The following is a 72,089-nucleotide window of genomic DNA, read 5'->3' as shown; positions in this document are numbered from 1 at the left end:
GCACCTGTTCGGGTACACTGAGGGAGAATTTAGCATGGCTGATGTACCTAACCAGCACGTCTTCCAGTCTGTGGGAGGAAACCGGAGCAGCTGGAGGAAACCCACGCAGACACGGGGAGAACGTGCAGACTCCGCACAGACAGTGATCCAAGCTGGGAGTTGGACCTGGTCCCTGGCACGGTGAGGCAGCAATGCGAACTATTGTGCCACTGTGCTCGCCTGTTGGGAGGGTGGTTGGTGCTGCGGGTGGGAGGGGTGGGTTGGTGGGAGGCAGTGAAGGGGAGGGTGCGGGAGGTGAAATCAAATCTGTGGAAGGTTTTTAATGAGATGATTCAAGTCTTCGTCGCTGCTGCCAGTTCTGGAACGGATCCCAGGAGTTCTCTATCTCGCTGATAGAAAGGTTCTGCAACCAGAGTCCGTGACCTTTCTTGCTGCATCGTTCTCCCCACCAATCTGCCTCCAGGCGCTTCTGAGAGACGCACTTTGAATCTGTGACATGAAAACAGCAAAGAGACCAGCTCGCTGGGGCGTGCAAATCAATTGTTGGAGCTCAGGGTTCATGGAGGAGGAACTTGTGCACCTTGTTTCACGCTTTTCCGAGTAACTAAGTGTGAAGAGGAATTGAAAGCAGAAATTTTCCATGGCTCCATCTCCGTGCCTTTGATCTCAACTTTTCAAACTTTGTTTTGACGTCTGTGTGTTCAGGAAGCTGATGAATGATTCGTCCTTTGCTGGGTGACTGAGGAGTCAAAAGTTTTGATGTGGAGATGCTGGCGTTGGACTGGGGTAAATACAGTAAGAAGTCTCTCAACACCAGGTTAAAGTCCAACAAGTTTATTTGGGAGCAAAAGCCACTCGCGTTCAGAGCGCTGCTCCTTCATCAGGTGAGTGGGAGTTCTATTCACAAACAGGGCATATAAAGAGATGTGTATTGCCTCCAGACAGGACAGTTAGTGAGATTTGACAAGTCACGGGGGTTACAGATAGTGTGACATGAACCCAAGATCCCGGTTGAGGCCGTCCTCACGTGTGCGGAACTTGGTTATCAGTCTCTGCTCAGCGACTCTGCGCTGTCGTGTGTCGTGAAGGCTGCCTTGGAGAACGCTTACTCAAAGATCAGAGGCCGAATGCCCATGACCGCTGAAGTGTTCCCCAACAGGAAGAGAATACTCTCGCCTGATGATTGTCAAGCAATGTACATTCATCTGTTGTCGTAGCATCTGCATGGTCTCCCCAATGTACCATGCCTCGGTACATCCTTTCCTGCAATGTATCAGGTAGACAATGTTGGCCGAGTTGCAAGAGTGTATACCGTGTACCTGGTGGATGGTGTTCTCACGTGAGATGACATCACCTGTGTCGATGGACAGAGTACCCTTCGCCATCCAGTACTTCCCCGGAGCAGAGAAGCTACAACATCTTCTCTGGGGCCTTCAACACGTCATTGATGAAGACGAATATCTCACCAGGGCCATCCCCACACCCCCACTTCTTGCCTTCAAACAACCGCACAACCTCGAACAGACCATTGTCTGCAGCAAACCACCCAGCACTCAGGAGAACAGTGACCACAACACCACACAACCCTGCCACAGTAAGATGTGCCGGATCATTGACACGGATGCCATCGTCTCACGTGAGAACACCATCCACGCAGAATCACTGAGCAGAGACTGATAGCCAAGTTCCACACACATGAGGACAGCCTCAACTAGAATCTTGGGTTCATGTCACCCTATCTGTAACCCCCACGACTTGCCTGGGCTTGCAAAATCTCACTAACTGTCCTGTCTGGAGACAACACACATCTCTTTAACCTGTGCTTAATGCTCTCTCCACTCACATTATCTGTACCTTTAAGACTTGATTACCAGTAAAGACTCGCATTCCAACCATTATTTTGTAAATTGAGTTTGTGCCTTTGTATGCCCTGTTTGTGAACAGAACTCCCACTCACCTGACAAAGGGGCAGCACTCCGATGCTAGTGGCTTTTGCTACCAAATAAAACTGTTGGACCTCAACCTGGTGTTGAGAGATTTCTTATTGAGTCAAAAGTTTACCAGTGCTTCCCCTGCCTTGCTGAACCCAGCAGTACATAGTGTTGGTGTTCCAATAAAATCAGCAAATGATACAGCCCAGAAGGAGGCCAGTTGATCCTTTGTGTTGGTGCTAGACCTTCCAAAGTACAATCCATTTAATCCCACTGCCCCCTGCTCTTTCCTAATGTTCTCTCATTTTGAGCATTTATTGTAGGGGGGGGGCAGTGGCGTAATGAGACTGTCATAGAATCATAGAATCTGTATGGTGCAGAAGGAGGCCATTCAGCCCATCGGGTCTGTACCAACCACAATCCCACCCAGACTCTAAACCCATAACCTTATGTATATACCCTGCTAATTCCCCAACATTAAGAGGCAATTTAGCATGGCCAATCAACCTAACCCGCACAGCTTTGGAGTGTGGGAGGAAACCAGAGCATCTGAAGGAAATCCATCCAGGCACGAGGAGAATGTGCAAACTCCGCACCGTGACCCGAGCTGGGAATTGAACCCAGGTCCCTAGCATTGTGAGGCAGCAATGCCAACCTCTGTGCCACCATGCTGCCCAATTAGCATGGCTAATCCACCTAACCTACACACCTTTGGAGTGTGGGAGGAAATTGGAGCACCTCTGTGCCACACCGCTGTTAGCAGGTTTATAATGTAGAGATGCCAGCATTAGACTGGGATAAACACAGTAAGCAGTCTCACAACACCAGGTTAAAGTCCAACAGGTTTATCTGGTAGCACAAGCCACTAGCTTTCGGAGCGCTGCTCCTTCATCAGGTAAATGGGAAGTACTGCGTTTCCTTCCTTTCGGGAAGGAAATCTGCCATCATTACACGGTCTGGCCTACATGTGGCTCCAGAGCCACAGCAACGTGGTTAACTATTAAAATGCCCTCAGTTCGAGAGGGATGGGTAATAAAAGTTGGCCCAGCCAACAGCGCCAACAGCCCGTGAAAAAATAATCATCTAATTCCCCTTTTAAAACTTATTAAATCTGCTTCCACTACCCTTTCAGGCAACACATTCCAAATCACGGGGAAGGTGGGATTAGCCAGGATAAATCCACTGGTTAGAGGGATAGAACAGAGAGGAGGGCCTGTGTGGGATGTTCTTTCAGAGAGTTGGTGCAGACTCAATGGGCCGAATAGCCTATTTCCACACTGTAGGGATTCTATGGAAGTGGAAAATAATGGCCTACGTGTGCTGCATCTGAACACTGCCCGCATCAAGAAAGCTGAGCTGATGGCTTAGCTGGGATGTACCAAAGTGCCAAAATACCTGGCTGATTGTAACAACTCCAAGGAGGTGAAGTTCCCATCATCAAGGTTTCTTTATTCACAAGAGAATACTACACAACAGAGCTCTCTGTCTCTGTTGCTTCCTGCTTCAGCAGGCACAGATTCTGCCACACCTGCTTTAAATGGGGAACATGAGGATCCCTGATTGGACCATCAGTTAGGACTCATCAAGGAGGTTTAGTCTAACAGGGGAGTGTAGCTACGTCATATACCCTAGACCAGCAGAGCGGTCCTCTTCCAGGGGGGTCATCCTCTGCGGCCAAGCGCTGAGCTTCGGGAGGGACGCACATGGAGCTGTGAGGGAAGGGGGACACCCGCCTAGCCAGCCAGATCAGCCGAATCAACCCTAGCGATCAACGGGGTGACAGATGTCGCAGCCGGATCGCCCTCACACCCAGGACTCATCACGGAGTTTATACTCTAGCAGGCCAACCTTATTAGCCTGACTGAAGCCATCACACTGATACACGCACCATCTGGGTCAGCGATGGGCAAACTGTGACTCGAGGGCCACATGTGACCCATCAGTGCTCTGAGTGCGACCCCACGAGACACTTTTGTTGTCCGATGCCCTGGCGCAGGATTGCCACATTCCACTGATTTCTGTCCGTGCAGTTTTTTTCCCTCCTGGTGTGACCAAACTGATTCAAACATAAAGCAAGTGTGAGTGAAGTGAGGTGCGTGCTGGTTGCTCTCAGCATTAACTGTGAGAGCCACGCGCTCCCTCTACGTCCAAAGTGTCAATATTTCTTGTGTTTTTACTGCTTGAGGTTGGTAACAGTTCTGGCCTCGGGTCGCTGCCTGTGTGGAATCTGTGCAAGTTTCCTCCAGGTGCTTCAGTTTCCTCCCACACTCCAAAGGCGTGCCGATTAGGCGGATTAGCCAGGATAAATCCACTGGTTAAAGGGATAGAGCAGTGACCAAGCCCAATTTCAGTCTTGTGGCCCAATGAGATGAAGGAGGGCCCCTCATAGAATCATACAATCCCTACAGTGCAGAAGGAGGCCATTCAGCCCATTGAGTCTGCACCAAACACAATCCCACCCAGGCCCTATCCCCATAACCTCATGCATTTACTCTAGCTAGTCCCCCTGACACTAAGGGGCAATTTCCCAAGGCCAATTCACCTAACTTGCACATCTTTGGACTGTGGGAGGGAACTGGAGCACCCGGAGGGAACCCACGCAGACACGAGGAGAATGTGCAGACTCCACACGGACAGTGGCCCAAGCCAGGAATCGAACCCGGGTCCCGGCGCTGTGAGGCTGCAGCGCTAACCACTGTGCCACCGTGCCCATTTACTGCCCATCATTAATCTAGACTCATGCAAATTAGCTATCCTACTTAGGGAGAAGGTGGGATTGTGGTAATCCAGAGGACGGGGCTAATACTCCGCAGACCCATGTTCAAATCCCGTTGCGTCTGCTGGTGGAACATAATGCTTTTAAAAAAATTCAATTAATTAATCAAAAGGGTTGCCTCGGTAATGGTGATTGTACTCCCTGTTATAAAAACCCATCGGGTCCACTAAAAACCTTCAGAAAAGGAAATCCACATCCCATGAAAGGAATTTTAAACACCCTCCAAAACAAAGAGTGTCCATTGCCTCATCACTGAGATATTATTGAGCATCTGAAGGTGTGAGACTGTCCACGCAGCAGGAAGTCTCAATATCTCTGAGGGGGAGAAAAAGCACCATATCTCCCATGTTGAGAACCTGCATTTATATAGTGCCCTTATGTGGTGAAACCTTCACAAGGGCCTTGTTTCCTGGAAGTAGTGGTGGTGGGGGTGCAAGGGAAGTGGGGGGAGATGGATGGGTGCGGGGGGGGCGGGTACAGAATGGGAAACCCCGTTGACGGCAGCAAGATCGAACAATCTCACTATCGGCCAATGGCGGCCTGTCTCTGCCACCACGAAATATGTCACGGAGGCGAGACCCAATGTGTCTCACAAGAAGGTCTTCAAGTAAAACTTGGCACTGAGTCATATATAGAGTGGCACAGTGGTTAGCACTGCTGCCTCACAGCACCAGGGACCCGGGTTCGATTCCGACTTGGGTGACCGTGCAGAGTCTGCACATTCTCCCCATGTCTGTGTGGGTTTCCTCCGGGTGCTCCGGTTTCCTCCCACAGTCCGAAAGACGTGCTGGTTAGGTGCACTGGCCGTGCTACATTGCCCCTTCGTGTCAGGGGGACTGATTATGGGGTTACGGAGAGAGGGCATAGGTGGGATTGTGGCCGGTGCAGACTCGATGGGCTGAATGGCCGCCTCCACTGTTGGATTCTGTGACACCAGACCATCTGGTCAAAGGTTTGGTCAAAGAAGTACAACACAATCTTACTGGCCGTTCATGCCACGCTCTCGTTGCAGCGAATCCGGAGAGTTTGGCACCCAGCTGAGTCCCCGTTCACTGCAGTGGGATGGGGAAATCCTGCCAGTGTGAACAGCTGTAACATTCCGACTGCAGGCTTTAAGGAGTGTCTTAAGATCGAAAAGAGAAGCAGCCAATGTAATGTTCCTGTAAAACAGGCCTCCAGTGTGAAACAGCCCAGAGTTGAACAGATGGAACGCAGAGAGATGAAAAGGGAGGCTTTTTATAAAAAAATAAAAGCATCAAAATGTCACTTGCTGGATGGTGCTCTGAAATCAAAAGGTACTGATGGGAGAAATTGGCCAGAGCGCCCTGTATGAGTCATCGTCACATCTCCTGTCGAACAAGGCCTCCCTTGTCTCTTTCCAAATAAAACAATCCTGCTTCCAGCGTGACAGGCCGAGGTGTTTTGACAAAGGCCTGCTTAAAAATGTTCCAAAATTAAAGGAGCCCGACTTTAAAGGAGAAATCTCAGCCTCAGCCCACATTAATTCTCTCCCGTTATAATCACCTCATAAATCTCCAAGCTACTTGGGAAAGGAAGGAGAGAGCAGTTGGATTGCTGGCGTGTTATTTAGGGGAGAAAAGCTGAGATGGAGGTTTTGCTTCTCACGTGTGGATATCTTTCTCCCATCCTGCTTTGGTGGTGGGGTAGGGAGGAGGTCCCAGTGAACCTGCAGACAATCGAGGCTCAGTGTACCCTTATCTCCAAGGCATGCCGTGGTGGGATTTGAACCAGTATTCCCAGAGCATTAGCCTGGGCCTCCGGATTATGAGCTCTGTGACAATACCATTACAATACTGTCACCTTGGAATAGTGCAAATGGTTCTGGATTCCATTTATAAGAAGATAGGGGCACTGGAGAAGATACAAAAAAAACTAAAATGAAACCAGAACCAAGAAGTTATATCTGATTTGATTTGATTTATTGTCACATGTATTAGTATACAGTGAAAAGTATTATTTCTTGCATGCTATACAGACACAGCATACTGCTCATAGAGTACATAGGAGAGAAGGAAAGAGAGGGTGCAAAATGTAGTGTTGCAGTCATAGCTAGGGTGTAGAGAAAGATCAACTTAATATATGGTAAGCCCATTCAAAGTTCTGATGGCAGCAGCGTTCTTTAGTTGGTTGCTGTGTGGTCTCGGACTTTTGTGCCATTTTCCCGATGGAAGAAGGTGGAAGAGAGGCAGCAGGGTTCTTTAGTTGGTTGCTACAATATCTCAGACTTTTGTCTCTTTCCCCCAACAGAAGAAGGTGGAAGAGAGAATGTCTGGGTTACGTGAGGTCCTTGATTACATTGGCTGCTTTGCTGAGGCAGTGGGAAGTGTAGACAGAGTCAATGAATGGGAGGCTTGTTTGCGTGATGGACTGGACTATGTTCACCAACCCTTTGTAGTTTCTTGCGGTCTTGGGCAGAGTAGGTGCCATGCCAAGCTGTGATACAACCAGAAAACTGGAACATGCTAGAAGGTTAAGGGGTAACCTGATAGAGGACTTAAAAATTATGCAGATGTTTGACAGGGTCGACATATAGACAACCTCAGGGTGAGGAACGGCCAAGATAGGAAAGTCAGACATCAATCAAATAGGGAATTCTAGTCAGAAAACAGGACTCTTATTTCCCTGTTTGCTGATCTGGAAGAAACTTGTTTATGGAAGGTGCTGTGGGAATATGGAGCTCAGTGCCACAGGGAGTGCTTGAGGTGGATAGCATTTCAAGTGAAGCTGGATAAACACACGAGGGGGGAAAAGGAATGGAAGGATATATTGATAGGGTGGGATGATCTAAAAACATAGGCATAGAAACATAGAAGATAGGAGCAGGAGGAGGCCATTTGGCCCTTCGAGCCTGTACCGTCATTTATCACAATCATGGCTGATCATCCAACTCAATAGCCTAATCCTGCTTTCTCCCCATTCTCCCGATGATCCCATTCACCCAAAGTGCGATATCTATAGAATATGGGATGGGAGGAGGATGATGTGGGAACTAGAATGGAACGAGGCCCCTATGTAGCATGGACAAGTGCATTGACCAGCTGGGCTGTGAGTACAATGTGGTTTTTAGGTTTTGAAAAGCATTGATGAGGTAGATGGAGAGAAACTCTCTCCTGTTGTCCAGCTGTCAAAGACAAAGAAAAGAGTGACTTCCACAACAGAACCTGTCGATTCAGGACAGCATCTGACGAAATACTTCATCACACAACGAGTGGTGGAAATTGAAACCATAAAATCCCTTCAGTCCGGAAGGAGGCCATTCAGCCCATCAAATCTGCACCAACAACAATCCCACCAGGGCCCTATCCCCGTAACCCTACCTATTTACCCCACTAATCCCTCTAATTTATGGGACACTAAGGGGCAATTTAGCATGGCCAACGCACATCTTTGGATTGCAGGAGGAAACCGGAGCACCCGGAGGAAACCCAAAATGCAGACATGGGAAAAATGTGCAAACTCCACACGGACAGTGACCTAAGCTGGGAATCAAACCCGGCTCCCTGGCACTGTGAGGCAGCAGTGCGAACCACTGTGCCACCGTGCTGCCCATATAGAATGGGCATATAGAATTCCCTCCCGTGAGAAGCAGCATAATGAACATTTTTCAATCCGAGGTGGATAAGGGTATGGAAGACCAAGATCCAAGGCAGGTGAATGGTAGGACAAACTAGGGGGGCTGAATGGCCTCCTCCTGCTCCTGTTTCCTCTCCCAGTCACCTATATAGCAGCGTCACGGCCTTTATTAGGCGCAAGCCAATACAAAATGGTTACTTTGTCCGTTAGGATCCCTGCGACTAGTTACTTGAGTTTTAAAGCATTACTGGGGGTAATCGATACCTACCACACATGTTTGAAGTGGAGGATGAATCCACATGAAAGACAAACTGCCTTTGGTTCTGTTGTAATAAATCTGTCCTCAGGAAAGGGTCAGTGGCTCCTAATTACTGCCGGGCCCTTTGGCAGTGGCTCAGGAGCGCAGGCGTGCAAAGCTGAGGAACTGAACATTTGGAGAATGCATCAGGATGAAAGGAATCTGAAACCAAGTCTTGCCTTCCTTGTACCTTCCAAAATCAGAGCGATTCACTTTCAGTGGGGTTACTGAGGGGGTGCTGCATTGTTGCAGAGGCGCAGGTAACACAATAACCCGTGCCGCTGCCTTAGTTTTATTTAAGTAGACTGTCCATCAACAACATATCTACAGGATTGAGAGGAAGAGATGCTAGCCTTGGTCAGACCCCTGCGTGTGGGGTAACTGTGTCCCATTCTGGGGAGGGTATATTGGAGAGGGTGGAACGTAGGTTCACCAGAATGATAATGGGTTTAATTCTAAGCACGAGCCTGTACACCCTCAGGGAAGATTTAAGGATGATCTAACTGAGGTGTTTAAGATGATTAAAGGATTTGAGAGAGAGCATGGAGAGGAAATATTTAGGGTGCGGCGCCTGTAGTGGGAAGCACTTCTTAATACAAAGGAAATTTGGAACCTCCTCCCCAGTAGATCATAGAACAGAACCGTAGAATCCCTACATTGCAGAAAGAGGCCATTCAGCCCATTGAGTCTGCACTCTCCGACAGAGTATCTTTTCCAGGCCCTATCCCTGTAACCCCATATATTTACCCCACTAATCCCCTACACATCTTGGGGCACTAAGGGCCAATTTAGCCAGGCCAATTCACTTCATCTGCACATCTTTGGACTGTGAGACGAAACCGGATCATCCAGAGGAAACTCACGCAGACATAGAACATAAAACAGTACAGGCCCTTCGGCCCTCGATGTTGTGCCGAGCTTTGTCTGAAACCAAGATCAAGCTATCCCACTCCCTATCATTCTGGTGTGCTCCATGTGCCTATCTAATAACTGCTCGAAAGTTCCTAAAGTGTCCGACTCCACTATCACAGCAGGCAGTCCATTCCACACCCCAACCACTCTCTGAATAAAGAAACTATCTCAGACATCTCTCCTATATCTCCCACCATGAACCTTATAGTTATACAAAGAACAAAGAACAAAGAACAACCCAGCACGGGAAACAGGCCCTTCGGCCCAACGGGCCCGGGCCACCGCATCACCCTACACCTATTCTACCCTGCATGTATGCTCCCTAGTAACAGCTACATCCATCCGAGGAAATAGTCTCTGAACGTCCACTCTATCTATCCCCTCATCATCTTATAAACTTCTATTAAGTCACCTCTCATCTTCCTCCGCTCTAAGCAGAAAAGCCCTAGCTCCCTCAACCTTTCCTCATAAGACCTACCCTCCAAACACCAGGCAGCATCCTGGTAAATCTCTGCACTCTCTCCAATGCTTCCACATCCTTCTTATAGTGAGGTGACCAGATACAATATTCCAAATGTGGTCTCACCAAGGTCCTGGACAGTTGCAGCATAACCCCACGGCTCTTGAACTCAAACCCCCTGTTACTAAACGCTAACTCACTGAAGAAGGGAATGGGTTAAATACTTAAAGATTTGTGCAAAGCATTGCAAGACTTGTTTTTGCACCCCTGTAACCTTGTGTGCAGTTAACTTGTTTGTGCAACCTTGTACACTGGCTCAATAAACTGCAGGTGCCGATAGCGGCTAATCACATTAGAGGAACAGAACGGAGACAGTCGAGGCCTTGCGAGCTACGATTACAACCAACTACACAAAGGATGAAACCACTGAGGCAGCAATAACCACAGGGTGGATGGCGAAACATGACAGCAGCTTGGAGACCTGCGGATATTGTTAGGGGCGGGAACCGGGGTGTATAAAACTTTACTCCTACTTGTATTCGGTGAGAAGTCTGGTAAATAACTCTAGGAACCGGCTCTCTCCCAAAAGCTTTTGTAATAAACCTGCTGACTCACGACTAGTCACAGAGGTATTATTTACCGTCAACAAATTGGTGCTGAAACCCAGGATCTGGTTACTGGTGCGGTTGAATGGCCACCACCGGAGCTCCAGAGTAGATCACCGAACTTAATAGGGTGGGTCAAACTACAGTAGGTGATCATCTGTGATGAGAGAGTGTGTGAGTGAACTGAACACATACGGACAAGAAGGCATCCATCTCTAACACTCAGCTTTAGACTGGTTATTAAAAGGGGTAGCCACCACCACCCCCCCCACAACGTGAAGGTCAGGATTTTGAAGTGGGTGTAGAGACTGGAGAAAGAGATGCCGGCTTAAATAGTATAAGCGGTGCTACGGAGGGACCTGATCACCCCTGACAGGTATCACCGGGCTCTGATAAGAGCGACCTAGGAGGGGGAGAGTGAGAAAGGAGAATAGAAGACTCCAGGCGGTGAGTACAAACTTATTGGTATTATGGGGGGATCACAAGGATGCTCGAGATCCCTGACAAATGAATATATGACTGAGAGGGACAAATTCATTAAAAAGATGAGAAAAGGGGGCTGGGATCCATCCCACCCAATAGACCAACAACGGAAATGGTTGGAAAAGGGAAAAAAGGACAGAACTAAGAACATTGGAGTCCTCTTAGTTCACCAGTTGGCCAGATTAATTGAACAGGTCGCAAGTAAAGAATGGGCTGACGACAAGGAAAGAATTAAAACATTGGAGTCACGTATTAGAGAGTTAGAAAAGCGAAACCAAGTGTTAGAAGACCACTGCTGAGGGACCTTACCCCCTCCACAATCCCGGCAACATGACAGTGAAACCCACAGTGCCTGAGGGTGACTCTGATACTGAGGAGGAGGTCTGCGAACTTGCTCCAGTAACGAGGGGAGGAAGAGTAAATAATCCCACTGCCCGATTTAAACCCTTTACACCAGACACCAGATCTGGCATCGCTGGGAAAAAGCCTTAGAATGGGGATTATCAGCTCCCGAGATTATGCTGAATGATTAGAATGAGCATTTGGAATTAAAATGGACCAGATGAGGATCCAAACCCACGATTAAATGAGAAAGGAAAATGAACAGGGTGATAAATGATACAGAGGAGCTGATAGGAAACAGAGGTGGGCAGAGGTATTACCCCCCCATATTAATGAAACTCAGAGCCACTATGAATCGAACCACTGGGCTGACACCATATGAGTTAATGACTGGGTGGGCCATGCAACTGTCCGAGTCCATCATTATTGGAGGGGGGGGATGTAGGCCCATTGAGAGACAGGATTAGAATCAAAGAATAGGATCATAGAATCCCTACAGTGCAGAAAGAGGCCATTCAGCCCATCAAGTCTGCGCCAACCACAATCCCACCCAGGCCCTACCCCACATCCGTACATATTTTATCCACTAATCTCTCTAACCTACACATCTCAGAACAGTAAGGGGCAATTTTAGCTCAGCCAATCAACCTAACCCGCAAATCTTTGGGCTGTGGGAGAAAACCAGAGCACCCGGACGAAACCCACGCAGGCACGAGGAGAATGTGCAAACACCACACAGACAGTGACCCGAGCCGAGAATTGAAACCAGGTCCCTGGAGCTGTGAAGCAGCAGTGCTAACCACTGTGCTACCGTGCCACCCACATACATCGATAGGTGTTATGTTTTAGAATTGAGTGCCCAACTAAAGGATATGCGAAAAACAGTCTGGGATAAATAGCAATAGACAGGCAAAATTAACTAGAACAAACCTCTGTGGAAACCCTGGCAGACAGTAAAGTTATGGTAAAAACACTACCTGGAAAACCTGGGTTCACCCCCAAATGGAATGACCCCTATGAGGTTATCATCAGTGGAAACACCTATGCCTGCATAGATATACAAGGCAGGGGCGTCTGGAAACATTGGACTCAGTTCAAAGAATACACTGGCACCAATTGGGAAAATTATATAATGTGTTCAATTCACAGATACGTGAGACAGTCGACCTTCAAACAAGCTGGTCGGGTTCGCGGGCAGTTGCACGCAGGCGACCGGGTTCGCTGGAACTTGTGCGCGGGCAACTGGGTTCGCTGGAACTTGTGCGCAGGCGACCGGGTTCGCTGGAACTTGTGCGCGGGCAATATAGACTTTGAACCATTGTATAATAGTCGCGCGGGTTATTGTTAAGTGACAGAATGATTCTCTTGCTGTTTCTCATGACCCTTGTCCTGTCAACCACAGAGAGAAAATATAGATGGAATTGTGTGCACTTGGGGATAAAGCAGCGTAAACATCTCTGTAACGATGACTCTGTCCATTGTAAACCACCCAACGCATGGGATAGGCCCCTGGGAGGTAACCCGTAGGGACCGTTGCTCAGGATCCCATAATCGTACCACATTGCCAACCCTTTTGGAAGGGCGAGGTGAGTGGGAACTTCCATGCAGTGTAACCTGGTACAGCTGGAGTTTCCAGTAGTTAATTGAAGAACCAGGGGAGGCCTGTGCCCAGCGAGGGTGGAAGATTCAGGGGGATTGGTACCTCAGCAAGAGACACGGCCGACCCAAGCGGTCATTGCATCTGCAGTCTAGAAATGCCTTGGTGTATATGTCTCACCCATATGCATCACATTCAAACCTGAGCAAGTGCTCATGTCATGGTCAGTACAACATCCTATTGCATATAATGGAACATACTTTGTCTGTGGAAATAAGGCCCATTCGTGGCTTCCCCACAATTGGTTTCGATCGTGCTACCTCCTATATGTGGTGCCCTACCTTTACCATTACCGACTTACAAGACCACTCCGAGATCCACCTGCTCAGGGCCAAGGGAGACAGAACAGTTCTTCATGATAGCCTACCCACCGTATGGGACAGCAAAGGCAGCACAAGAACTTATACACATGGCCGCAACCTTAGAGAGAATCGCAAATGAGACTAGCGATGCGTTTGAGGAGATCAGCACAGCCACCTCCGAGGTATCAGCCAAAGTTGTAGCTATTCGGACTGTTGCATTACAGAACCGATTATGTGCTAGCCTCCCAACGAGGGACATGCACTATAGTTGGCTCCGAATGCTGTATGTATATTCCAGATGCTTCGGAGAATATAACTTGCTTGGCAGATCATATTAAACACGTAACAAAAACAATACAGGATGAGGGGAACCAATATCACAATTATAACCCTCCGGACTGGCTGGGGCAATGGTTCAGGTCATGGGGTTCATACCTGATGCATGGTTTGATTGTATGAATTGTAGTTGTTACTATTTGCTGTGTTTGTATGACATTATTGACCACCTGTTGTAAAACAGTAACAGCCCGGGTTATACTGGGCACGGGTGTACAGGCAGAGGGGGCAGACCTCCTCACAAAGGAGCTTGACCCATATGCTGGTAACATATGGTTCTAAATTGATCATGGGGCCATGCTGTGATACAGCCCCAATCAAAAGGGGGAATGAAGAAGCCAATGGGTTAATGGACTCTGTAATACTTAAAGATTTGTGCAAAGCACTGCAAGACTTGTTTCTGCACCCCTGTAACCTTGTGTGCAGTTAACTTGTATGTGCAACCTTGTATACTGGCTAAACAAACCGCAGGTGTCGATAATGGCTAATCACACTAAAGGAACAGAACGGAGACAGTCGAGGCCTTGAGAGCTACAATTACAATGGACTACGCAAAGGACGAAACTGTTGAGGCAGCAATAACCACAGGATGGTTGGCGAAACATGACAGACAGCTTGGAAAACTGCAGACATTGTTAGCGGTGGGAACCGGGGTGTACAAAACTTTATTCTTACTTGTATTCGGTGAGAAGTCTGGTAAACCGCTTTAGGAACCAGCTCTCTCCCAAAAGCTTTTGTAATAAACCTGCTGTACTTTGACTCATGACTAATCTCCGAGGTATTATTTACAGGCAACAACACTATAGGCCTTCTTCACGGCTCTATCCACTTGATTGGCAACCTTCAGAGATCTGTGGATATGAACCCCAAGATCTCTCTGTTCCTCCACATTCCTCAGAACGTTGCCGTTGACCCTGTAATCCGCATTCAAATTTGTCCTACTAAAATGAATCACCTCGCATTTATCAGGGTTAAACTTCATCTGCCACTTATCGGCCCAGCTCTGCATCCTATCAATGTCTCTTTGCAGCCTACAACAGCCCTCCACCTCATCCACTACTCCACCAATCTTGGTGTCATCAGCAAATTTACTGACCCATCCTTCAGCCCCCTCCTCCAAGTCATTGATAAAAATCACAAATAGCAGAGAACCCAGCACTGATCCCCTGTGGTACATCGCTGGTAACTGGCCTCCAGTCTGAAAATTTTCCCTCCACCACCACCCTCTGTCTTCTGTGATACAGCCAGTTACTTATCCAATCAGCCAAATTTCCTTCTATCCCACACCACCTTACTTTCTTCATGAGCCGACCATGGGGAACCTTATCAAAAGCCTTACTAAAATCCATGTATACGACATCAACTGCTCTACCTTCATCTACACACTTCGTTACCTCCTCAAAGAATTCAATCAAATTTGTGAGGCAAGACTTACCCTTCACAGAACCGTGCTGACTATCCTGGATTAACCTGCATCTTTCCAAATGGTCATAAATCCCATCCCTCAGGACCTTTTCCATGAACTTACCGACCACCAAAGTAAGACTAATTGGCCTATAATTACCAGGGTCATTCCTATTTCCTTTCTTGAGAGAGAGGAACAACATTCACCACTCTCCAGTCCTCTGGCACAATCCCTGTGGACAGTGAAGACCCAAAGATCAAAGCCAAAGGCTCTGCAATCTCATCCCTCGCCTCCCAAAGAATCCCAGGGTATATCCCACCTGGCCCCGGGGGCTTATCGGCTCTCAGGTTTTTCAAAATTGCTAACAACAATCTACCTACCAATCAGAACATCTACCTCCTCCAGCCTATCAGCCTGTATCACACTCTCATCCTCAAAATCAAGGCCCCTCTCCTTAGTGAACACTGAAGAAAAGTATCCATTCATCGCCTCTCCTACCTCTTCTGGCTCCATCCACAAGTTCCTACTACTATCCTTCACCGGCTCTAACCTCACCCTGGTCATTCTTTTATTTCTCACATAAGCCTTGGGGTTTTCCTTTATCCATCCCGCCAAGGACTTCTAGCTCTCCTAAGCCCTTTTTCTTTAGCTCATTCCTTGCTACCTTGTAACTGTCAAGCGACCCTTGTTTTCTCATCCTTACATACACTTCCTTTTCCCTCTTGACAAGACATTCAACCTCTTTTGTGATCCATTGTTCCCTCACTTGGCCATTTCCTCGCTGCCTGACAGAGACATACCTATCAAGGATACACAGTATTTGTTCCTTGAATAAGCTCCACTTGTGCCCATACCTGACAGTTTCTGTTCCCATCTTATGCTTCTTAATTCTTGCCTAATCACATCATAATTACCCCTGCCCCAATTATAAACCTTGCCCCGCCGTCTGGCCCTATCTCTCTCCATTGCAATAATGAAAGACACCGAAAATTGTGATCACTATCTCCAAAGTGCTCTCCCACAAAAAAAATCTAACACTTGGCCTGGGTACACTGCGGGAGAATTTAGCCAATCCACCCAAACAGCATGTCTTTCGGAATGTGGGAGGAAACTGGAGCACCCGGGAGAAACCCACGCAGACACGATAGAGACTCAAGCCGGGAATCGAACCCGGGTCCCGGCACTCTGAGGCAGAAATGCTAACTACTGTGCTGCCCCAAGGGTATAACCCCTCAGCTCTGACAATCGGAGACAAGAAGTGAAGGATAACCCCACATCTCAGTGCAAATAAAAACACAGTCGATTTATTATTTTAGCGCTGTGCTGGAGATAATAAACCAGATCCAAAGGTAAGCAAAAAAAAGTAAGGTTCTCAATAAAACGTCAACTCACATTGTACACAGCTCCAGAATCTGGCCCTTTTTAAATTAATTGTATATTTATTTTCTGTAAACTCTTTACAAAGTGAACTAGGTGACTGTTGAACACACCTCCTTGGAAACACTGTGCTTGTTGAGATTTGTGTGAGTGAGAGGGATGGCCACAGTCGCCTTCTGAGCTAACTTCACACGTTTGCTCACAATATCCGTCTCTCTTTTCCCAACCAGAGGATCCTCAGGGGGCGTAACCGAAAGTGAAAGGTCACCACCCGAGCACTGATGAGCGGGAGGGAAGACGAGGTAAGCGGGAGGCCAGGTCTCCACCCCCACCCTACCCAGCGGTTCTCCAAAGCTTGGAGGAAGGAGCAGCGCTCCAAAAGCTCGTGATTCCAAATAAACCTGTTGGACTTTAACCGGGTGTTGTGAGACTTCTTACTGTGCCCACCCCAGTCCAACGCCAACATCTCCACATGACGGGAAGGGTGAAGAAGGTGCATAGGGTGAAGTCTTCCTCACATTTCAACATGTCTTCCTTGTTCTAACTACCTTGCTCTGGTACTTCACTGAGTGTCTGCCCTGGCCTATCACATAGACATCGAGTTGGTAGCTTTGCCCAGGCTCCAGGCCCTCCACACGTTCCGTCATCACCGCCCTCCGCGGGTCTGAGCTACGGAAGTATTGGCAGCTCACCTTCTCGGACTTGCTCCTTGTCATTGGGTCGAGGCAGTGGTTTTGCAGCTCCCCGGACCTATCCTGGCCCATCACCGGCTTCCTGTACACGCAGTATTTGTTCATCTGCTGTGTGGCGAGCCAGGCCACAGTCAGGGAAGAGCAGGCCCGCAGCCGGTCAAACACTTTCAGCCTGGCGTCGCGGGGGAGAATTGGGAACGGCTGCTTGCTGGGGTGAGTGGTGACGTGAACTCTCAACAAGGCCCTCCCTCCTTTACCAGCCTTCAGGCGGAGTAGATACCGGGCTTTAGGCTTGCCCACGAGTTGGAAATGTTTAACCCCCTCCACAATCTGGGACGCCACGATCTTTCTGTTCTGCCTCACCTGGACGTGGGCCGTACGGTAGCAGGACTGGAGGGAGACCACCACTGAGAGATGAGAGGAAACTGGCTTGAACTGCAGGTACTTGGAACCCCCGCGCTTGAGAAAAATCTCCGTCACCTTCCCGCCTTCCAGCTCCTGGACTTTCCGCTTCACCTCCTCCCTGGTCCTCACAAACGTGCCGATGTACGCTGAACTCATGTTGGTTAGGAGATTCAAAATGAAAACATCAAAGTAATACTGGGTGCCAGGCTTTAGCCGCGAAACAGTGAAGATGTTTTTGCCCCCGGTGCAGGTTTTCTGAATGCCTGCCAGCTGTCCAGCTGAAGGTTTCGTCAACTGACGTCTGACCATTGGGCGACTGACCACATGGTCATGGCCTGGAGGCTTCGACCGTCCCCTATCCAGCTCCGACCGCTGTACCTTCCTGAAAAGTTCAGCCTCGTTAAGTTTAGCCTCGACGGCGCACAGGCTTTTGAAGTTATGCTCCTTATTAACCACCACGCAGTAGGCCGTGGGCTGCTTGAACTGAGACATAGCTGGGCTTGGCTTCCACACCAGAGAAACACTAGTGCGTCCCACGAACGTCAGGCCTAACCGGGAGTCACCGGGCAGTTTGGGGTACGGTTGGTCAGACTCTGGGGTAGTTGTGGCGTAGGCGTTGAAAATGGAGTCCTTCTCGATGGACACAAGTTCCAGTCTGTAGATGCCAGCCGGACTATCAGCAATGCCGTAAGATTCAACATCGTTTCCTTGATAACGAAACAGCTCCCCACTCTGTCCTTGAAGAGTGACCTTGGGGTCCTTCTGTAGATTGAAAGGTTCTTGTTCGCCTGTTAAAAGAAAAAAATAACAAGGCTAAACAGACATGTCAACAGTGGATCAGTTGTCTGCTCTTCCCTCTGCATCAGAAGATTGTAGGTTCGAAACCCACCCATCAAAAATGAAGAAAAGGTTTGTGACCCTAATCTAAAGGTCCAGCTGTATCAAAGCTAGGGGGAAAAAAATTAAGTAGACAAGCACTGAAAAAAAGGTGGAAGTAGCTGGGAAGCTCGGATTGCTTTCACTGGAAAGACGGACGCTGAGGGAAGATCTGATAGGGGTTTATAAAATTATGAGAGGCACAGACAGGGTGGATAGTCAGAGGATTTTTTCCAGGATGGAATTGTCGATTACAAGGGGACACAGGTTCAAGGCGAGAGCGGGAAAGTTTAAGGAAGATGCGCAGGGGAAGATTTTCATGCAGAGAGTAGTGGATGCCTGGAATGCACTGCCAGAGGGGACGGTGGAAGCAGGCACATTAGCAACATTTAAGAGGCATCTGGATGGGTACATGAATACCGGCACGGTGGTTAGCACCGCTGCTCCATAGTGCTAGGGACCCGGGTTTAATTCCAGGCTTGGGTCACTGGCTGTGCGGAGTCTGCACGTTCTCCTTGTGTCTGCGTGGGTTTCCTCCGGGTGCTCCGGTTTCCTCCCACAGTCTGAAAGACATACCGGAGTGTGGCGACTAGGGGAATTTCACAGTAACTTCATTGCAGTGTTAACGTAGGCCTTATTTGTGACACTGATAAATATACCACTAACTACTACTGAATATGGAGGGAATATGGAGGGAATAAAGGGATACGGATTGAGTAAGGGCAGAAGGTTTCTTTTCTAGTTTAGTTAGGACATCATGATCAGCACAGACTTGGAGGGTCAAAGGACCTGTTGCTGTGTTGTACTTTGTTCTTGAAATCTATTAGGGCCAGTAAGGAACAGTATAATGTTCAACAACAAGCAGTGAAGAAACTGGAATTGGAACTAGAAGATGTGCTTGTCCTTTACTTCCTATCGAAGCCTGAAGTGTCTTGACATTGCCCAAGGGATGCCATGTGATGACATGGGCCTTGAACCCATGAGTTTCTGACTCACAGAGTCAGAAGCAAAGCTGCAAGTCTGAAACCACTGCAGGTGGCTCGCACCACTCCCTTCATTAGTGTCGACTCAGATCGAATCAATAACACAGACACTTCCCCAGGACAAAGACTACCTGCATCAGTCAACAAGTCCAGCAGATGTGCAGTCTTTATGGGAGCAAGAATGATAATATTTCTGGCATCACTTTTTGTACATTAGTGCAGCTTCACACTTCTATTGAAATTCAGTTAAAGATGATAAAAAGAGGTTTTACTGGACGAGAAATAACGCTTGGGCAGTGTGTTTCCATTACCTTGCTGCAGCGTCCTTTTAACATTGCAAGTAAGAACACAAGAACATATGAACATAAGAAATAGGAGCAGGAGTAGGCCATCTAGCCCTTCGAGCCTGCCCCGCCATTCAATAAGATCATGGCTGATCTGAGGTGGATTAATTCCACTTTCCCGCCTTCTCCCCATAACCCTTAATTCCCCTGTCTATCAGAAATAAGAACATAAGTACATAAGAAATAGGAGCAGGACTAGGCCATCTAGCCCTTCGAGCCTGCCCCGCCATTTATCAAGATCATGGCTGATCTGAAATGGATCAGTTCCACTTTCCCACCTTCTCCTCATAACCCTTAATTCCCCTGTCTATCAGAAATCTAATACCCGTGACTTAAATATATTCAACAAAGTAGCCTCCACCACTTCAATAGACAGAGAATTCCAGAGACTCACCACCCTTTGAGTGAAGAAGTTCCTCCTCAACTCCGTTCTAAACTGCACCCCCCCCCCTCTTATTTTGAGGCTGTGCCCTCTAGTTCTGGTTTCCTTTCTAAGCAGAAAGAATCTCTCTACCTCTACCCTATCTATCCCCTTCATTATCTTGTAAGTCTCTATAAGTTCCCCCCTCAGCCTTCTAAACTCCAACGAGTACAGACCCAGTCTATTTAATCTCTCCTCATAAGCTAACCCCCTCATCTCTGGTATCAGCCTGGTGAACCTTCTTTGCACTCCCTCTAAGGCCAACATATCCTTTTGCAAATAAGGGGACCAAAACTGCACACAGTACTCCAGTTGCGGCCTCACCAGTGCCCTGTACAGTAGCAGCACATTTTGTAAAAGGCAGTATGACAATGAGAACCTCTCAGACATCACAAGCATGAGGATTTCTGATGAAGACTTGTGTGCACTTTATGAAAGGAAACGATAAGAATGATGAGAGAGGTGTGTGTTTAGATGCACAATAAATCCCTACAGTGGACTGTGACTCTAGCAGCAGGTACTGTAGATCGGTTAGTCCTGGATTCTGCCTGTCTCAAATATCCTGCCGTGAAGGCAGGCTGTAACTTCAGAGTTTGGACATCGTCATTATCTCACAATCTAACTCAATGTTTTTCACCAGTGTGTAGCAAAATACTTTGCGGTTGACTCAATTTCAAAATGTGGAGATGCCAGCGTTGGACTGGGGTAGGCACAACACCAGGTTAAAGTTCAACAGGTTTAGTTGGTGACACAAGTATTCACCTGACTCACCTGATGAAGGAGCAGTGCTCCGAAAGCTCGTGCTACCAAATAAACCTGTTGGACTTTAACCTGGTGCTCTGCGACTTCCTACTGTGCCCATTTCAAAATGGGATGAAAAACTGGAAAACCATTGAGACTTTTAACCTTTTTAAAGTTACGGCTGTACATGAGGAAGGATAATCGACACATTAACCACAGACTTCACTGGATGCAGTGTAGTGATGTGACACGTAGGACATTCTAGGACAAGATGTCATCGTCTTAGGATAAGGGGCAGCAAATTTAAAACAGAGTTGAGGAAAAACTACCCCCAAAAGGTTGTGAATCTGTGGAATTCACTACCCTAAATTGCAATGGATGCTGGGACAGTGAGTACATTTAAGGGGGAGTTAGGCAGATTTTTTTAAATGGTAATGTGTTGAAGGGTTTTGGGAAGAAGGCAGGAAGATGGGGATGAGGAGAATATCAGCCAGGGTCGAATGGCGGAGCAGAATCAATGCTGCTCCTATATCTTATGAATTTATATCCCAGGGAGGTTTATTGATGAAATGGTAACAGTGATAATTGGTGTCTGCCCTATTAAGATTCAGCCTAAAAGCAGCATAGAGCATAGAACAGTACAGCACAGTACAGTCCCTTCGGCTCTCAATGTTGAGCCGAGCTTTGTCCGAAATCAAGATCTAGCTATCCCACTCCCTATCATTCTGGTGTGCTCCATGTGCCTATCCAATAACCGCTTGAAAGTTCCTAAAGTGTCCGACTCCACTATCACAGCGGGCAGTCCATTCCACACCCCAACCACTCTCTGAGTAAAGAACCTACCTCGGACATCCCTCTGATATCGCTCACCCTGAATCTTATAGTTATGCCCCCTAGTAACAGCTACATCTACCCAAGGAAATAATCTCTGAACGTCCACTCTATCTATCCCCCTCTGGTGAGCTCCACATTCCAAAGGTGCATCTTAAAATAAATAGCAATCAATTTTCTGTGGATTTCACAGACATGGACGTCTCTGGCTTATCGTCCATCCCTAGTTGCAGTTGAGAGTCAACCACGTTGCTGTGGCTCTGGAGTAGACCAGACCAGGTAAGGATGGCAGATTTCCTTCCCGAAAGGACATTAGTGAAGCAGATGGACTTTTCCAACAATGGTTTCATGGTCATCAGTAATTCAAGATATTTTTTACTAAATTCAAATTTCACCATCTGTTGTGGCGGGATTCAAACCCAGGTCCACTGGAACATGAGCTACATTAATGATTATACCACTAGGCCATGGTCAACCCACAGTAAATTAGTGTATTGTCTGATTTTGAATGTTTGGGTTGACGAGAGGAGTTGGCAAAATATCAACACCAACTTCCTGTGTGCAGGGAAATGACCTGAATGAATAGAAAAATGGATCTGGAACAGACCCCTGGTGTTTAAAACACTGCATAATGTTAGTACAGAGTGGAAAGATCATATTTCATTACACGTTCCATGTGACGTAGGTCGTGGGGGATTCCCATTTCGTAAAAGTGGTTTGCTGCAAAAACAAATTGAAAAAACACCAGATTGTGATCTTAAATATCTCCTACAGCTGCTGCACCAACACGTTCGCCCTCACCGAGACACTTCGGTTTGAGGATAAACAGAATGTAAGAGATTAAAGACTCATTAAGCAATCATTCACAATCAGTTTAATCCCTTGATCAGCTTGGAAATACATTTTTGTTTTAGAGCGGGAGGTTTTTCCGTTTGCCTTTTACTTTCTGCTCTTAAAGTCAGTTTGGAAATCTCACTCTTTCTGCTTTGATGTGGCCACAAGGTAATGATTTCACTCCTTGTTTTTGCAATTCTAATGGATTTACAGATTGTAATCTGCAGCAATGCATGGTGTTGATGTCAGGTTGGGCATGTGGCAATGTTCCAGATTCAGAGCAGTTCCAAAAGGAACCAGACTTTCAAAAAGCTGTTAGATAAACATCATGAACGACACGTTTCTGTGGAATTGTTATAAACCGGACATGGACATCTGTGTTTCTTCAGCTTTCCAGCTGTCATCCTGAACCCTCTACTCTCCTGTGTGTTTCATTCTGTCTGATTGCCCCAACAATCCCAGTGCCTGTCATTCCCAGTGTCACTCACTCCCAGTGTTACTCAAACCCTGTATTACTCAATCCCAGTGTTACTCGCCCTCAGTGCCACTCACTCCCAGTGTCACTCACTCCCAGTGTCGGTCATTCCCAGTGTCACTCACTCCCAGTGTCACTCACTCCCAGTGTCGGTCATTCCCAGTGTCACTCACTCCCAGTGTCACTCACTCCCAGTGTCACTCACTCCCGGTGTCACTCACTCCCAGTGTCAGTCATTCCCAGTGTCACTCACTCCCAGTGTCACTCACTCCCAGTGTCACTCACTCCCGGTGTCACTCACTCCCAGTGTCACTCACTCCCAGTGTCACTCACTCCCGGTGTCACTCACTCCCAGTGTCACTCAGTCCCAGTGTCACTCACTCCCAGTGTCACTCAGTCCCAGTGTCTCTGACCTCCTGTGTCACTCATTCCCAGTGTCACTCAGTCCCAGTGTCTCTCAGTCCCACTGCATTGGGGGAGCAGCAGTGGAGGGACTGCACTGGAGGGGCAGCACTGGAGAACAGCATTGGGGAACAGCATTGGGAAAGCAGCAGTAGGGAAACAGCGCTGGAGGGAGAGCACAGGGGAAACACACTGGGGAGGAGCACGGGGGAACAGCACTGGGGAGCAGCAAGTGGGGAGTAGCACTGGGGTAACAGCACTGAGGGAGCAGCACTGGGCAACACCACTGGGGGAACAGCACTGGGGGAACAGCACTGGGCAACACCACTGGGGGAACAGCACTGGGGAGCACCACTGGAGCCACAGCACAGGAGAAACACACTGGGGAGCAGCATGGGGGGAGCAGACTGGGGGAACAGCAATGGAGGGGCAGCACTGGGGGAACAGCACTGAGGAACAGCACTGGAGGAGCAGCACTGGAGGGGCAGCACTTAAATGGCAACACTGGGGGAACAGCACAGGACATACAGCACTGGAGGGGCAGCATTGGAGGAACAGCACTGGAACAGTGGCACTGGAGGAATAGCACTTGGAGAGCAGTACTGGGGAGCCGCACTGGGTGACAGCACTGGAGGGCAGCACTGAGGGAACAGCACAGGGTATCAATACTGGAGCGGCAGCACTGAAGGGGCAGCACTGGGGGAACAGCACTGGGGGAGCAGCACTGGGGGAGCAGCACTGAGGGAGCAGCACTGAGGGGACAGCACTGAGGGAACAGCACTGGAGGGAGCAGCACTGAGGGAACAGCACTGAGGGGACAGCACTGAGGAAGCAGCACTGAGGGAACAGCACTGAGGGAACAGCACTGAGGGAGCAGCACTGAGGGAACAGCACTGGAGGGAACAGCACTGAGGGAACAGCACTGAGGGAGCAGCACTGAGGGAACAGCACTGAGGGAACAGCACTGAGGGAACAGCACTGAGGGGACAGCACTGAGGGAACAGCACTGGAGGGAGCAGCACTGAGGGAACAGCACTGAGGGAACAGCACTGAGGGAGCAGCACTGAGGGAACAGCACTGAGGGAACAGCACTGAGGGAGCAGCACTGAGGGAACAGCACTGAGGGAACAGCACTGGAGGGAACAGCACTGAGGGAACAGCACTGAGGGAGCAGCACTGAGGGAGCAGCACTGGAGGGGCAGCACTGGGGGAGCAGCACTGAGGGAGCAGCACTGGAGGGGCAGCACTGGGGAACAGCACTGGAGGGGCAGCACTGAGGGAGCAGCACTGAGGGAGCAGCACTGAGGGAGCAGCACTGGAGGGGCAGCACTGGAGGGGCAGCACTGAGGGAGCAGCACTGGAGGGGCAGCACTGAGGGAGCAGCACTGGAGGGAGCAGCACTGGAGGGGCAGCACTGGAGGGGCAGCACTGAGGGAGCAGCACTGGAGGGGCAGCACTGGGGAACAGCACTGGAGGGGCAGCACTGGAGGGGCAGCACTGAGGGAGCAGCACTGAGGGAACAGCACTGAGGGGACAGCACTGAGGGGACAGCACTGAGGGAACAGCACTGGAGGGAGCAGCACTGAGGGAACAGCACTGAGGGAGCAGCACTGAGGGGACAGCACTGAGGGGACAGCACTGAGGGAACAGCACTGAGGGAACAGCACTGGAGGGAGCAGCACTGAGGGAACAGCACTGAGGGAGCAGCACTGAGGGAACAGCACTGAGGGAACAGCACTGGAGGGAGCAGCACTGAGGGGACAGCACTGAGGGAACAGCACTGAGGGAACAGCACTGAGGGAGCAGCACTGAGGGAACAGCACTGAGGGAGCAGCACTGGAGGGGCAGCACTGGAGGGGCAGCACTGGGGAACAGCACTGGAGGGGCAGCACTGAGGGAGCAGCACTGGGGGAGCAGCACTGAGGGAGCAGCACTGAGGGAGCAGCACTGAGGGAGCAGCACTGGAGGGGCAGCGCTGGAGGGGCAGCACTGAGGGAGCAGCACTGAGGGAGCAGCACTGGAGGGAGCAGCACTGGAGGGGCAGCACAGGAGAAACACACTGGGGAGCAGCATGGGGGGAGCAGACTGGGGGAACAGCAATGGAGGGGCAGCACTGGGGGAACAGCACTGAGGAACAGCACTGGAGGGGCAGCACTTAAATGGCAACACTGGGGGAACAGCACAGGACATACAGCACTGGAGGGGCAGCATTGGAGGAACAGCACTGGAACAGTGGCACTGGAGGAATAGCACTTGGAGAGCAGTACTGGGGAGCCGCACTGGGTGACAGCACTGGAGGGCAGCACTGAGGGAACAGCACAGGGGATCAATACTGGAGCGGCAGCACTGAAGGGGCAGCACTGGGGGAACAGCACTGGGGGAGCAGCACTGGGGGAGCAGCACTGAGGGAGCAGCACTGAGGGGACAGCACTGAGGGAACAGCACTGGAGGGAGCAGCACTGAGGGAACAGCACTGAGGGGACAGCACTGAGGGAACAGCACTGAGGGAACAGCACTGAGGGAACAGCACTGGAGGGAACAGCACTGAGGGAACAGCACTGAGGGAACAGCACTGAGGGAACAGCACTGAGGGAACAGCACTGAGGGGACAGCACTGAGGGAACAGCACTGGAGGGAGCAGCACTGAGGGAACAGCACTGAGGGAGCAGCACTGAGGGAACAGCACTGAGGGAGCAGCACTGAGGGAGCAGCACTGAGGGAACAGCACTGAGGGAACAGCACTGAGGGAACAGCACTGAGGGAGCAGCACTGAGGGAGCAGCACTGAGGGAGCAGCACTGGAGGGGCAGCACTGGGGGAGCAGCACTGAGGGAGCAGCACTGGAGGGGCAGCACTGGGGAACAGCACTGGAGGGGCAGCACTGGAGGGGCAGCACTGAGGGAGCAGCACTGAGGGAGCAGCACTGGAGGGGCAGCACTGGAGGGGCAGCACTGAGGGAGCAGCACTGGAGGGGCAGCACTGAGGGAGCAGCACTGGAGGGAGCAGCACTGGAGGGGCAGCACTGGAGGGGCAGCACTGAGGGAGCAGCACTGGAGGGGCAGCACTGGGGAACAGCACTGGAGGGGCAGCACTGGAGGGGCAGCACTGAGGGAGCAGCACTGAGGGGACAGCACTGAGGGGACAGCACTGAGGGGACAGCACTGAGGGAACAGCACTGGAGGGAGCAGCACTGAGGGAACAGCACTGAGGGGACAGCACTGAGGGGACAGCACTGAGGGAACAGCACTGAGGGAACAGCACTGGAGGGAGCAGCACTGAGGGAACAGCACTGAGGGAGCAGCACTGAGGGAGCAGCACTGAGGGAACAGCACTGAGGGAACAGCACTGGAGGGAGCAGCACTGAGGGGACAGCACTGAGGGAACAGCACTGAGGGAACAGCACTGAGGGAGCAGCACTGAGGGAACAGCACTGAGGGAGCAGCACTGGAGGGGCAGCACTGGAGGGGCAGCACTGGGGAACAGCACTGGAGGGGCAGCACTGAGGGAGCAGCACTGGGGGAGCAGCACTGAGGGAGCAGCACTGGAGGGGCAGCACTGGAGGGGCAGCACTGAGGGAGCAGCACTGAGGGAGCAGCACTGGAGGGAGCAGCACTGGAGGGGCAGCACTGGAGGGGCAGCACTGGGGAACAGCACTGGAGGGGCAGCACTGAGGGAGCAGCACTGAGGGAGCAGCACTGAGGGAACAGCACTGAGGGAGCAGCACTGGGGGAGCAGCACTGAGGGAACAGCACTGAGGGAGCAGCACTGAGGGAGCAGCACTGGAGGGAGCAGCACTGGAGGGGCAGCACTGGGGAACAGCACTGGAGGGGCAGCACTGGAGGGGCAGCACTGAGGGAGCAGCACTGAGGGAGCAGCACTGGAGGGGCAGCACTGAGGGAGCAGCACTGGAGGGGCAGCACTGGGGGAGCAGCACTGAGGGAACAGCACTGGGGGAACAGCACTGAGGGAGCAGCACTGGAGGGGCAGCACTGGAGGGGCAGCACTGAGGGAGCAGCACTGGGGGAACAGCACTGAGGGAGCAGCACTGAGGGAGCAGCACTGGAGGGAGCAGCACTGGAGGGAGCAGCACTGGAGGGGCAGCACTGGGGAACAGCACTGGAGGGGCAGCACTGGAGGGGCAGCACTGAGGGAGCAGCACTGAGGGAGCAGCACTGAGGGAGCAGCACTGGAGGGAGCAGCACTGGAGGGGCAGCACTGGGGGAGCAGCACTGAGGGAGCAGCACTGGAGGGGCAGCACTGGGGAACAGCACTGGAGGGGCAGCACTGGAGGGGCAGCACTGAGGGAACAGCACTGAGGGAGCAGCACTGGAGGGGCAGCACTGAGGGAGCAGCACTGGAGGGGCAGCACTGGGGGAGCAGCACTGAGGGAGCAGCACTGGAGGGGCAGCACTGAGGGAGCAGCACTGGAGGGGCAGCACTGGGGAACAGCACTGGAGGGGCAGCACTGGAGGGGCAGCACTGGAGGGGCAGCACTGAGGGAGCAGCACTGAGGGAGCAGCACTGAGGGAACAGCACTGGAGGGGCAGCTCTGGGGGAGCAGCACTGGAGGGGCAGCACTGGAGGGGCAGCACTGGAGGGGCAGCACTGAGGGAGCAGCACTGAGGGAACAGCACTGGGGGAACAGCACTGAGGGAGCAGCACTGAGGGAACAGCACTGGAGGGGCAGCTCTGGGGGAGCAGCACTGGAGGGGCAGCACTGGAGGGGCAGCTCTGGGGGAGCAGCACTGGGACAGCGGCACTGTGGGAACAGCACTGATGTTTAGGGCTAGAAGAGATTACAGAGATTGGGAGATAAAAATTCAGCTGCCATCGGTCTTTCCCTCACCTGATCCGTCACCACTGGACGTGTCGTCAAGTTCCTGAAGAGTGAGTGTCCACTGTAGAGGCGCTTCACATGGAGTAACCCTCACTGTGACCGGAGTGTTCTCCTCCTCCACAACAAAATAGTATCTTCAAGGAAGAAAACCACATTAAATAGGAAAGAATGTAGGAATGATCTTCTCCAGATGCTGACTCAGAAATGGACCTGGATAACCATGTGGGTCTACCCAAGATGGTAATCGCTGATTTATAATTAAAACCGATTAAATCTCACAACAATCTCTGCAAGGTGAGTGGAGGGGGAGATGGTCTCCAAGAGTGCGAGAGGGACTGAGAGAGTGACGGAGGGACTGAGAGAGTGAGGGAGGGACTGAGAGAGTGAGGGAGGGACTAAGAGAGGGACTGAGAGAGTGCGGGAGGGGCTGAGAGAGTGAGAAAGGGACTGAGAGAGTGAGGGAGGGACTAAGAGATGGACTGAGAGAGTGAGAGAGGGGCTGAGAGAGTGAGAGAGGGACTGAGAGAGTGAGAGAGAGGCTGAGAGCGTGAGAGAGGGACTGAGAGAGTGAGGGAGGGGCTGAGAGAGTGAGAAAGGGACGGAGAGAGTGAAGGAGGGACTGAGAGAGTGAGAAAGGGACGGAGAGAGTGAGGGAGGGGCTGAGAGAGTGAGAGAGGGGCTGAGAGAGTGAGAAAGGGACGGAGAGAGTGAGAGAGGGGCTGAGAGTGTGAGAAAGGGACGGAGAGAGTGAGGGAGGGGCTGAGAGAGTGAGAAAGGGACGGAGAGAGTGAGGGAGGGGCTGAGAGAGTGAGAAAGGGACGGAGAGAGTGAGGGAGGGACTGAGAGAGTGAGAAAGGGACGGAGAGAGTGAGGGAGGGACTGAGAGAGTGAGAAAGGGACAGAGAGAGTGAGGGAGGGGCTGAGAGAGTGAGAAAGGGACGGAGAGAGTGAAGGAGGGACTGAGAGAGTGAGAGAGGGGCTGAGAGAGTGAGAAAGGGACGGAGAGAGTGAGGGAGGGACTGAGAGAGTGAGAAAGGGACGGAGAGAGTGAGGGAGGGACTGAGAGAGTGAGAAAGGGACGGAGAGAGTGAGGGAGGGGCTGAGAGAGTGAGAAAGGGACGGAGAGAGTGAAGGAGGGACTGAGAGAGTGAGAGAGGGGCTGAGAGAGTGAGAAAGGGACGAAGAGAGTGAAGGAGGGACTGAGAGAGTGAGAGAGAGGCTGAGAGAGTGAGAGAGGGACTGAGAGAGTGAGAGAGAGGCTGAGAGAGTGAGAGAGGGGCTGAGAGTGTGAGAGAGGGACTGAGAGAGTGAAAGAAAGACTGAGAGAGTGAGGGAGAGACTGAGAGTGTGAGGGAGGGGCTGAGAGTGTGAGAGAGGGGCTGAGAGAGTGAGGGAGGGACTGAGAGAGTGAGGGAGGGACTGAGAGAGTGAGAGAGGGACTGAGAGAGTGAGAGAGGGGCTGAGAGAGTGAGAGAGGGACTGAGAGAGTGAGAGAGAGACTGAGAGAGTGAGAGAGAGACTGAGAGAGGGAGAGAGGGGCTGAGAGTGTGAGGGAGGGACTGAGAGAGTGAAAGAAAGACTGAGAGAGTGAGGGAGGGACTGAGAGTGTGAAAGAAAGACTGAGAGAGTGAGGGAGAGACTGAGAGAGTGAGGGAGAGACTGAGAGTGTGAGGGAGGGACTGAGAGAGTGAGAGAGAGAGTGAGGAAGATTTTTTATTAAAGTTTATTTATTGGTCACAAGTAAGGCTTACATTAACACTGCAGTGAAGTTACTGTGAAATTCCCCTAGTCACCACATTCCGGCACCTGTTCAGGTCAATGCTCCTAATCAGCATGTCTTTCAGACTGTGGGAGGAAACTGGAGCACCCAAAGGAAACCCATACAGACACGGGGAGAACATGCACACTCAGCACATACAGTGACTTAAGCCGGGAATCAAACTCTGGTCTCTGGCACTGTGACGCAATGGTGCTAATCACTGTGCCACTGTGCTGCACCAAGAGGGCCTGGGAAGAGAGTGAAGGAGGGTTTGGGAAAAGAGTGATGACAGGACTCTGAATGGAGAATGTAGGGCTTCTGAAGGAAGAGGGAGGTGGCTAGGATCAGCATGGAGACATGGGAGAGGGAGGTGGGGGGTGCGGTTTATGGATTGACACATGGGAGAGGGAGGTGGGGGGGTATATGGTTGGAGATATAGGAGGGGGAGCTGGGGGGTATATGGTTGGAGATATAGGAGGGGGAGCTGGGCGGTATATGGATGGAGACATGGGAGTGGGAGGTGGGGGTATATGGCTAGGACATGGGAGGGGGCAATTAGTGTACGGATGGAGAATGGTGTGAGACTGAGGGGTAAACAAGGTGAATGAGTCAGGGTGGGGAGTGCAGGTATATCTGATAAACTAATGTGAGAATTCCAAATTCCAAATGTGAGGTACTTTGGCACGTATTGTGTGAGAGTTGTTCCCGGGCCCTTTATTTCTATTATTCCAACAGTGTCTCTGGAGAAACTGGTCACTATATTCGATTGGATAGAGAGAGATTGTTCCTCCAGCTGTTTGATTATTCCTGTTGATTTCACATTTTGTTCAAGGCCTAGCCCCTAGCCTTCTCCTCTTCCCCCATCCCCTGTCCCCCTCCCCATTGACCGCCACCAGCCCCCTCCCCAATACCCACTCCCAGCCCCTCGAGCTCACTGTTGGACTTGACAAAAAAATACACTTTGATCTATTTGTTACACTAGTTTATGAGAAAGGTGGTAGGGGCTTTGTTAATGTGCAGTGACAGGGAGAGGCTGGGACTGATCTCCTTCGAGCAGAGATGGTTAAGAGAGAGATTGAGTCGAGACTTTCACAATCATGAGGGGTTTTGATAGAGTAAATGAAGAGAAACTGTTTCCATTGGCTGGACGGTCGGTAACCAGAGAGAGCCAGATTTAAACCGACAGTCTAAAGAACTCAGAAAAGGAACTGAGGAGAATTGTTTTTACACAGCCGATCATCACAATCTGGAATGTATTACCAATGAGCACTGGAAGTAGGTTCAATAATAACTTTCAAAAGAGAATTGGATGAATAATGTCAAAGAAAAAACAATTTGCATGGATCTGGGGAGAGATGGGATTGGACCTGGCTAGATAGATCTTCCGAAGAGCCAGCACAGAGCACAATGGACAGAATGGCCTCTCTCTGTGCCATGCAATTCGATTTACTCTGATTCAGCTGGCTTCCAGTCTCAGGCTGTACATAGACCAGCCCACCAATCCTCAATGGACACAAAGGATAGGGGATAGGAGGAGGAGTAGGCCATTCAGCCCCTCTTCAGCCATTCAATTAGATCATGCCTGATATTTAACTTCAGACCATTTTCCCGCTCTATCCCCATATCCCTGAAGATCTTTAATATCTAGAAATCTATCAAACTCTGTCTCGAACATATTCATTGCCTGAGCCTCCACAGCCCCGGTAGAGAATTCCAAAGATTCATCACCATCCCTGGCAAGAAATTCCTCCTTATCTCCGTTTTAATTCTGAAATTCTGCCCCTTGACTCCTGCACCCCCCCCCCCAACCCCCCCCCAGCCAGGGAGAAACATCCTTCCTACATCTACCCTGCCAAGTCCTGTAAGAATTTTGTACATTTGAATGAGATGACCTCTCATCGCATGGAGGATTTGGTAGATCTAGGGAACCGTGGTGCACTAAAAGAGTTGAGTCGATGGTTAAAAAGAAAAAGGAGGCTTATGTTCGGATGAGATTGGAGGGCTCAGATAGTGCACTAGAAAGCTTTAGATTGGTTAGGAGGGAGTTGAAGAGTGAGTTGAGAAGGGCTAAAAGAGGACATGAGAAGACTTTGGCTGATAGGATTAAGGAGAATCCTAAGGCGTTCTATAGGTATGTCAAGAACAGAACGTTGGTCAGGGCAAGATTAGGGCCAGTTACAGACAGCAGGGGGAAGTTGTGTGTGGAACCGGAGGAGATTGGAGAAGTATTGAACCAATATTTCTCTTCGGTGTTCACGCAGGGGGACATGAATATAGCTGAGGAGGACATTGGGTTGCAGGGGTGTAAAATAGACAGTATTACGGTTGATAAGGGGGATGTGCTGGAAATTCTTGAGGGGCTGAAAATAGATAAGTCCCCTGGTCCGGATGGGATCTACCCTAGGATTCTCTGGGAGGCTAGAGAGGTGATTGCAGAGCCTCTGGCTCTGATCTTCAGGTCGTCATTGGTCTCTGGTGTAGTCCCGGAGGATTGGAGGATAGCGAATGTTGTCCCATTGTTTAAGAAGGGGAACAGAGACTTTGCCGGGAATTATAGACCGGTGAGTCTTACTTCTGTTGTGGGCAAGGTTTTAGAAAAAATTATTAGGGATAGGATTTATAGTTATTTGGAGTGTAATGAATTGATTGGAGATAGTCAGCATGGTTTTGTAGCGGGTAGGTCGTGCCTTACTAACCTTATTGAGTTTTTTGAGAAGGTGACCAAAGAGGTGGATGGGGGCAAGGCAGTTGACGTGGTATATATGGATTTTAGTAAGGCGTTCGATAAGGTTCACCATGGTAGGCTTCTGCAGAAAATGCAGATGTATGGGATTGTGGGTAATCTAGGAAGTTGGATCAGGAATTGGCTATCAGATAGGAGACAGAGGGTGGTGGTTGATGGTAAATATTCATCATGGAGTTCAGTTACGAGTGGTGTGCCTCAGGGATCTGTTTTGGGGCCACTGTTGTTTGTAATTTTTATTAATGATCTGGATGAGGGTATAGTTGGGTGGATTAGTAAATTTGCTGATGACACCAAAGTTGGAGGTGTGGTAGATTGTGAGGAAGGGTGTCATAGTCTGCAGGGAGACTTAGATTGGTTGCAGAGCTGGGCCGAGAGGTGGCGGATGGAATTTAATGCGGAGAAGTGTGAGGTAATTCACTTTGGTAGGAGCAACAGATGTGTCGAGTATAGGGCTAACGGGAGGACTTTGAATAGTGTGGATGAACAGAGGGATCTAGGTGTATGTGTACATAGATCCCTGAAAGTTGGGAATCAAGTAGATAAGGTTGTTAAGAAGGCGTACGGTGTCTTGGCGTTTATTGGTAGGGGGATTGAATTTAGGAGTCGCAGCGTCATGTTGCAACTGTACACTACTCTAGTGCGGCCGCACTTGGAGTACTGTGTGCAGTTCTGGTCCCCGCATTACAAGAAGGATGTGGAGGCGTTGGAGAGGGTGCAGAGGAGGTTTACTAGGATGTTGCCTGGTATGGTGGGGAGGTCCTATGAGGAGAGACTGAGGGATTTAGGGTTGTTTTCGTTGGAAAGAAGGCGGCTAAGAGGGGACCTTATTGAAACATATAAGATGATTAGAGGTTTAGATAGGGTGGATAGTGATAGCCTTTTTCCTCGGATGGAGAAAGCTAGCACGAGGGGGCATGGCTTTAAATTAAGGGGGGGTAGCTACAGGACGGATGTCAGGGGTAGGTTCTTTACCCAGCGGGTGGTGAGGGATTGGAATGCCCTGCCTGCTGCAGTTGTAAATGCGTCTAGTTTGGGGGCGTTTAAGAGATCTCTGGATAGGTTTATGGACGAAAAGGGATTGGTATAGGCTAGTGGGTCATTGTTTTTGTAACTGGTCGGCGCAACATCGTGGGCCGAAGGGCCTGTTCTGCGCTGTAATGTTCTATGTTCTATGTTCATAGAATCCCTAAAGTGGAAAAGGAGGCCATTCAGCCCATCAAGTCTGCACCAACTCTCCAACAGACTATCCCACCCAGGCCTTGTCACTGTAACCCCACTAATCCTCCTAATTGACACATCTTTGGGCACTGGAGAATTTAGCATGGCCAATCCACCTAACCCATCAAAACATAGAAGCAGGAGTAGGCCATTTGTCCCTTCGAGCTTGCTCCGCCATTCATTACGATCATGGCTGATCATCCAACTCAATAGCCTAATCCTGCTTTTTCCCCATAACCTTTGATCCCATTCACCCCCAAGTGCTATATCCAGCCGCCTGCACATCCTTGGACTGTGGAAGGAAACCGGAGCAACCGGAGGAAACCCACATAGACACAGGGAGAATGTGTAGACTCCACACAGACAGTGACCCGAGGCCGGAATCGAACCTGGGTCCCTGGCACTGTGAGGCGGCAGTGCTAACCACTGTGCTACTGTGCCGCCTTCTCGTTCTTCTAAGCTCTAAAGAATTCTGCCTCAGCCTCCTTAAGATCTCCTCATAGGAAAATCCCACCATCCCGGCGATTAGTCTGGAATAACGACAGTCCCACCCCTTTAGATACCTCCTTGGTGTATCCTTCATGAGAAACCCAGTGATTTCAGTTCCATCTGGCATGGCTGTCAGGTCCTGGGGTGTCAGCTGATTGTAAAGAGCTTGCACAAGGTTCAGATCTTTTCCTGGCAGCTTCTGTGCTGAGCAAGCAAGGCCGAGGATAAGCCGTAGACAGAGAACGTTCCGGCAGGTTGCAATCAGCGCGTTCCACGCACTCCTCATCATAGTTGGGTATTCTTTAACTGGAACAAAATAGGTAAATCAGTCACCACAGCCACTCTCTTTCAACCAGAAAATATACACAGATTTGCTACGTTTCATCAGTGATCTTTCTCCAGGCTTCTTTCTTGCTGAGGTACCTCTGAATTTAAAATCACCCTCCTGTTCAAATCCCTCCCTGACCTCACCTCCCCCTTTAGGGGCGGCAAGGTAGCACAGAGACTTGCACTGCTGCTTCACAGCACCAGGGACCTGGGTTCAATTCCTGTTTGGGCCACTGTCTGTGTGGAGTCTGCATGTTCTCCCCCATGTCTGCATGGGTTTCCTCCGGGTGCTCCGGTTTCTTCCCACAGTCCAAAGATGTGCGGGTTAGGTGGACTGGCCATGATAAATTGCCTCATGGCTTCAGGGGGACTTTCAAGGTAAATATGTGGCGCGCCTGGGTGGGATTGTTGTCAGTGCAGGCTCGATGGGCCACATGGCCTCCTTCTACACTCTAGGGATTCTATGGATATTTCAAAGTCAGGATGGTGACTTGGAGGGGAACTTGCAGCTGATGGTGTTCCCAGGTATCTGCTGCTCCTGTCCTGGTAGATAGTAGAGATCATGGGTTTGGAAAGTGTTTTAAATGCACTGTCATTGGCAGCTAGGCCCCTAAAAGTTCTGGAAATCCCTCCCTTAACATCCTTCTCTTTGATCAAACCTTCGATATTTTGTACAAATGTTTTATCATTATTTGAATACTGTGTATGATTTGTTAACCCTGGGTTTGGTCATTTCGAAGAATGAAACTAGATTGAAGCAAGCTGCTATAAACATGAGAGAACTGATATTATATATTTAAAAGGGTTGCAGGTTGCTTTCAGAGCTGATCATATGATTTTATGGCAATGTTATAGGGTTTGCTCAGAGGCTGCTGCTTTTATTTTCAGTTCTGCATTCTATGCAGTGTGGAGAGCAGCTCCTCAATAAACCTTGTTGTTACAGTGAATCCACGTGTGCAAACAACAGCCTTTTCTTTTTCTTTTTTAAAACCTGCATCATCTAACATAGTTGGGACATTACAGTGGACCTCTCCTTTAACTCCTGTTAAACACAGAAACAATGGTGCATCATCTTTGCATATCTCCAAGGCATAAAACACCACATTGTACATTCCCATTCCTTATTTTTCCCCCTTACAACTATCAACAATAAACCACACAGTAGCGTGTCTATCCGTTCATACTACTAAAGCAATCGTATTTGAAGACGTTCTCTGCCTGGCAAGATCTCTACATTTGTATCATCAACAAAATTTGAGATGATGTTCCCCTCATCCAGACCAAAATGATCTTTAAGATCATCGTACTGCATTCTTACCCAAAAGAGGGAGTGAGCTCAGGGATCAAAGTCAGACTTGACTTTGTTTCCAAGGCCCTGGTATGGCAACGTATTAATGCAGTGAGGTGTGAGAGGCTCCTGGCTGAGGTGTCCTCATAATCTCCTTTCTGCCTCAGCAGCGCCCACCTTTCCCTGTGGGGCTGTTGGCCCTCTGATTGGGCCTTCCACCCACCAACATTGGACACACAAATAGCCTCTTAATTAATCACATCCCTTAAAAGCCAATGGCTGAGCAGCACACCACGGGGCCTGTCTATGGTCCAACTGTCAGTATCACAACCCAGCTGGGCGATGTTTCAGGTCTGTCCAGGTGAATGTTAAAGCAAGGGGGTTGAATGGCCCATACATAAGCCTATATTCCTGAGCTCCAGCTTGCCTATTTTCCTGTGCCCCCCCATGTTCCTATTTTTGTCAAGAAAACATGAAGCCACTTGACTCATGGGATGTGGGCATCACTGCCCAAGCCAGCATTTATTGTCCATCCTTAATTGCCCTTGAACTGAGTATCTTGCTAGGCCATTTCAGAGGGCAGTTGAGAATCAACAACATTGCTGTGGCTCTGGAGTCACATGTAGGTCAGACTGGGTAAGGACGGCAGATTTCCTTCCCTAAAGGACATTAGTGAACCAGATGGGTTTTTCCAATAATGGTTGTCATGGTGGTCACCATTTCTGATGTCCTCAAAAAGGTTCAAAACAAGAACAGTGCCATATGCAATTTGCCCCAAGGTCGAAGAAGGATTAATACAATTCAGTAACACTGATGTGTTAGAGCCAGTTACAATGAGTGACTGGGCTACCACCATCGTACCTGTCATGAAACCAGATGGTTCAATTTGTATTTGTGGTGATTTTAAAACAATAATAAATCCAGTGTGGGTGCTAATCAATATTTCTATAATTGAAGCTTCGTTAGCTGGATTATCAGGTGGGCAGAAATTCAGCAAGATTGATCTTTCACAAGTATTTTTACAGATGAATATAGCTGCTGATTCTCACCCATTGTTTACCATCATAACTCATAAAAGTATTTTTTATTATAAAAGAGTGCCTTTTGGAATAACATCTGCAGCCAGCCTTATTCCAAAGATCAATTTTTAGTGATCTCTCTGGTGTACAATGTCACCCGGATGATATTCTAGATAAAGATAGTCCTGGGACAATGGGGTCTGATAGGGAGATTAGCCACAAGTAGGAACAAGAATGCATAAATGCCGGATGATATTCTAATTACAGGTCCAGTAAAGAGCAGCATTTGAATAATTTAGAAGAGAAATTGAAACATCTTCAAGCACGTGGTCTGCATATCAAGAAAGGAAAGTATGACATTTTTCAGGCTTCAGTCCAATATTTGGGTTACATTATTGATAGCAAAGGCCTACACAAAACAACTAAAAATCTTGACGCTATCTTAGAAGCGCCACTTCTGATGAATGTGACACAATTAAGGCCCTTTCTCAGATTAGTAAATTATTATGGCAGATGTGTTCCTTGCTTAGTTACATTACTGAAGCCACTACATAAATTATTGTGTGTGAAACAGTCATGGCACTGAACAACAGAATGTGAAAAAGCATACAAGGATGTCAAGGATGCTCTGCAGATGTCTGAAGTATTGTTTCATTTTAATCCAAGGCTTAAAACCATTACTGCTTGCTTGTGAAGCTTCCCCTTGTGGAGTAGGGGTAGTATTTCACATGTTCTGCCTTCGAGAGAAGAATGGCCAATAGCTTTTCTTCAGATACTCTGACTACTGCTGAATCATAAGAACATAAGAAATAGGAGCAGGAGTAGGCCATCCAGCCCTTCGAGCCTGCCCCGCCATTCAATAAGATCATGGCTGATCTGTCGTGGCTCAGTTCCACATTCCCGCCCTCTCCCCATAACGCTTAATCCCCTCTCTTATCAAGAACCCATCAACCCGCGTCTTAAAAATATTTAGCGAGGCAGCCTCCACCACCTCAACTGGCAGAGAATTCCAGAGATTCACCACCCTTTGAGTGAAGAAGTTCCTCCTCAACTCCGTTCTAAACCGCCTCCCCTTTATCTTGAGGCTGTGCCCCCTAGTCCTACTGTCCTTTCTGAGCGGGAAGAGTCTCTCCAACTCTATCCTATCCATCCCATTCATCATCTTACACGTCTCAATGAGATCTCCCCTCATTCTTCTAAACTCTAACGAGTACAAGCCTAGTTTATTCAGCCTCTCCTCATAGCTCAACCCCCTGAACTCCGGTATCAGCCTAGTAAACCTCCTCTGCACTCTCTCCAAGGCCAAAATATCCTTGCGTAAGTACGGCGCCCAAAACTGCACACAGTACTCCAGCTGCGGCCTCACCAATGCCCTATACAGCTGCAGCAAGACCTCCCTACTTTTATATTCAATCCCCCTCGAATCTAACCGTGCTCAGCTAGAAAAAGCAGCACTGAATATAATTTTTGGCGTATGAAGGTTTCATCATTATTTATATTGTTATCATTTCACATTATTGACTGATCGTCGATATTTCATTACTACCTTTGAGCTGTACAAAGCCACACTGTCATTAGCTGCTAGCCAAATGCAAAGATGGTCACTGATCTTATCTGCACACTCCAATGGTATAAAATATCATCAAGCAGAATGATGCACTGGGGGCAGAACAGTGGCACAGCGGTTAGCACTGCTATCTCACAGCGTTAGGGACCCGGGTTCAGTTCCCTGCTTGGGTCATTGTCTGTGCAGAGCCTGCATGTTCTCCCCATGTCTGTGTGGGTTTCTTCCGGGTGCTCGGTTTCTTCCCACACTCTTAAAGTTGCGCTGGTTAGATGCATTGACCCAAACAGGCACAGACTGTGGCAACTCAGGGAATTTCACAGTAACTTCATTGCAGTGTTAATGTAAGCCTTACTTGTGACTAATAAATAGTCTTTACCTTACTTCATCATGCTTACCTTTACCTATTGAGCAGATACTACCAACTGGCTTTGCTAATATTCTTTATTTTTTGCAAATAGATCATTTGCCTGTGAGAGCTTCTTAAGTTCACAGACATACCAGAAATGATCCCATGATGGGGAGGGTGATGGATATAGTATTGAAAGGAATGATAGCTGGAATGTATCGTACCCATCCTAATTTGAAATCATTCGTATGTCAAGAAAGTCTGAATTGCCGATGAAAGGTGGGTGTCTATTGTGGGAATCTAAATATTCATTCCCCAGTCTGCATTGAAAAGGTCTTGAACGCCTCATGAAGGATATCCTGGTCTATCCAGATGAAGGAATTAGCAAGTTATTTTTGGTGGCCAGATCTGGATGCTTTTATTGAAGAAGAAATGGGACAGTGTCAGTCCTGTGCATAAGTAAGAAATACTTCCTAGGGAATGGTTTTAAAATGCTATAGCAATGATTGCGTTCAGATTTTGCTGGTCTGTTTGAGGGTTACATGTTCTTCATCATAACTGATGCACATTCAAAGTGGCCACAAGTTATTTTCATGAGATCTACTGCACCTGAACACAGAATTGAAAAACTTGATGAAATCTTTGAAAGATTTAGTAAACCGGAACAGATTGTTAATGATAATGGTTCACAGCTTACTTCACAAGAGTTTGAGGAATATTTCAAAGTAAATGGTGTTCAGATGTAAAATCTGCACCTTATCACCAGTCGACCAATGGATTAGCTGAAAGATTTGTACAATCCTTCAAGTGCTCTTCAGAAATTTCAAAAAACAACGTTCGTTATCATGTATGGAAAGCTTTTTGTCTCCTTATGGAAACACTGCTAACGCGGCCATTCAAAGTTCATCTGCATAATTACTCTTCAAGAAAAAGTTGAGTATTACATTTGATTTGTTATGATTTCCAGAAACTTCAGAAATAGTGAAGCATCAACAACAATCTCAAGTTTCTGGGTGTGAAACCAGGGCAAAACAACACTAATTTCAACAAGGAGGTTGAATGTTGGCGTGTAATTATGCCACGAGTGAGAAATGGGTCCCAGCCAGTCCAATTTCTCACATGGTTCAAAATGAAGATGAATTAGTTTCATGATGCTGTGCTGACCAATTGTTGCCATGTTGAAATGATTTCTCAGAATCATCTCCAGAAGTACCACCTCCTTTAGTTCCTAGTGTTTAACAAGTGAATGAATTACAAACATAGAACATAGAACATGGAACCCTACAGGGCAGAAAGAGGCCCTTCGGCCCATCGAGTCTGCACCGACCACAATCCCACCCAGGCCCTATCCCCACACCCCTATACAGTTATCCACTAATCCCGCTAACCTACACATCCCAGAATTGCTGAAAGCAAAAGGATGTGGCTGCTTTGTGCAGCTGGAATGAGATTGATGTCGGGTAATGAGGTACAGATCAGTTGGATGCGACTAGCTGACAAGGTCAAGGGTGTAAACGGTACAGTATGAGCTCAAGACAAGACCGAGGGGCTGAATGGACGGTGCTACTCCAATACTGATAGCAACGACTCTCTATTTCTCTAATTCTCGATAACTGTTAAACTCAGTCTAACATTGTAAGAAGTCTCACAACACCAGGTTAAAGTCCAGCAGGTTTATTTGGTAGCAAACACCACTAGCTTTCGGAGCGCTGGTCCTTCATCAGGTGAGTGGGAGTTCTGTCCTCAAACAGGGCATATAAAGACACAAACTCAATTTACAGACTAATGATTGGAATGTGAGTCTTCAAAGCTAATCAAGTATTAAAAGTACAGACAATGTGAGTGGAGTTAAGACTTGATTAGCTGTAAAGGCTCACATTCCAATCATTATTCTGTAAAATTGAGTTTGTGTCTTTATATGCCCTGTTTGTGAACAGAACTCCCACTCACCTGACAAAGGAGCAGCGCTCGGAAAGTTAGTGGTGTTTGCTACTTTTGGACTTTAACCTGTTGTTGTGAGACTTCTTACTGAGTTTACCCCAGTCCAATGCCGGCATCTCCACATCGAAACTCAGTCTAACCCAGATCTCAGTCTGGGATCCACTCAGTCTAATCCAGATCATAGTCCAGGATCCACTCTGTCTGATCCTGATCCCAGTCCCGGATCCAGTCTGTCCAATCCCGATCCTGATCCCAGTCCAGGATCCAGTCTGTCTGATCCCGATCCTAGTCCAGGATCCACTGCCTGATCCCAGTCCAGGATCCAGTCTACCTAATCCTGATCCCAGTCCAGGATCCAGTCTGTCTGATCTCGATCCCAGTCCAGGATCCACTCTGTCTGATCCTGATCCCAGTCCAGGATCCACTCTGTCTGACCCTGATCCCAGTCCAGGACCCACTCTGTCTGACCCTGATCCCAGTCCAGGATCCAGTCTGTCTGACCCTGATCCCAGTCCAGGATCCACTCTGTCTGACCCTGATCCCCGTCCAGGATCCACTCTGTCCGACCCCGATCCTGTTCCGTTACATTTTATTACTTTCTGCAGTGGGTGAGGTGTAATTCACTGGACTGGGAGAACGCCTCTCCCTGCCTCCTGTAGTTGAGCTTTCTGTTGCGGGTTTGGATTTAAAATTTAACCATTTCAAGCTCAGCCATTCCATTAATAAAAAAAAAATCACCTTCGACAAGCCCTGTGTTAGAGGCAGTCTGGCCAGGATTTTACCCATTGTCACAGCATCTCTCCCCACCTAGATAAACAGAAGGTGAAGCTTTAAGGCACAGCGCGTTTTAATCTAACCTCAATACAGCCCAGTCTGCAGCCTCAGTAACGTTCCTGCTGCTCAGTCGGTTCAGACTGTCCGCTTGTTCAGATGCGACATTCCCTGGTTCAGCAATTTCCCTTTTTTTTTGGTGACTCACTTTGAGGTGTCACCCGGGCAGGTGAGGTCGTAAACCTGTAACGTACGACACATCTGTTTAAACCGTCGAGAGAAACCTTTGCGTTCAGCCAGAGGAAGGGTTAAAATCGCCCTGACAAGCTTTGCAAGTTGTCGAAACTAAGAGAAGGGGTTCTTACCTCTTCAGCTTCACAGCGTTGTCTGAATCTAGTTGATCGAGAATCTCAGAGACCTTGTTATAATCCCAGCCGCGTTTCCCAGACTGAATTGAGTTGCGGGGAATCGAAAATAAGCAAACGTTTCCCACCCCCCACCCCACCTCCGGAACCTTCCGCAGAATCACTCTGCGTTCCGGGGCGGAGAGATCTACTCCAAGAGCTGAGCTGGACCGGAATGTGTGGCTGCGATCGCTTGCTCCTGTCAGTGTGTTGGTGAACAGGGTAGATTTGCATTACGCACACCAGGCAGTGATTACAAACTGACTCTGCCCCGAGCTTTCCACTCACTTTGCAAACTGGGCTGCGGAACTTCCCAGCGATTAAAACGAGCCAGAGGAACAGGAATACATCTATACGCATATCCCAAATGGTGCTGAACACAGAGATAGAATGGAGCCACCTGCTCTGTCAGAGAGGGGAACACCTCTGACCACCACCAGTCCTGTTTGAGGGTTAAACGAAATAAAGTCCTTTCTTTCTTTCAATTGCAAGACTGAATGTCAGCACAGTAAAGCCTTATTCAGGAAGAATTCTGCAGGGTCAGCTTAATTCAGACTGTCCAACTTAGAAAGAACAAACTTTTATCCCTGTACTTATCTCAGGATATCCCAATATCCTCCTCAGACACCGCAGTATTGTTGAGGTGCAGTAATGTGGGAAAGTACAGCAGCAGGGTGTGTGCACAGAAAGCTCCCACAAACAGCAACATGATAATAACCGGCATTGTTATAGATCATCCAATCCCTACAGTGCAGAGGGAGGCCATTCTGCCCCTCCGACAGAGCACCTTACCCAAGCCCTATCCCTGTAGGAGGTGGCATTGTGGTTAGCGCTGCTGTCTCGCAGCGCTAGGAGCTGGGGTTCGATTCCCAGCTCGGGTCGCTGTCTGCGTGGAGTTTGCACGTCCTCCCCGTGTCTGCGTGGGTATCCTCCGGGTGCTCCGGTTTCCTCCCACAGTTGGAAAAGCAGCCCATTTGATCCAGGACAAAACAGTCCATTTGCTGAACATTACAGCACAGGAACAGGCCCTTCGGCCGTCCAAGCCTGCATTAGCTATGCTGCCCATCTGATCTAAAACCCCTACCGGAGAACATAGGAGCAGAATTAGGCCACTCGGCCCATTGAATCTGCTCTGCCATTCAACTATGACTGATATTTTTCTCATCCCCATTCTCCTGCCTTTTCCCCATAACCCTGATCTCCTTATTGATCAAGAACTTATTTATCTCTGTCTTGAAGACACTCAATGACCTGGCCTCCACAGCCTCCTCAGGCAAAGAGTTCCACAGGTTCACTAATCTCTGGCTGAAGAAATTCCTCCTCATCTCTGTTTTAAAGGATCGTCCCTTTAGCCTGAGGTCGTGCCCTCAGATTCCGGTCTTTCCTACTAGTGGAAACATTCTTTCCATGTCCACTCTACCCAGGCCTTGCAATATTCTGTAAGTTTCAATAAGATCCCCCCTCATCCTTCTAAACTGCAATGAGTACAGACTCAGAGTCCTCAACGGGGACCATTCCCTCTATTCTATTCATGTATTTATCAAGACGCCCTTAAAAGTCACTATCGTACCTGCTTCCACTGTTTGATTTGGTTTGAGTTGATTTATTATTGTCACATGGATATCTAATACAGCAAAAAGTATTGTTTCTTGTGTGCTAAACAGACAAAACACACAGCTTATGGAGTACATGGGGAGACGGATAGGAAAGGGTGCAGTTACAGGTAGGGTGACGAGAAAGATCAGTTTAATTGGTACCCCTTCCACTAACATCGATTCCCTGTACCACCAACACACAAGGCCAGCCGTGTGTACCATCTACAAGATGCGCTGCAGCAACTCACCAAGGTTCCTCAGATTGCACCTTCCACCTAGAAGGACAAAGGCAGCAGACTCAAGGGAATACTTGCAAGTTACCCACCAAGTCTTTGACCATCCTGACTTGGAAATATATTCCTTCGCAGTCGCTGGGTCAAAATCCTGGAACTCCCTCCCTAAGAGCGCTGTGGGTGTACCTACACCACATGGACTGCAGTAGTTCAAAAAGACCTTCACTGCAACCTTCTTAAGGGGCAATTAGGTATGGACAACAAATTCTGAACTAGCCAGCAACACCCATGTTTGTAAAAATCTGTTTTGTTCCCCAGGAGTCTGCTCCTTTCCTCACTGTTTAATACAGTTCAGAGATTCCATTTATCTGCAAACTTTGAAACTCTGTCCAGTAAACCCAAATCCAAGTCATTAATATTTATTGAAAGGGAACTTGCCCTCATCTGACCCCTGCGGAACACCAGTGTGTAATTCTGTTTGAGAACAACAAATGCTCATCAATATTCTCTCCCCTGCCTCTCTCAGACAAGTTCACTAAAACAGATTTTCTGGCTGTTACCGTTTTGTATTTTTTTCTGAGCTTGCTGTATGTGAACTGGCTTCTGCATTCCCTCCAGAGCAACACTGTTAGATACGATTCTGTGACTGGACAGCACTTGCTAAACAATCCTGAGTGTGTTACACTGACAGCCAATTTAGGATAATTGGTGGAGTTTGTTAACTGGCTTATTTTTGTCTGTTAGAAGCGACACTTTCACCTAATCTCTGCAACAAGAGGAACATGGTCAAGCTTCCTGCCTCGATTTGAATTACCCGGGAGTTTAGAGAGGCTATAGTTCCGCATTACTTTCTTCATGGCAATGCTTCAGCCAATCAGATTCAACTTGTCAACCAATCAACAACCTATTCACTTGTAGTATAAATTGTTGTGATAGTTTGAAATTTGGCATTCTTCTGTTTGTCCTGATGAGTGCGAGATGAAAAGCTTCAGCAACATGTGTCTCTTTTCAGAAATATACTAGGACAATGACTACACTTCACATCTTTCTTCCAAGATGGGAACATGCCTGACAGCAGCAGGGTCCTGGGTTCAATTCCCGGCTTGGGTCATCGTCTATGTGGAGTTTGTACATTCTCCCTGTGTCTGCATGGGTTTCCTCCAGTTTCCTCCCATACTCCAAAGATGTGCAGGTTAGGTTGATTGGACATGCTAAATATACGGGATCCTGGGATAGGGCAGAGGTGGGGAGGCAGCAGGGAGAGGTAAGGGGGGAGGAGGGAAGGGTAGTGTCTCCAAGCTCTGTCTATGCTGGAGAGTCAATGCAGACTCAATGGGCCAAATAGCCTCCTTCTGTATTGTATTTGATTTGATTTATTATTGTCACATGTATTAACATACAATGAAAAGTATTGTTTCTTGCGCACTATACAGACAAGGTATACCGTTCATAGAGAAGGAAACAAGGGAGTGCAGAATGTAGTGTTATAGCTAGGGTGTAGAGAGTGATCAACTTAATGCAAGGTAGGTCCATTCAAAGGTCTGGCAGCAGCAGGGAAGAAGCTGTTCTTTGAGTCGGTTGGTATATGACCTCAGACCTTTGTATCTTTTTCCAGACGGAAGAAGGTGGAAGAGAGAATATCCAGGGTGCGTGGGGGTCCTTAATTATGCTGGCTGCTTTGCTGAGGAAGTGTAGACAGAGTCAACGGACGGGTGGCTGGTTTGCGTGATGGATTGGGCTACATTCACCACGTTTTGTAGTTCCTTGCGGCCTTAGGCAGAGCAGGAGCCCATACCAATGGTTATGTAGGTACAGCCGCCAATGGGGGGGGAGCGATGGAAACTGGGGATGCCTGAGAGTGCTGATCTGGAGGAGTGTGGAGATGCGGGAGGTTTTGAGACAGGGCTGGAGGGGGCTGATTAACAGTTCAGAGCTGAAAGCGTAAAAGGTGATTACATGGCCAGACAGCTGGAATAATGGAAAGCACTTGGAGCAAACCCATCGGTAATTGAAGACACAGATTGTTTAGAAAGTGTTAGTTCTGGTTTGACTTCCCCAATATATTAAAAACAGAGAGAAATCCCAAACTGCCCAAAAACAGCCGCAGGGAGAGAGAGAGACAACGCGGAGCAGAGGAGAGAGCTGTTCACAAATAAATCAGCAGAAAAGCTCCTTTTAAAACAGGAAAACCCTGGGAGTTCAGTTAGAGGTTGGGATAATCCTGGAACTTGGGGATCTTCCCTCAGTGGTTCTGTCTGATCTTCAGTGCCTGCAGTACGGTGTGTTTCATTGCACTCAGTACCCTTGGGTTAGCTGAGAGGTTTGGGTGGGCAATAATCCAGGGAGCTCCCCCCGCACCCCCCCACCCCCCACTACTCCAGTGACTACAAACAGGCAGCACACTGCTCCTCAACCTGTCCTGTTAGCAGATCTCAGTCACTGCTCCCTGTCTGTCTGTAATGGCTCTGGGGGTGGATGGAGGCAAAACCTGGGGGTGGGGAAAGGTGGGGGGGGTGAAGAGGACGGAGGGATAGTGAGAGAGGTATAGACAAAGAAGAAGAGAGATACAGAGCGACAGACACAGAGACAAAGAGAGGGTTTGAGACATGAGAGAGACAGAGGCAAAGAGAGGGATGCTACTTTCTTAGAAGAAGGTACATGGATGAGAGGGGTGTGGAGGGATATGGTCCAGGTGCAGGTCAGTGAGACTAGGCAGAAAAATGTTCAGCCAAGAAGGGCCAAAAGGCCTGTTTCTGTGCTGTAATGTTCTGTAGTTCTATGGTTCTAAGACTAAGGAAATTTGGCATGTCAGCTATGACTCTCACCAACTTTTACAGATGCACCATAGAAAGCATTCTTTCTGGTTATATCACAGCTTGGTATGGGCTCCTGCTCTGCGCAAGACCGCAAGGAACTACAAAAGGTCATGAATGTAGCCCAATCCATCACACAAACCAGCCTCCCATCCATGGACTCTGTCTACACTTCCCACTGCCTCAGCAAAGCAACCAGCATAAGTAAGGACCCCACACGCCCCAGACATTCCACCTCCTTCTGTCGGGAAATATACACAAAACTCTGAGGTCACGTACCAACCGATTCAAGATCAGCTTCTTCCCTGCTGCTGTCAAACTTTTGAATGGACCTACCTTGCACTAAGTTGATCTTTCTCTGTACCCTAGCTATGACTGTAACACTACATTCTGCACTCTCTCATTTCCTTCTCTAAGTACGATATTGTCCGTATAGCACGCAAGAAACAATACTTTTCACTGCATACTAGTACATGTGACAATAATAAATCAAAAATAAGTTTCAAAAACAGAGGCATGCAAGAGGGAGAAAAAGAGGGACAGAGAGAGGTAAAGTTTATTTACCAGTCAAAAGTAAGGCTTACATTAACACTGCAATGAAGTTACTTTGAAATTCCCCTAGTCACCACAGTCCAGTGCCTGTTCAAGTCAATGCACCTAACCAGCACACCTTTCAGAACGTGGGAGGAAATCAGACCACCTGGAGGAAACCCACACAGACATGGGGAGAATGTGCAGTCTCTACACAGACAGTGACCCAAACAGGGAATTGAACCCAGGTCCCTGGTGCTATGAGGCAGCAACGCTAACCACTGTGCCACTGTACTGCCCACTGGTGGGAGAGTGAGAAACAGACAGACAGTGAGAAAGAGAGAGAGTGAGAGTCAGGAATGGGAAGGAGGATTGAGAAGTGATACATGGACCCCAAAGCGAAAAGTAAATTATGGAACTGGAGACAATTACTTGTCCTGACAGTTCCTTCATTTACATTTACAGAATTACATATTTCTGACTCCTGCCTATCAGGTGAAGATGCCGACATTGAACTGGGGTAAACACAGTAAGAAGTCTGACAACACCAGGTTAGAGTCCAACCGATTTATTTGATTGTAAGCTCACAAGCTTTCGAGGTTTACCTCTTCGCAGGTCACCTGACAAAGAGTTTAACCTCGAAAGCTAGTGAGTTTACAATCAAATAAATCGGTTGGACTTAAACCTGGTGTTGTCAGACTTCTTACTGTGTTCTGCCTATGAGCCCAGTATCCCGGCAGCCCCTCTCTCTATTGTCCTGGAGCACTGGTTAAAGAAACTAAAATAATTAGAAACTAATTCATGTGACAGATATTTAAAGAGTCAGTGCAACTAACGGTGGGATTTTCCAGCCACACCTGCCCGAAAAGGAAATTCCTGCCCAAGGTCAATGGATGTCTGCGTGATCCGCCAGGTTTTCTGTCCCGCCCGCTCCGATTCCCATAGCGAGTGGAACGGGAAAATTCTCCTCAATATCACTGTGGGGATTGACAAAGCACAGTAACACCCTCTGCGGTGCCCACTGCTCACCTGGAGGCCTCAAGTGGACCATCAACCAAATAACTCCTTTATATAAAGACAATTTAGGCAACAAAGCAAGTGACAGCCCCCCAGGGCACAGTGACAGAGGACAAATATTAAAGGAACCATCACCAAATTAATCAGGGTATCATGCTGTGATTGATGAAGCATTGGTTGTGTGAGGCTGGATTGTGCCAGTGGGCACTGCCAGTGGACACCTCCATTGGACACTGCGAGGAGATCTCCAGTGGGCACTGCCAGTGGACACCTCCAGTGGACACGGCGAGGAGATCTCCAGTGGGCACTGCCACAGGACACCTCCAGTGGACACGGCGAGGAGATCTCCAGTGGGCACTGCCAGAGGACACCTCCATTGGACACGGCGAGGAGATCTCCAGTGGGCACTGCCAGAGGACACCTCCATTGGACACTGCGAGGAGATCTCCAGTGGGCACAGCCAGTGGACACCTCCAGTGGACACCGCGAGGAGATCTCCAGTGGGCACTGCCAGTGGACGCCTCCAGTGGACACTGCGAGGAGATCTCCAGTAGGCACTGCCAATGGACACCTCAAGTGGACAGTGCCAGTGGACGCTGCGTGCTTCCTCTCCTGAGACACCCGACCACAAACATATCCAGGAAGAGAGGCTGACAGTTGGGCCGAATGACTTCGTTTGACCGCCATTACCTGGATCTGTTGATGGCCAACTCAGTAAGTAGTCTCACAACACCAGGTTAAAGTCCAACAGGTTTATTTGGTAGCACAAGCCACAAGCTTTCAGAGCACTGCTCCCTCATCAGGTGAGTGGGAGTTCTCTTCACAAACAGGGCATATACAGACTCAAACTCAATTTACAAGATAATGGTTGGAATGCGAGTCTTTCCAAATAATCAAGTCTTAAAGATACAGACAATGAGAGTGGAGAGAGCTTTAAGCACAGGTTAAAGAGATGTGTATTGTCTCCAGACAGGACAGTTAGTGAGATTTTGCAAGCCCAGGCAAGTCGTCGGGGTTACAGATAGTGTGACATGAACCCAAGACCCTGGTTGAGGGATCTCATCTGTGCGGAACTTGGCTATCGGTTTCTGCTCAGCGATTCTGCGTTACCCTGTGTCATAAAGGCCACCTTGGAGAACGTTAATCTGAAGATCAGAGGCTGAATGCCCGTGACTGCTGCAGTGTTCCCCGACAGGAAGAGAACACTCCTGCCTGATGATTAGCGAATGGTGTTCATTCATCTGTTGTCGTGGCGTCTGCATGGTCCCCCCAGTGTACCATGCCTCGGGACATCCTTTCCTGGCCAACTTGGCCAGGCCCAGGATTGGGCTTCCAAGGAGGTTCTCCCTCCTACCCAACCTCCTCACCAAAGGGGGACCAAAGATCAGGAATGTGGGGCTGGAGAACAACCTACTTACACATCGGACATGGACACCTCATGGTCACTGACAATACAGGTGGGCTGAGAATCCATGGAACATCGCTACCTCTGATGTACAGAATGCTGTAATGCAGCACCACCCATGCCAGACCCCAGTGGAAAAGGATTTGATTTGACTTGATTTATTATTGTCACATGTAATAGTATAAACAAAGAACAATACAGCACAGGAACAGGCCCTTCAGCTCACCAAGTCTCTGCTGACACAGATGCCTCTCTAATCTAATATTTTCTTGCCTCTACATGGTCCACATCCCTCTATTTTCTGCCTATTCATGTATCTACCCAGGTGCATCTTGAACATTGTTATAGAATCTGCTTCCACCACCTCCTCCGTCAGCGCGTTCCAGACATTCACCACCCTCCGTGTGAAAAAGTTTGCCCCTTCCATCTCTTTTAAACTTTCCCCCTCTCACTTTCAATCTATGCCCCCAAGTAATTGACCCTTCGATCCTGGGAAAAAGACTCTGACTATCCACTCTATCCAAGCCTGTCATAATCTTGTAAATCTCTATCAGGTCCTCCCTCATCCTCTGACACGCCAATGAAAACAATCCAAGTTTGTTCAACCTTTCTTCATAGTCCATATCCTCCAAACCAGGCAACATCCTGATAAATCTCTTCTGCACCCTTTCCAATGTACCAACATGCTTCCAGTAGTGTGGCGATCACGATACAGTGAATAATGATATAGTGAATAGCATAGACAGTGAAAATTATTGCTTCTTGCACACCATACAGACAAAGCATGCTATACATAGAAAAGGAAAGGACAGAGTGCAGAATGTAGTGTTACAGTCATAGGTAGGGTGCAGAGAAAGATCAACTTAATATGAGGTCAATCCATTCAAAAGTCTCATGGCAGCAGGGAAGAAGCTGTTCTTGAGTCAGTTGGTGCGTATCCTCAGACTGCTCCTTCTTCAGAGCCAGCCGGCTTCCAATGTAGCCATGGTAGAGGGGCAGACAGGCAGGCCCGACAGACCCCTCGACTGCCCATTGTCTGGAGCTGTTAATGGCAACCTCGACCAGGCCCTCGTCCATCCTTCTTCCTCCCTCCTTCCTCCTCCCTCCTTCCTCTTCCCTCCTCCCTCCTTCCTCTTCCCTCCTCCCTCCTCCCTCCTTCCTCTTCCCTCCCCTTCCTCCCTCCTCCCTCCCCCTCTCCACACTTGGTTCAGTCTCTCTTTATAAGTGTTCTAGGTACTTAATTAACCCAATGCCCCCATCTGCGTGTCTTAACAATTTAATTAACATGTCGTTAGCAAAAGACGCGAAGACGGAGGAAGAGAGAGAGAGACAGGGAGGAAAAGAGAGGACAAAGAGGGAGAAAGAGACGGAGTGAGTGTGTGAGAGAGAGAGAAGAATAAACAAACGAAAAGCTTGCCAGGACTTGTCTCTCCTTCCTCACTGCCTCCTGGTTTTCACCTTTCCACTCAGTATTTCTATCTTGGGGAGTTTCTCTTTACAGACATTCCCTGATTGGTGTTGGACAACTCGAGTTCTTTCTGCTCTCATTTCACATTCGCTGCTGCTGCGGGATTTTGCGAGTATATTTTTTAAGCTGGTATTTGGGATATTGGTGATCTTTTCAGTTCTGTTTGAAGGGTCCACTCTCAGTAAATCTAGTTTGGGACTGGAGGCAGACGTAGACACAGGTTGTACTGGGACAGTGTGTTTCGCAGTTGACCATTTTCTGGTGTTGCCTCTGTTATGTAATTCTTGAAGAAATCAATGGCACAAACCCACAATCTCAGCATTGCAAATCCAGATATACAGAGAAAGGTGAGGAGAGAGATCCAGGCAAAGTAGCAACGCAGGGGGAGAAGGTAATCAAGAAGGCATTCGGCATGTTTGCCTTCATTGGCCAGGGCATTGAGTATAAAAATTGGCAAGTCATGCTGCAGCTGTGTGGAGCCTTAGTTAGGCCGCACTTGGAATATTGTATACAATTCTGGTTGCTAACACTACCAGAAGGATGTGGATTTGGAGAGAGTACAGAAGAGGTTTACCAGGATGTTGCCTGGTCTGGAGGGTGTTTGCTACGAGGAAAGGTTGGTTAAATTCGGTTTGTTCTCACTGGAATGATGGAGGTTGAGGGGCAGCCTGGTAGAGGTTTTACAAGATTGAGGGGCATGGACAGAGTGGATAGTCAGATGCTCTTTCCGTGGATGGAAAAGTCAAGTACTAGGGGGCATAGGTTTAAGGTGCGTGGGGGAAAGTTTATAGGAGGTGTGCGGGGCAGGTTTTTCACACAGAGGTGAATGTCTGGAACACGCTGCCTGGGGAGCAGGTGAGATAGCAGCACTAATGGGGCAGCTAGACAAATACACGATGAGGATGGGAATAGAAGGATATGGACTCTGTAAGTGCGTACGGTTCTAGTTTAGCTAGGGCATCATGATTGGGTTGGAGGGCCGAAGGGCCTGTTCCTGTGCTGAACTGATCTTTGCTCTTTGAAGGTGACAGAGACCGAGAGAGGGGAGTGCTGCACTGTCAGAGATACCATTCTCCAAGTGAGACATCAAACTGGAATCATATCAATCTTACCAGATGGATATATCTTAAGAACAACCGTCAAGAACTTGATACCATCCAGGACAAGACAGCCTGCTTGATCTTTTCAGAAACATTCACTCCTTGCACCACCGATGCTCAGTAGCTGCAGTGTGTACCATCTACAAGCTGCATTGCAGGAACTCATCAAGGTTCCTTAGACAGCACCTTCCAAATCCACCACCACTTCCATCAAGAAGGACAAGGGCTGCAGGTACATGGGAACACCACCGCCTGCAAGTTCCTCTCCAAGTCACTCACCATCCCGACTTGCAAATATATTGCTGTTGCTTCACCGTTGTTGGGTCAAAATCCTGGAACTCCCACCCTAACAGCACTGTGGGTGTACCTACCAAGAATGGACTGCAGTGGTTCGAGAAGGCAGCTCACCACCACATTTTTTTGGTTTGCTCAAGGTACGGGCAGCACAATGGCACAGCGGTTAGCACTGCTGCCTCACAGTGCCAGGGACCCGGGTTCAATAACAGCCTTGGATCGCTGTCTGTGTGGAGTTTGCACATTCTCCCCATTCTGCATTGATTTCCTCCGGGTGCTCCGGTTTTCCTTCTACAGTCCAAAGATGTGTGTGTTAGTTTGATTAGTCATGGTAAATTGACCCGAGTGTTAGGGGAATTAGCAGGGTAAATATGTGGGGTTACGGGAATAGGACTGGGTGGGATTGTGGTTGGTGCAGACTCGATGGGCTGAATGGCCTCCTTCTGCATTGTAGGGATTCTATGTGGGCATCGCCGGCTTGGCAGCATTTATTGCTCATCCTTAATTGCCCTTGTGGAGGCAGTTATGTGTCAACCACATTGCTGTGGCTCTGGAGTCACATGTAGGCCAGACCAGGTAAGGATGGCAGATTTCCTTCCCTAAAGGACATTCGTGAACCTGATGGGTTTTTCAACAATCGACAATGGTTTCATGGTCATCAGTAGACTTTTACTGAATTGAAATTGCACCATTTGCCGTGATGGGATTTGGACCCTAGCCCCCAGACCCTGGGGGGGTCTCCGGATTACAGCTCTGACGCAGGGTCATTCAGACTCAATATATTGGCTCTATTGTCTCTCCATACAGGCTGTTAGACCTGCAGAGATTTTCCAGTGCTTTCTGTTTATGTCCTTGGGTTACTAGCTCAGTGACCACAGTGGTCCTCTCCCCACCCCGCTGCTAGGCCAGCCCTTATTGTCCATCCATAATTACCCCTCTCAAGGACCTAGCCAGCAAGTCTCACAATCCTTGGACAAATGAATGATGTTCCAACCATTCCAGACCCCAGAGTTTCTGTCTAATTATTTTTACTGGGACATCAACAAAATTGACAAATTCCCGACGCCCTTTGATCAGTAAGTCTGCAAGTTTAAACTTTATAAGAATGTCTATAAGATTATGAGAGGCATGGACAGAACGGACAGCCTGAAACTTTTTCCCAGGGTGGAAGTGTCATTTACTAGGGGGCTCAGGTTTAAGATGCGAGGAGCAAGGTTTAAAGGAGATGTACGAGGCAGGTTTTTTTACACAGAGAGTGGTGAGTGCCTGGAACCTGCTGCTGGGGGAGGTAGTGGAAGCAGATACAATAGGGACTTTTAAGAGTTGTCTTGGCAAATACATGAATAGGATGGGAATGGAAGGATATGGTCCCTGGAAGGGTAGGAGGGGTTTTAGTTCAGACGGGCAGCATGGAGGGCTGTAATTTTCTTCATTCTTTCTTCTTTGTTCTCTCCGAAAAGAGACAGATTTGGAAAGAGAGTAGAAAGAAACAGGGGAGGGAAGGGTGAAAGAGAGAGAAAAATAGAGAGAGAGAAAAGAGTCAGACAAAGAGAGAGGTTAGATAGAGGGAAAGAGCGGGCAGGAGAGAGAGGGAAAGAAAGAGAGGAGGAAAGAAAGAGAGAAAGCGGGGGAAAGACATCAAAGAAAGACTGAAGGAGAGGGATATCAAGAAAAGCAGATAGAATGAAAATGAGAAATGAAAAGATGATAAAAGGGATCAAGAGAAATGAGGAGGGATGGAAAGACATAAGAGGGGAAGGATGAAAAAAGTAAAACTGGGCAATGGGAATGTGAGGACAGAGTAAAGGGGTTGATGGAGGGAGAGTGTGGAGAGGCAAGTGCTTCCTTCTGGGTTTTGGTCACAGTAGAAAATCCAATTCCTGTTCTGGGAATGGGAAAAGGGTTTGTTGGCAGATGGCCCCACCTAGTGTCCAAGCTGCTCAGTGCAGTGCACGTGAGATAACTTCCCTCTGCTCCACAGAAAACTCTCTTCATCCGCGCAAAGATCAAATCGTTCAGTTTTATAGGAAGTTACATCGAGCTGCCTCAATGAAACTGCCTCCCTGCCAGAGTCATGGGTCTCTGCGTTCAAATCCTACTAAAATCCAAGCAGACATTCCCAAGTGTAGTATTGAGGGAGCGCCGCACTGTCAGAGGGTCAGTACTGAGGGAGTGCAGCACTGTCAGATGGTCAGTACTGAGGGAGTGCCGCACTGTCAGAGGGTCAATGCTGAGGGAGTGCTGCACTGTCAGTGGGTCAGTACTGAGGGAGTGCTGCACTGTCAGAGGGTCACTACTGAGGGAGTGCTACACTGTCAGAGGGTCAGTACTGAGGGAGTGCTGCACTGTCAGAGGGTCAGTACTGAGGGAGTGCTGCACTGTCAGAGGGTCACTACTGAGGGAGTGCTACACTGTCAGAGGGTCAGTACTGAGGGAGTGCTGCACTGTCAGAGGGTCAGTACTGAGGGAGTGCCGCACTGTCAGAGGGTCAGTACTGAGAGAGTGCTGCACTGTCAGAGGGTCATGCTGAGGGAGTGCTGCACTGTCAGAGGGTCAGTACTGAGAGAGTGCTGCACTGTCAGAGGGTCATGCTGAGGGAGTGCCGCACTGTCAGAGGGTCATGCTGAGGGAGTGCTGCACTGTCAGAGGGTCAGTACTGAGAGAGTGCTGCACTGTCAGAGGGTCATGCTGAGGGAGTGCTGCACTGTCCGAGGTTCAGTACTGAGGGAGCGCCACACTATCAGAGGGTCAGTACTGAGGGAGTGCCACACTGTCAGAGGGTCAGTACTGAGGGAGTGCTGCACTGTCAGAGGGTCAGTACTGAGGGAGTGCTGCACTGTCAGAAGGTCAGTACTGAGGGAGTGCTGCACTGTCAGAGGGTCAGTACTGAGGGAGTGCTGCACTGTCCGAGGTTCAGTACTGAGGGAGCGCCACACTATCAGAGGGTCAGTACTGAGGGAGCGCCACACTGTCAGAGGGTCAGTACTGAGGGAGTGCCACACTGTCAGAGGGTCAGTACTGAGGGAGTGCTGCACTGTCAGAAGGTCAGTACTGAGGGAGTGCTGCACTGTCAGAGGGTCAGTACTGAGGGAGTGCTGCACTGTCAGAGGGTCAGTACTGAGGGAGTGCTGCACTGTCAGAGGGTCAGTGCTGAGGGAGTGCTGCACTGTCAGAGGGTCAGTACTGAGGGAGTGCTGCACTGTCAGAGGGTCAGTGCTGCGGGAGTGCTGCCCTGTCAGAGGGTCAGTACTGAGGGAGTGCTGCACTGTCAGAGGGTCAGTACTGAGGGAGTGCTGCACTGTCAGAGGGTCAGTGCTGAGGGAGTGCTGCACTGTCAGAGGGTCAGTACTAAGGGAGTGCTGCACTGTCAGAGGGTCAGTGCTGAGGGAGTGCTGCACTGTCAGAGGGTCAGTACTGAGGGAGTGCTGCACTGTCAGAGGGTCAGTACTAAGGGAGTGCTGCACTGTCAGAGGGTCAGTGCTGAGGGAGCGCTGCACTGTCAGAGGGTTAGTACTGAGGGAGTGCCACACTGTCAGAGGGTCAGTGCTGAGGGAGTGCTGCATTGATGGAGGGGTAATACTAAGGGAGTGCCAATCACCTTAAATCTGTGCCCTCTGTTTCTCAATGCCTTTGCCAGTGGATACGGTGTCTCCCTGTTCACACTGTCCAGACCCTGTAATGGTTGCTGACGCCCTCTCTAAACTCTTTACACCCTTCCTGATGGATGGACTCAATGCACCGGGAGAGGCTGAACCAATGTTTGACTTGCATACACATGAACAGACCAATCAGGAGCCGGAATCAGCTATTCAGCTGTCAGCCTGCTTTACCATCCAATAAGATGATGGTTGATCTGTTTGTGGTCTGAAGTCCACACTGCACCTACCCCATTAATCTTTCACTGCCTCATGAGTCAGAAACCTACCTACCTCTGCCTTCAAAATATTCATTGTCCCCCCCATCTCCACCACTCACTGCGGAGGAGAATTCCAAAGATTCGTGAGCCACCAAGAGTGGGGATTTCACCTCATCTCCATCTCAAATGGGAGATCCCTTTATTTGAAATCTATGCCCCCTACAGTTCAATCCTCTCCCGTTCTCTGAGCATCCACCCTGACAAGTCCAATAAGATCACGTCTCAGTCTGTTAAACTCCTTCTGGACCCAGCCTGTCTAACCCTTCCTCATTGAATAACCCCCTCATTCAGCAATCAGTGACAGAACCGTCTCTGAACATTTTCTAACACGTTTTTACATTCTTTCTTCAGAATGGGGACCACAACTGGCCATAGTGCTCTCAGATCTGGTTTCATTTGTACATGATGTGGAGATGCCAGGGTTGGACTGGGGTTAACAGTAAGAAGTCACACAACACCGGGTTAAAGTCCAACAGGTTTATTTGGTAGAACCAGCCGCTTGCTTTCAGAGCGCTGCCCATTCATTAGGTGAGTGGCTCAGCTGACGAAGGGGCAACACTCCGAAAGCTAGTGGCTTGTGCTAACAAATAAACTTGTTGGACTTTAACCTGGGTGTTGTGAGATTTTCCACTTCATTTGTACAACCACAACAAAACATTCTGCTTCTATATTTCAATCCCCCCTCACTAAATTACAACCTTCCAAATCACTTGCTGTACCTGCATATTAACCCTTTCCTGATTCATCTACCAGGACATCCAGATCCCTCTGTACCTCAGAGCTCTGCAATCTCCCTCCACTTAAATAATTTGCTTTTTTTAATTCTTCTTGCCAAAGAGACAAGTTCACATTTTCTCCACATTATACTCCATCATCTGTCCTTTCACCTGAGATACTTTGCAGACTTCTTGTGTGCTCCTCACAACTTACTTTCCAACTATCTTTATGTCATCAGCAAATTTAGCGACTGTACATTCAGTCCCTTCATCCACATCATTGACATTGATATAAATTGTGAATTGTTCAGGACCTAGCAATGGGCCCTGTGGCACTCCACTCATTACATCTTGCCAACTCAAAAATTATCCATTTATGCCTACTCTTTGTTTCCTGTTCACTAATCAATCCTCCATCCATGCTAATGTATTACTCCCTACAGCATGAGATCTTATTTTTGAAGTTACATTTGACATGGCACTTTATTAAATATCTTCTGGAAATCTAAGTGCAGCACATTCACAGGTTCCCCTTCTCCACATTCCTTGTTACTTCCACAAAGAATTCCATTAAGCTAGTCAAGCACAATTTCCCTTTCACAAAACCATGGTGACTCTGCCTTACTGAATTGAGTGCCCCGCTACAGCATCCTTAAAAAAGCAATTCCAGTGGTTTCCCTACAACAGATGTTGAGTTAACTGATCAGTAGTTTCCTGCTTTCTATCTCTCTCCTTGAATAGGGTCGGCACGTTGGCACAGTGGTTAGCACTGCTGCCTCACAGCACCAAAGACCCATGGCTCCCGGCTTGGGTCACTGTGTGGAGTTTGCACATTCTCCCCGTGTCTGCATGGGTTTCCTCCATGATCTGGTTTCCTCCCACAGTCTAAAGATGTGTGGGTTAGGTGGATTGGCCATGCTAAATTGCCCCTTAGTGTCTGGGGTACTAGCTAGGGTAAATGAGTTGTGGGATAGGGCCTGGGTGAGATTGCTGTCGGTGTGGATTCAATGGGCTGAATGGCCTTTTTTCTGCACTGTATGATTCTATGAATCTAATAGAGGAGTTACATTTTCCAATCTGAGAGAGCCTTTCCAAAATCTAGGGAGTTTTAGAAAATTAAAACTGATAGGTCCACAATCTCAGCAGCCACGTCATTTTGGATTCTGGGATGAAGTCTATCTGGACCTGGAGACTTGTCAGCTTTTAGTTCAAATAATTTTCTCTGTACCTGTTCCCTGGTGATTCTAATTCTTTTAAATTCCTCCCTCACCTTCACCTCCTGATTCACACTTATTTCTGGGATATTATTTGTATCCTCTACAGTTCTTCATATATATGAGCGGTACACTGTATTTTTCACACTTCCAAATTCTGTGGCATTTACAGTTTTTGGAATTGGATACTGTGTAGACCCAAGTCTTAGCCATGAAAACAGATTAGAAAACAGTCTTTCCCCTGCTTTCTGTGGCTAGGACTCATCTTTCATTCCCTCACCCTGCAGTATAAATATCTCCCACTTTCTATGCCTTTTAGCTCTGACAAAGGGGTCATCTGGACCTGAAACGTCAACTCTTTTCCCTCCTTACAGATACTGCCAGACCGGCTGAGATTTTCCAGTGTTTTCTCTTTAGGTTTCAGGAAACGCAGTGGCTCCTAACAGAGAAATACTTACCAAGAACAGATAGATGTTGAAATCTAGATAGCGTGCAGAACGAACGTGACCGTGTAAGTTTGTGCACAGGCTATTAATTCGACATGATAAATTGTGCCTGTTTCCATTAATAACCCTGTTCATGCTGAAACCTACTGTCCTAGGGAGGAATGTCAACGCCAACCAGCCAACTATTCCGACTGACCTCCGTATGATCCAGAGTCCCATGATGTTAGTAGAGAAGTTGGAAAGTCCTTGTTGGACATTGGTGAATAAACACTGCTACTCACTGAGAGAGTGTCACACTGTCAGAGGTGCTGCCTGATACGGGAGACCTTAACCCAAAGCACTGCCTTCCTTCTCAAGAGCAACTCAAAGATTCAATAGCCACAAAGAAATCCAGAGGAATTCCCTCCTGCTTCCTGTCCAATGTCTATTCCACAGCTAACATCAATAAACAGATTATCTGTTCATTCATTCATTGTGGGAGCTTCCTATGTGTATTTTTACCTCCTCATTTCTGACAGAGAGGGGGAGAGAGAGACTGGGGGGGGGTGAAGAGAATGAGTGAAAGAATGGGGCAAAAAGAGAGAGTAAGTGTGAAACAAAGAGAGAGAGAGACTGGGGAACTGAGGGAGTGAAAGAGAGAATGGGGGACAGAGAGAGACTGGGGAACAGAGATTGAGAGAGAGACTGGGGGACAGAGAGAGTGAGCGAGAGAATGATGCAAAAAGAGAGAATGACTGAAACAAAGAGAGTGTGAAACAGGGAGTGAGAGAGAGAATGAGGAATAGAGAGAGACTGGGGAACAGAGAGATTGAGAAAGGGAGTAGGGGACAGAGAGAGAAAGATTGGGGAGGAGAGAGAAATAGAGAGAGAGAGAGAGACTGGGGGACTAACCAACCTACTGTGTAAGAGCAATGTCCAGGTTTCTTTTGATAATTTAGTTTGCTAAGGAATCTTTTCAAATGGAATAAAGAATGTATCCACATCCCTTTCCTCAAACATTGGAAGAGCTTGCACAAGAGTTAAAAATTGTGATGCTATAATCAGACTAGTTTTAAGGTCAATTAAATTGGATATACTAAATTCAAGAATTGGGCATATTAAAATCAGTCATATCTCGGGCAGGTCAGACTTGACTGAGGTCAAATATACATTAACACAGGAACATGTCTGGGCCTGTTCCATCAAACACCCATCAAAGATCTCACCTACTGAGATCCAGCAGGAGGTCACTGCATCCCATTGAAATGCATCGACCTATTGTTAGAAGCCCAGATCGGGCCAGACTTTCTGTCGCCTAGAGTTGCTGTGGTTACCTTATCTGACAACAGGTTATATGTAAGCAACAGCATGGAGATGGACACCTGGGGGAGGGCTCCAGTGTCCCATCAGGCAGGCATCAAGAAACCCACAGGGTAGTGGGACCCCCTCCTGGGACCTCGTTGCCAGAAGCTTCTGGAAAGGTGGGGAGGGAGGGGGATAAAGGTACGCATCTCAGACACACCAGCAACAAAGACTCAACAAGGGAGGTGACCTTGACTATTTGGAAATCTAATCAGAGAAGGCGTTCTGGCTAAGATCAAGTGTAGTATTGACATCCTGCACTTGTATGAAGTCATGAGGTTACACTGAGGCTTCATTTGAAGCAATTTTTTAAAGCAGTATCTTGGCCTTTTGGCTAAGATGCAAAAGAGATCAAGCCTCAGAGAAGACAAACATGGGACATGGTGGACAGAGTACCCTTCGTTGTCCAGTACTCCCCCAGAGTGGAGAAGCTACAATATCTTCTCCGGAGCCTTCAGTGTGTCATTGATGAAGACAAACATCTCGCCAGGGCCATCCCCACACCCTGACTTCTTGCCTTCAAACAACCGCATAACCTCAAACAGACCATGGTCCACAGCAAACTACCCAGCCTTCTGGAGAACAGTGACCACAACACCACACAACCCTGCCACAGCAACCTTTGTAAGACGTGCCGGATCATCGACACCGACACCATCATCTCACGTGAGAACACCATCCACCAGGTACACGGTACATACTCGTGCAACTCAGCCAATGTTGTCTACCTGATACTCTGCAGGAAAGGATATCCTGAGACTTGGTACATTGGGGAGGCCATGCAGATGCCATGACAATGGATGAATGAACGTCGCTCAACAATCACCAGGCAACAGTGTTCTCTTCCTAATGGCGAACACTTCAGTGGTCACAGGCATTCGGCCTCTGATCTTCTGGTAAGCGTTCTCCGAGGCGGCCTTCACGACACACGACAGCGCAGAGTCGCTGAGCAGAAACTGATAGCCAAGTTCCACACACATGAGGACCGCCTCAACCGGGATCTTGGGTTCATGTCACACTATCTGTAACCCCCACGACTTGCCTGGGCTTGCAAAATCTCACTAACTGTCCTGTCTGGAGACAATAACATATCTCTTTAATCTGTGCTTAACACTCCCTCCACTCAGGTTGTCTGTATCTTTAAGACTTGATTACCTGTAAAGACTCACATTCCAACCATTATCTTGTAAATTGAGTTTGTGTCTTTATATGCTCTGTTTGTGAACAGAACTCCCACTCACCTGATGAAGGGGCAGCGCTCCGAAAGTTAGTGGCTTGTGCTAGCAAATAAACCTGTTGGACCTCAACCTGATGTTGTGGGACTTCTTACTGTGTTTACCCCAGTCCAATGCCAGCATCTGCACATCATTTCTGTAAACCATCCAGGGCCCTATCTCCCACCTGTAGAAACTGTTTAGCAACATCCATTTAGCAACATTTGCAGAGTCCGAGAAACGCTACAGTGCAGAAGGAAGCCATTCGGCCCACCCACCCTGCACTGACAACAATCCTGCTCAGGTCTCAGCCCTTCAACACCATGTATTTATCCTGTTAATTCCCCTGACAGTAAGGGGCAATTTAGCACAGCCAGTCAACCTAACCCGCATATCTTTGGACACTAAGGGACAAATCCACCCAGGGTGAGGGGTAGACCATGCAAAGGGAGTGACGTGCAAACTCCGCACACTCAGTGATCCGAGTCGGGAATCGAATGCGGGTCCTGGCACTGTGAGGCAGCAGTGCTAACCACTCTGCCACCATGCTGCTCTATTTTGGATTTCAACTCAGAATAACATCTTTGACTTTTATTCAACTTATTGCTCACAGATCCCGGAGCCACCAGCTATAACCATAACCTTCTCTGGCACGATCCTTGTGACGGTTTTATTTCGACTCTCTCTCGCTCCTTATCGATCTGGCCCACACCCTGGTCACTTGTCCTTCCCGAATGGGTGGACACGGTGCTGGTCCTCTTAACACACTGTCTCACTCACCCGAACTTACCGGCCGTGTGCTGCGATCTCACCTTGAAAGATCTATCTGCTCACTAGCTCGCTGTTTGAGCACTAAGGGCGATTCTGTGTCTTCAAAGCAGTCACCACATTGTCTTTTCAATGCTTCCAACAGTGCAGCTTGAAGGCAGTGTTATTATAATGATATAATAAAGTATGGGGAATTAGCTCAAATGGTAGAGCCCTTACTTTGCATGTGAGCAACAGTGGAATTAATGTCCACATTCTCCACTCTGCTTTTGGAGTGGCACGGGTGGCACAGTGGTTAGCACCACTGCCTCACAGTGCCACGGACCTGGGTTCAATTCCTGACTTGGGTGACTGTCTGTGTGGAGTTTAAACATTCTCCCTGTGCCTGTGTGGGTTTCCTCAGGGTGCTCCAGTTACCTCCTACATTCTGAAAGATGTGCTGGTTAGGTCATTGGGTGTGCTAAATTCTCCCTCAGTGCACCCAAACAGGTGCTGGAATGTGGCAACTAGGGGATTTTCACAGTAATTTCATTGCAGTGTTAATGTAAGATCGTAAATAAAACTTGATTTTATTATTGTCACATGCATTAACATACCGTGAAAAGTACGGAGGACTCCATCATTATCTGTATAGCCTGTTGTATGTCTATTGATATTTATTGATGTCTCTTTTTACATCCACAGGCGATTCGGTCCACCTTGTTGGCCAACAAGGTGCATACACGCGGTGGGTCATGCTAGGGTTGCTCTTGGATGTTGCTTCAAGAGTTGCCCAGTTCTTCACGTCCGTTAGTGTACGCTTGCTCTGGACCGATTGACGGGCAGCACGTCAGCTCAGTGACTATCACTTTGCTGTACAGTTACAGGGATCCGGGACAGATCTCTGGCTTGGATCAATGTCTTGGGAGTTTGCACATTCTCCTGGTGTTTGCGTGGGTTTTCTCCGGGTACTCCAGTTTCCTCCCACATCCCAAAAACGTGCTTTTTATACTGATTGGCGTCAATAAATTGTCCCTTAATTGGATCTCCCTTAATCTGGCGCACATATAATTCCCTAAATTTCCACCCCCTTTATTATGGAGTTACACTAGAGGTAGACAAAAACATTGATGAGCAACGTAAAGACTCGAATAAGGCACTCACTGAGTGTGTTAAAATGGGTGGTACAGGCTTGTAGGGCCGAAGGGCCTGTTTCCTGTGCTGTGGTGTTCTTTGTTTCTTGCGCGCTATACAGACAAAGCATACCGTTCACAGAGAAGGAAACGAGAGTGCAGAATGTAGTGTCACAGTCGTGGCTAGGGTGTTGAAAAAGATCAACTTGATGCAAGGTAAGTCCATTCAAAAGACTGACAGCAACAGGGAAAAAACTGTTCTTCAATCAGTTGGTTCATGACTTCAGACTTTTGTATCTTTTTCCTGACGGAAGAAGGTGGAAGAGAGAATGTCCGGGGTGTGTGCGTTCCTTAATTATGCTGGCTGCTTTGCTGAGGCAGCGGGAAATGTAGACAGAGTCAATGGAAGGGAGGCTGGTTTTTGTGATAGATTGGGCTATGTTTATGACCTTTTGTAGTTCTTGCAATCTTGGGCAGAGCAGGAGCCATACCAAACTGTGATATAACCAGAGAGAATGTTTTCTATGGTGCATCTGTAAAAGTTGGTGAGAATCACAGCAGGCATGTCAAATTTCCTCATTCTTTTGAGAAAGTAGAAGCATTGGTGGGCTTTCTTAACTATAATGTCAGCAATGGGGGGACCAGGACAGGTTGTTGGTGATCTAAAAAATTGAAGCTCTCGACCCTTTCTACTTTGGGAATGGGTTTAATGTAAATGGCACCCTCTTCAATATCTCACATAGGTGCCGAGTTAGTGAGCCGCGCAGTCTTATTAAGCACTGAAGTTCCCTCAGCTCTGAGTTGGAGCTAACACACAGGATCATCACCCTGCGATCATTGCCCAGCAACCTGAGTCTTCCAGGAAGCTGCATAGATAAATAAACTGGAGCTGTTTAAAGGCCTCACTGAGTAAATACGCAGAACGGTAATAAACACAGAAATATTCAGGCTGCATGAGAGCCTCAGAGTTAGAAAATTAAGAAGGTGCCTTCTGTCCCCCATCAGGTACGACAATCCCCCCACTTCTCGTGATAATACCTACCCCTCTATCAGCTATAATACCCACCTTCCCGTCAGTTATAATCCCCACCCCTCTGTCAGATGTAATACCCACCACTCTGTCAGGTATAATACCCACCCCTCTATCAGCTATAATACCCACCCCTCTGTCAGCTATAATCCCCACCCCTCTATCAGCTATAATACCCATCCCTCTGTCAGATATAATACCCACCCCTCTGTCAGCTATAATACCCACCCCTCTATCAGCTTTAATACCCACCTTCCTGTCAGCTATAATCCCCACCCCTCTATCAGCTATAATACCCACCCCTCTGTCAGATATAATACCCACCCCTCTGTCAGCTATAATCCCCACCCCTCTGTCAGATATAATCCCCACCCCTCTATTAGCTATAATCCCCACCCCTCTGTCAGCTATAATCCCCACCCCTCTGTCAGCTATAATCCCCACCCCTCTATTAGCTATAATCCCCACCCCTCTGTCAGCTATAATCCCCACCCCTCTGTCAGCTATAATCCCCACCCCTCTGTCAGCTATAATCCCCACCCCTCTATTAGCTATAATCCCCACCCCTCTGTCAGCTATAATCCCCACCCCTCTGTCAGCTATAATCCCCACCCCTCTGTCAGCTATAATCCCCACCCCTCTGTCAGCTATAATCCCCACCCCTCTGTCAGCTATAATCCCCACCCCTCTGTCAGCTATAATCCCCACCCTTCTCTCAGATATAATCCCCACCCCTCTGCTAACAGGTTCTGTTTCAATATTTGCTTCACTGCTATCAGAATTCCATTATCTATCTTTAACATCAACCTTCTGAGGTGGCAAATATTTACATTTTAACAGTGGAATTCTGAGGGACAGTGTTCTCCCATATCCCGTTTCCAAACCCGAACACCACTCCCTCACACAGTCTAATTCACAGCAAGGCACAAGATATAAAACGAGTCCTAAAGAGCCATGTTCAAGAATTTAGAAAACTGTCAGGAGGGTGTGTCCTGGATGGGGGGGGCGGAGGGGGAAGGAGGGAGGAAGTAGAGTGGGAGAGAAAAGTGGACAGGAGGGGGAGTGGCGAGGAGGGGGGGAGGACTGAGCAATCCTAAAGGAAGGGGTAGGGCAAAGGGAGTGGGTGATGGTGGAAAGGGGAGGGCTACTGAAAGGGGGAAGTGGAATGGGAGTGGGGTTAAGGAGGGGTGGGGGATGGTCTGGGGAGAGGGAGACAAAGAGGGTCAGGGGAGGGTGATGGTAAAGTGGGGGGGCGGTGTGTAATGACTTTAATAAGTTCCATGAGGTGGACCTGTTAGAGTATGAGCTCCCTGATTGAGGCTGTTAATGCTGATCATTCTGGGTGCCCTGCAGAGGTAGATAATGTGGCGTGTCGGGGTTATAGGCACTCAGGATGTACAGTCTGTACTGGGGAGAATTAGTAACTATCGTAAATAAATCCAGATTTGGTGAAAGGACACCGGCCTCATGGGAGTTATTTCAGCTGAGTGTAGGGGAAGGGTGGGGGTTTTTTTTTATTCATTTGTGAGACATGAGCATCTCTGGCTGGCTTGCGTTTATTGCCCATCCCTAGTTGCCCTTGAGAAGGTGGTGTGAGCTGCCTTCTTGAATCACTGCAGTCCCTATGCTGTGGGTTGACCCATATTGCTTTAGGGAGGGAATCCCAGGATTCTGACCCAGTGACGGCGAAGGAACAGCGATATATTTCCAAGTTAGGATAATGAATGATTTGGAGGGGAACTTGCAGTTGGTGCTCTTAGCATTTATCTGCTGCCCTTGACCTTCAAGGTGGATGTAGTTGTGGGTTTGGAAGGTGCTGTCTAAGGATCTGATTGTGGGAACACTTAGCTCTGTCTATCACTTGCCGTTTTTGCTGTTTGGCATGAGAATAGTCCTGTTTGGTAGCTTCACCAGGTTGGCACCTCATTTTTAGGGATGCCTGGTGCTGCTTCTGGTATGTCCTCCTGCACTCATGTCGCACTATCTGTAACCCCCCCATGACTTGCCTGGGTTTGCAAAACCTCACTATACTGTCTGGAGACAATACACATCTCTTTAACCTGGGCTTAATGCTCTTTCCACTCACACTGTCGGCATCTTTAAGGCTTGAATAGCAGATTAGTTGTAAAGACTCGCATTCTAATCAGTAATCTGTAAACTGTCTGTGCTGTTATATGCTCTGTCTGAGGCCAGAACTCTCCATTCACCTAACGAAGGGCAAACCCCAAAAGCTTGTGAGTTTACTATCAAATAAATTGGTTGGACTTAAACCTGGTGTTGTCAGACTTCTTACTGTGTTTACCCCAGTCCAACGCCGGCATCTCCACATCATGACTCTCCATTGAACCAGGGGTTGATCCCGGGCGATGGGGGATGTGCAGGGCCATGAGGTTACAGATTGTGCTGGAGAACAATTCCGCTGCTGTTGATGGCCCACAGCACCTCATGGGTGCCCAGTCTTGAGTTGCTAGGTCAGTTCGAAGTCTGTTCCATTTAGCACTGTGATAGTACCACACAACAGGATGGAGGTTATTCTCAATGTGAAGGTGGGACTTTGTTTCCACAAGGACTGTGCGGTGGTCACTCTTATTGATACATCTGCAGCCAGCAGACTGGTGAGGATGAGGTCAAGTATGCTTTTCTCTCTTGTTGGTTCCTTCACCATCTGCTGCAGACCCAGTCTAACAGTTATACCCTTTTGGAATTTAATGTTGGCAAGTGTGAGGTGGTCCACTTTGGTAGGAAGAATGGTAGGAAGGACTATTACTTACGTGGAGAAAAACTGCAGCAGGCGACGGTGCAGAGGGACCTCGGGGTCCTTGTGCATGAGTCGCAAAAACCCAGCTTGCAGGTGCAGCAGGTGGTCAGGAAGGCGAATGGGATGCTGGCCTTCATAGCGAGGGGGATTGAATATAAAAGTAGGGAGGTCTTGCTGCAGCTGTATAGGGCATTGGTGAGGCCGCAGCTGGAGTACTGTGTGCAGTTTTGGGTGCCGCACCTGCGCAAAGATATTTTGGCCTTGGAGGGAGTGCAGAGGAGGTTTACTAGGCTGATACCGGAGTTGAGGGGGTTGAGCTATGAGGAGAGGCTGAATAAACTGGGCTTGTACTCGAAAGAGTTTAGAAGAATGAGGGGAGATCTCATTGAGACGTATAAGATGATGAATGGGATGGATAGGATAGAGGTGGAGAGACTCTTCCCGCTCAAAAAAGACAGTAGGACTAGGGGGCACAGCCTCAAGATAAAAGGGGGGCGGTTTAGAACGGAGTTGAGGAGGAACTTCTTCACTCAAAGGGTGGTGAATCTCTGGAATTCTCTGCCCGTTGAAGTGGTGGAGGCTGCCTCGTTAAATATTTTTAAGAAGCGGGTTGATGGGTTTTTGATAAGAGAGGGGATTAAGGGTTATGGGGAGAAAGCGGGAAAGTGGAACTGAGCAGCGACAGATCAGCCATGATCTTATTGAATGGCGGGGCAGGCTCGAAGGGCTAGATGGCCTACTCCTGCTCCTATTTCTTATGTTCTTATGTTCTTAGAACCCGACCCGATCAGTCGTGCTGAGCCAGTCTTGCTGGTGGGGATTGAAATCCCCCACCCAGAGTACATCTTGCGCCCTTGCCACTTTTGCTGCTTCTTCCAAGTGTTGCTCAACATGGAGGAATACTGATTCATCAGCCGAGGGGGGACGGTACATGGTAACCAGTAAGGTTTCCTTGCCCGTGTTTAACCTGAAGCCATGAGACTTCATGGGGTCCAGTCAATATTGAGGACTCCCAGGGTAACTCCCTCCTAACTGTATACCACTGTGCCGCCACCTCTGCTGGGTCTGTCCTGCCAGTGAGACAGGACACATCCAGGGATGGTGATGGTGGTGTCTGGGGCAGTGTCAGAAAGGAATGTTTCCATGAGAATGAGTATGTCAGGCTGTTGGTTGACTAGTCCGTGAGACAGCTCTCCCAATTCTGGCACTAGCCCTCAGTTGTTACTAAGGAGGGCTCTGCAGGGTTGATAAGGCTGTTTGCTTTGCGGTTGCGGCCATAGGATTAGGTGAATAGGTCGATGCCGGGTGGTCTGTCCACTTTCATTCCTTTGTCGAGACTTTGCAGCGAGTCTTACAACTGAGTGTCTCAGTCAGCCATTTCAGAAGGCAGTTGCGAGTCAGCCATGTTGCTGTGAGTCTGGAGCCACATGTAGGCCAGACCGGGTAAGGATGGCAGATTTCCTTCCCTGAAGGACATTCGCGAACCAGATGGGTTTTTCCAACAATCCACAACGGTTTCATGGTCACCTGTACACTTTTACTGAATTGAGGCATGGGGGAGGGGGATCAGTGGGAGGGGAGGTGGAGGTGGGGGAGGGGAGGCGGGGGTGGGGAACTGGGGGGAGGGGGAGATGGAGAAGGGGTGGCCGAGGGCTGCGGCAGGGGTAGGGGGAGTGCCAGCTTCAGCCCAAGGAACTGGCACTCCTCCTACACCAAAGATCAGACAGGCAGCAAGAAGACAGAGGTGTTCACCCTCCCAGTCCTCCCAATGATGCATTGTGGGATTCAGGAGGACCTCCCTACCAGTGAGGCACTGTGGGACGCAGGAAGAGTTCCCTCCCAGTGAGGCACTGTGGGATACAGGAGGAGCAGGGCATCGCAGGGAAGCTGAGCATTACCCCGGTAACCAGATAACCCAGGGGACTGGCCTCCAAATGTAAATTAGATTAGCAGTTATGATGATTATTATGGTTTATTATTCTGAGGTATGAAAGCTGCTGCCTGGATTTGTTTAATTACAAAATGACAAGAGTCCATTCAGCCCATCCAGCCCGGACTGGTGATTGCCCCCCACATGAGCAGTTATCCCCCATTCCCGCCTCTGCTGTTCCCACTTCCCCCCTTCCTCTAACCTCCTGCCTAGCACATTGGGAACTGCCAGCCGCAGCTCTCTGCTGCATCTGAGTCGGAGGTTGTGGGTTCAAATCCCACTCCGGAGACTTGTGCAACAGCCTTGACGGTGCTGGGGAGTGAGGGGTGCTGCACTGTCAGAGGTGCCGTCTTTCAGATGCCCAGTCTGTCCCAGTAGCTGGATATAAAAAATTCCCATGGCTGCAACTTCAAAGCACGTGGTGGCACAGTGGCTAGCACTGCTGCCTCACAGCGCCAGGGACCTGGGTTCGATTCCTTGCTTGGATCACTGTGTGGTGTCTGCATGTTCTCCCCATGCCTGTGTGGGTTTCCTCCTGGTGCTCTGATTTCCTCCCACAGTCTGAAAGATGTGTTGGTTAGGTGCATTGGCAGTGCTAATTTCCCCCTCAGTGTACCCGAATAGGTGCCAGAGTGTGGTGAGCAGGCGATTTTCACAGTAACTTCATTGCAGTGTTAGTGTAAGCCTACTTGCAACACGATAAATGAAGTTTAAAGGCAGGGGAGTTCTCCCCAGTGTCCCAGCCAATACTTTTCCTTTAACCAACATCACAAAACCTAATGTTCTAGTTGTTATCACACTCCTGTTTGTGGGAGCTTGCTGTGCACAAACTGGCTGCTTCACTTCCTATGATTGGCCTCCTTGTACTAGCCATTCTATAACTTTATGATTACTTTGATTGTGTTGCAGAATGTCCTGAATTTGTGAAACGAGTTGCTGTAGAAATGCAGGTTTTTAAAATGTTATCTACTGTCTCTGTTTCAATTGCTAACTCCAGGAATGTAATCCTCAACCTATGTGGAAAATAACTGCTTCTTTGTCCTGAAATGTTTCCATTTAATTTTATATTTATGTTCTGGACTCCTAACTCACCGGATCTGTTTCTAGCTGTCACTTGCAATCCTTTTCAAACATTGCCAACAAATTGCCCCCAATCACCTGTAATGGATTGAAAACAGCCTTTTTCAAATTTTTCATCAGATGTGAATTTCCTTCTGAAAGGCTGTGTCTGTTTTGTACTGTCCCTACCTCAGTGTCCTTCCAAACGTGTGAAGCTCCAAACTGCACACAGTGCTTCAAGTGTGGTCTTGTTTTAGTTTACAAGACCACAGCTGTTAGTGAGGAAGACTTTGCAGGGCTGACAGGGCTGGGTGTGCCTTTGCAGTGTCCAGATTCAATGCTGAGGTTGTTGTTTAGTAACCTGTCCATTTTATCATTATTGTACTTTCCATCTTACACTCTTTAGGACAAACACAGGAATTCCAAATTTCTGATGATCATGACAATTCATACTACAAGACGCTAATTGGTGGTGCAATAAATCTACTTGGCCGAGGCAGTGAAATCCAATATATAGGTCATACGAGGGCTGCTCTTGGATGTTCGAGAGTAGCCTAGTGCTTCACGTCGTTAGTGTATGCTTAAACTGGACCAGATGCTGGGCAACACGACAGCTCAGTGACTATCACTGTTTGCTGTGCAGATACATGGATTTGGGCCAGTGTCTGTGGGAGTTTGCGCATTCTCCCCGTGCTTGCGTGGGTTTTCTCCGGGTGCTCTGGTTTCTTCCCACACCCCAAAGATGTGCTCTTAGGCTGATTGGTGTAACAAATTGTCCCTAAATTAGTCTCCCCTCAATCTGGTTTCCAATGTGGAGTGCCATAAGCATAGACAACGGTCATGGGTGGAGAGGGGACTCACAATGTTGAAATGGCGGCACGGGCTCGTTGGGCCGAAGGGCCTGTTTCCCGTGCTGCGTTGTTCTTTGTTCTTTATATACCCTGACCTTCCGGGCTAGTCCAATGACTGGGGCTGAAAATGAATCATAATTCAGCTGTCAGTTAGTAAGAGTGGGAACTGACCGCAGATGAATGTTTGGAAGAGTAGCGAGCATGGGAGGAACAGAGCTGCCCTGTCTCCCATGCTTGCTGCTCCACTTCCTCCAGTCACACATTCCCTCCATTCTGTCAGCGGGACAGGCACTGCCAGCGCTACCCGCCACCACTCATGGGGCGAGATTTCATGGTCGCACTCAGGTGAGACTGGAAATTCACACCCAAACTCAGTGTTGTCGGACATTCCCCCCACCAATTCTGTGGCGGGCGTGCTGGTAGAGTTCCAGCCTTGGTCTCAAAATGGCGGAATTCCGCCCCTATGATTGGAGGAGCAGCAACGGCGGGATGGAGGGAGCCTGTGATTGGAGGACAAGCTTCTCCCACTGCTGCCGTACAGGAGACTTCCCACACCAGCTGAGGTTATTCATGAAGGCCCCACCTTCTCAACCTTGCCCCTTGCCTGAGGTGTGGTGATCCTCAGATTAAATCACCACCAGCCACCTCTTCCCCTCAAAGCGGAAAGCTGTGGAGACTTTATTATTTTACCGGAGATTTTTAGCTGAGCCCTCACCAATCACTTTTGACCTGACCATCTGCTGCAAATGCGTCCGATCAAATCGACATTCTCGAGGAGGACGAAAAGAAAAGCAGAAAGAGAAAAGAGGAAGGTCAGAAAAATCTCCGCCAGTGACGAGGCTGGGAGGAGGCTGAGGGAGACACCAATCAGCCTGGACCCGGCTGTCACCCATACAGTCTGGGCTGGCGTTCCTGGCTTTTCACAGTGACAACACCCGGATAGGTTTGCAGGATGCTGATTTGAAGGGAGTGGAGAAATGGGGGAAATTTGCTAAAGCGTTTGTCCCTGGGAGGACTGGGAGCTCTCCTCTGGGCCCAGTTTCCACAAAGGAGTGGCAGGCTGATGGGAAGACAGGGGGGAAGTG

The 72,089-nt window shown here is 48.7% G+C and overlaps 1 protein-coding gene across 2 annotated transcripts; it reads right to left on the bottom strand.

Moving 5' to 3' along the window:
* Window positions 1-16,524: 16,524 nt before the first annotated feature.
* On the bottom strand, window positions 16,525-42,518 carry LOC145351685 (protein NDNF-like). 2 transcript variants are annotated; one of them, XM_080201256.1, is made up of 4 exons: window positions 42,155-42,518; window positions 34,605-34,836; window positions 28,328-28,452; window positions 16,525-18,363 (listed from the first exon to the last, which is right to left on the bottom strand). In XM_080201256.1, the coding sequence occupies exons 2-4, from the start codon at window positions 34,817-34,819 to the stop codon at window positions 17,000-17,002; spliced, it is 1,704 nt and encodes a 567-aa protein (XP_080057382.1). In that variant the 5' UTR covers window positions 34,820-34,836; window positions 42,155-42,518; the 3' UTR covers window positions 16,525-16,999. The 2 variants fall into 2 exon arrangements, with proteins under 2 accessions (XP_080057382.1, XP_080057383.1); XM_080201257.1 differs by lacking the exon at window positions 42,155-42,518 and adding an exon at window positions 41,876-41,917.
* Window positions 42,519-72,089: the final 29,571 nt, after the last annotated feature.

The sequence above is a fragment of the Carcharhinus amblyrhynchos genome, chromosome 13 (assembly GCF_965287045.1).
Source record: "Carcharhinus amblyrhynchos chromosome 13, sCarAmb.v2.hapA, whole genome shotgun sequence".
NCBI lineage: Eukaryota > Metazoa > Chordata > Chondrichthyes > Carcharhiniformes > Carcharhinidae > Carcharhinus > Carcharhinus amblyrhynchos.
The sequence above is the reverse complement of the archived record's forward strand: the minus strand, read 5'-3'. Positions and strand labels throughout refer to the sequence as shown.

Excerpts from the sequence above, each read along its gene's own strand:
- LOC145351685 (XM_080201256.1), bottom strand. The coding sequence starts at position 34,819 with ATGATGAGGAGTGCGTGGAACGCGCTGATTGCAACCTGCCGGAACGTT. Across the intron at positions 28,453-34,604 it reads ATGAAGGATACACCAAGGAG|ATACTATTTTGTTGTGGAGG; the intron begins GTATCTAAAGGG and ends TCTTCCTTGAAG. Across the intron at positions 18,364-28,327 it reads GTCCAGTGGTGACGGATCAG|GCGAACAAGAACCTTTCAAT; the intron begins GTGAGGGAAAGA and ends TTCTTTTAACAG.